The 65,519-nt window shown below is 34.4% G+C and overlaps 1 protein-coding gene across 1 annotated transcript; it reads right to left on the bottom strand.

Moving 5' to 3' along the window:
• Positions 1 to 16,580: 16,580 nt before the first annotated feature.
• Positions 16,581 to 61,309, bottom strand: Vmat (Vesicular monoamine transporter). The gene is made up of 12 exons (XM_089644306.1): positions 61,204 to 61,309; positions 47,308 to 47,481; positions 45,324 to 45,456; positions 44,091 to 44,149; positions 40,910 to 41,031; positions 39,602 to 39,746; positions 38,147 to 38,248; positions 36,725 to 36,859; positions 36,096 to 36,187; positions 34,304 to 34,487; positions 31,888 to 32,021; positions 16,581 to 31,158 (listed from the first exon to the last, which is right to left on the bottom strand). Exons 1-12 carry the CDS (start codon positions 61,307 to 61,309, stop codon positions 31,093 to 31,095), a joined length of 1,452 nt encoding a protein of 483 aa, XP_089500432.1. The 3' UTR covers positions 16,581 to 31,092.
• Positions 61,310 to 65,519: the final 4,210 nt, after the last annotated feature.

Genomic DNA, 65,519 nt, shown 5'->3' with positions numbered 1-65,519 from the left:
ACTTACAAAAAGCAAGTTACTACAATGTCATCAACAGGTTTGCTCACGGGCGTTTTAATTTACAAGTACTAAAATGTTTCGATGCAAGTCGGCACGGGTTGCAGTGGTCCAAAGTAAACAAACATTTTTTTATAAGTGTTTTGTCATTATTAAAACAAAATTAGAGGGTATGCGTTCAAAAATAACAACTTTCATTTTTTTGGGACACCCTAATGTTGGTATTCCTGCAATATGTACATGTGAAAATATTGAACTGGTCACAGAGTATGTAGGTATATTCAGGTATTATTATTGATTGTTTTTTCAAATGGGACTTACAAATAAATAAAGTCTGTGAACGTCTGAGATCTATTGTTAATAGATTATTTCAATTAAAATTCTATGTTCCAATACGTACACTTAGAATAATTTATTTATCACTAGCTGAATCTATTATAAGGTATGGAATCACAGCTTGGGGGCTTTCATGTAAAACAAATATAAACCATGTTCGATCAGTTCAAAATTCACTAGTTAAATTATTAGCTCATAAAAGTTTATACGAACAAAGGTATAATGTTCCATACCTTTATCAGAATCTTAAAATTTTCTCAGTAAGATCAATTCTGTGGTATAAAATTATATTTCAGCTTATGAATAGCCCTGTATACATAAATAGACTGGACCACACTTAAAATACTCGTTTATAAATATGGACAAAGAACACTGGACTACATGATACCTAGTTGCTTAAATATGTTACCTGCTGAAATTAAAAAAATGTACAAATGTAAAAACAAATATTATGTTGAAAAATTGGCTCGCTGAAAGAAATTTTTTGTATTAGAGTCTAATACAAACTATTGGTAGATACTATCACTGTTGTGTATATGTTTTTATATTTTAAAACAAATTGTTATTTTTTATTGTTATCACTGTTGTCATTAAGGACGAGTTGTTTCGGAGAATTTGAATAATTCATCAAATTTCAACGTTCATTTTCAAGTTCTGTGAAAGATTTTTTCAAGTTCTGTTTTTATTTCAGATTGGTCAAGCAACTAGCCTATAATGATATATTAACAGAACTTGAATTGGACTTTCACAGAGCCCAAAAATGAACGTTGAAATTTGATGAATTTTTCAAATTCTCCGAAACAACCCGTCCTAAGTAAAATAAGTTTTATCTTTTTTAATATTTTTTATGTGAAAAGTTGCCATCGACATACTACTGAAAAGTAGTTTATTGGAACTTTTCTGTTTTTTCTGTATTTTATTTTATTATTTACTGTAATACATATTTTTGTCTTGCTTTCTTTAAATAAAAAAAATGATTAACTTGACGTATTCCGCTCCACCATAATACGCAAAAATAAATATAAATAGTACTTGGCTTCAACTTGACTTTCTACGGTTCTTACTTTTTTAAATCGTCTGCAAAAAGAAATACATTTATATCGTTATCAAATATATTAACAATATCGTTTATAAACAGTAAAAACAATATTGGGCCTAAATGAGACCCCTGTGGTACACCACTTGTAGCAATAGATTGGTTGGAAAGGAATGAATTGATTTTTACTAGTAGAACTCTATCAGTTAGATAGCTTGCGAACCAGTCTAAAAGTTTTCCATCGATACCGAGCTTACATAGTTTGACTAGGAGAATTTTATGGCATACTTTGTCAAATGCCTTAATAAAGTCCGTATATATGGAATCGACTTGAGTTCTATTAGCTAATGCATTCGATATATAGTTTTCATATAATGAGAGATTTGTCAAAGTTGATCTGCCCGACAAAAATTCATGTTGATTCGGAACAATGTGGTGGTTAATATAAGGTGAAATTTTATCAAGTAATAGTTTTTCAAAAAGTTTCGGTATTACGGATAGCTTACATATTGGTCTATTGTTGGTTATATCACATTTATTGCCCTTTTTGAATATAGGTATCAGATAACAACGTTTCCAAATGTTGGGGAAGCAACCTGTATCAAGGGAATGATTTAGCAATAAGCAAATCGGCTCAGCCAGTGAATCAATACAATTTATAAGGATACTGGGATGCACATTATCAGATCCGGCCTTCTTGTTTTTGTCTAGGGATTTAATCTTAGTTTTAAAGTCGTTTATATTGATATGTATGGCAGGGATATGTATGGTCTCGTTAATGGATGAAGGTGGGATGTAATTGTCTGGGATATCTTCATCATAAACACTTTTGAAATAGTCAGCAAAATAGTTAACCTTTACTTTCATATTAGTACTACTCTTTTCTTTGAAATGCATTGAGATGGGTAAGCCTTGTTTGTTTTTTCTTAGAGAGTTAACATGATTGAAAAAGTTCTGAATGTTGGAAGGTATAGAATTTTCGATTCCATTTATGTAATTAATATACGATATTTTAGACACTTTTTACATTGAGATCTATAGTTTTGAAATATCTTGTATTCGCTTAGGGATTTCGATTCTTTAAAGTTTTTGTGGGCAATTTTTTTTACATATTACTAAGTTAATTAACTCTCCAGTGAACCATTTTGGGAACTTTGCTTCTTTGAAGTGTGAAAGTGGTACATATTTTTCAATGGCCCAATTAATAAATGTGTAAAATAATTTTATATTGTGATTAATATTATTGTTATTGTTGAGGTGAAGAAATGACCAGTCTTCATTAGCAAGATAATGTTTCATGTTAGGATAGTCAGCTTTAGAAAAATTATAAGTAAGGTTAGGCAGAATAGTTGTGTCGTCTTGTGAGTTACTTGTCGCGAGCGTTTTCTGGCAGGCTAAAGTTGTTACAAGAGTCTTTATTCGTCCAATCAATGCTAGGGGTATTATAGTCGCCAAATAAAATTGTTCTGGCATCCGGATATTTATTTTTAAAGGTTTCGACGTTATCAGTGTGGTTTCTGTAGACTGTGATGTTGGATCCAGGAGGAATGTAGACACATCCCAGGAGAATTTTACTTGATTTATTTTTCAATAATACGAATACCTGTTCCACGTCTAAATGTTTACATAGTAACCGAGTGGATGGCATTGATTTTGAAATGGATATGAGAACTCCTCCTCCTCTGGTTTTAGTACTCGTTGCTGGATTTCTATCAAGGCGGTAGGTGTTGTAAGATGAAAATCCAAGTTCCTCGATATGAATATCAGGATCAAGCCAAATTTCAGTTAGAAGAAATACATCAATGTTTTGGAGTAATGGAAGAGTAGTTTGAAATTCTAAAAGTTTGGTACGGCAGCCTCTGATGTTTTGGCCGCATCCTTTGATGGGTTTGAGTTTTTTGGATAAATCTTCACTATTGTCGGCTTGTTATTGATCAATTTTATTGTTAGCCCGACTTCACCCTCCTGTATCCAACTTTTCATTGTTTGACGTAGGTCCGACAAGTATTTCCTTTGGTTTGGTGTTTGATCGGAAAAAAATTTGATAGGGGAGTTGGTTAAACAAAAGTTTTTTTTACGGAGAATATTCATTGCCTCTGACGAACTTCTTAAGATAACTTTTATGGGTCTTGATTTATTAGGCCTCAGTGCTCCAAGACGGAAAGTGTTAATGGAGTTTAATTCAATATTGTTATCTATTTTGTTCAAAATTTGAGTTATTTGTAGATTATCATCCTTGATTTTATCAATTTGGTTTGCTTTTGAGCTTTCTGGTACGTTTATTATTATAAGGTTTTTAGCTCTGTTTTTTCTCTCTTCGAGCTCGTCGGCCGCTTCACATGTAGAAACTATTGAATTGAACTTAAAGTTTGGTTTGTTAATTAATTTTTTATTGGCTGTGAGTTCACCCTCAAGAGTAGCCATTTTAGCAGCCATCTCTGCAATGGTTCCAAGAATGGCGTTGGTTTTGGGAACCATTTTGGAAATTTGCTCCTTGTTTAGTTTGGTACTAGGGTCTATTATTAATTCTGTTAAAGCCTCTACTGCGTTTCTCGCTAGACTTATTTAATCCTGAGAATCCATGATAATATTTAATGTTTATACATATATATATTTTTTAAAGTGGATATATATAATATCTATATACTAGCCTAAAATAACAATCTTTATATTATTGGCATGAAATTAATGCATTATTTTCCTTTTCCACAAACTGAAATAGATACTCCCTATTATTCTAACTGATACAAAGAGATTTAAAAATAAAATATACGTATTAAGTGTGTCCTATTTTCTGTATATTTACCTTGATTGCTTATAGGTATATATACTTATAGGTGCAACATTTGGTGGTTCCTACGATGTAGAATAACCTACTCTCGTACACTTATTAACGTTTTAATTTGGCTCTGACTCTAGCGCCATGGTAATCCCAGAGAATGTCTTCATCAAGATGGAACCAGTGACTGGAGTTGAAGATGAATGTGTTGTACTCTCTACTTACGTAGAAATAGAGGTCCCAAATACTACACAGGAATTAGAGTATTCGAAGGGAATCGTATACTTATCCCACCATTCAAAGTTTCAATTGCTGCCGTTTTGGTCATACCAAAGCTGCATGCAGATCTCAACCTAGATATTTTAAATGTGGAGAAAACCACGCAGCTGACCAATGTCCTTCTTCCTCCTCACCTAAATATTTTAACTGCTCAGGCTCACATACAGCTATCAACACTTCTTGCCCAGAACAATATCGCCAAAAAAATATTCAAATTTCTATGGCCTCTCAGAACTTGTCTTTTCTGCGGGCTTCTAAACTGTTCCCGCCTGTCAAAAAATCATTTGCTGAGGCTTTATCTAGCAATTCCTCACCCAACCCTCTTCCCTCCTCTACAACAACTTCTTCTCGTTCAACTAAATTCACATAAAAAACGCTATCCCTAAACCGGCTCCTGGATACGATCAGCAACAACACAACTCACTGCTTAAATCCCAATGGTTCATCTCTTTTAAATGCCACAAATGGGTGTGCAAAAAATTATAATTCGTCCTCAATGAACTCTCTAAAACTTTCTAAAAAACTCTCCCAAGTCAATTCTTCATTTATCCAAACTCTTATTATGCTTCTAACTGACCTTATTTCTTCTCAAACTAATCTACCGTCCAACGCTGCTACTATTATTTCCACATTAAAATCATTTATTCAAAATGACTCTTCAGGATGTCAGAATACTTCAGTGGAATAGCCGAAGTGCTATTTCTAACAAATCTGATCTACTTAACCTATTAAATTCCAACTTTATTTCTTTGGCTCCATATGGTTTACTCCACCCACCCACTTTAATGTGGGAGGGTATTCGTATTGTATTGTCTCCGCGACGACCGCCCGGAAGGTTCGGGCGGCGGTGCTGCCCTTTTCATTAAAAAATCCATATCATTTTCCCCAACAAATAATATCAAACCCTCCGATGCTGACTTTCAAATGGTTGCAGCTAAAATAAAGGACATATCCTTTATTTCAATCTATGTCTATCTTCCCCCAACAGCCCACTTCAATAAACAAATTTGGTTGCAAATTGTAAGACACTAAGCCCTCCTTTCTTTATATTAGGCGATTTTAATGCCCATTCCCCCGTCTGGGGTTCTGCTTTCTCCGACCGAGATGGTCGAAGTGTGATGGATTTCCTTGATGAATTCAACCTTTTTCTTTTGAATTACGGATCTCCTACTAGGATCTCACGCCCCAGCGCAAACCCCAGTCCAGTGGATCTCTCGATATGCTCTACTAGTCTGACTTCTCTCACCTCGTAGGTGGTGTCCCCCGACTCTTGCTCCAGTGATCATTTCCCGATCACCATTACTTATCAAACTTCTTTCCAATCAGACAAGACAATTTTGACATATTTCGACAAAGATTAAAACGAAACACATCAAATGGGATGAATTTAACTCTCATATGCACAAGTTCCTACTAAATTTACCCGCCACCGATATATTTTTCGTCAAAGATGACTATAATAACTTCAAATCAATGCTCATAACTGCAATAAAAAAATCAAATCCTCCCCCTAAAACTAAATCTCTCAAAAAACTCCCTCCAACTCCCTGGTGGGATGAGGAATGTTCCAAAGTAGTAAGAATTCGGAAAGCTAAATCTCTTTCCTATCGTTACAATATGACCATGGAGAATGCAACCTTCTCCTCCAAACGAAAAAAAATACTCCATTTTAACAGCATACCGTTCCCCCTCTTTAGCCCCAATTTTGTTTACACAAGAAATCAAAACTTTTATCAACAATAACAGCTCTAATCAATTCGATTTTCATTTTTTATGGGTGATATTAACATAAATATACAAAACGCTGTATTAAATCCAACCGCAAACGAATATCTATATGTTCTATACTCCACAGGATACCTATCATAAATAAACAACACTACCAGACCTAATCATCCAAACGATACATGTCTTGACCATATATTTATAAAAACACATACAAATTTCCAACATAAATCCGCTACATTAAAAATCGACATAACTGACCACTATCCCAACTTTTACGGCCATCATACACCAAATTTATCCGTCTCTGTTGAACCGAAAAACAAAGCAATGATTAAAATCAACTTTAAATAACTTACTGAACGAAGAATCATGGATCGCTGTCCTATCTAATGACAACTCCAATTTAACTTTAAATACTTTCTATGAAATACTTCAAAATTATATTTAAAAAAGTCAAGAAACAATAGCACCGCCAAAAAGTAAGCACAAACACATAAAACCGTGGATTACGCGCGGACTAATAATCTCAATACAACACAGAAACAAACTTTTTAAGATCTTTAAAAATCACGAAAAATATTGCACATCCAAAAACGAAGCACAGAACCACACCAAACGGAACGAATACATTTTATTTAGAAACTACCTAAACTCAATCATAAAAAACAAAAACAACAATACTACTCTACACAACTAAATAATGCTCACAACGACTCCAAAAAAACATAGTACGTCATAAACGAAATCTCAATCAGGAACCAAAAAGTTCATAAAATTCCTCAAAAAATCATTACTGGCAATATCACAACCATCGAAGACGCTAAGAGAGCATTGCAAACAATTTCAATCACTTCTTTACAAACATCGCCTCAACCCTCATAGATGATAATCCCAGTCTTAGCATTCACTCGAATCAAATTCCTCCCGGCCTTTCAGATTCTAATGTCACTACACATGAACTATCTACATTCAAAGAAATAACAGAACTTGAAATCTCAAAACAAATCGACAACCTTAAAGAGAAGTTTGCAAATGGCCCAGATAACATTGACAATACCACAAGTTAAATCAATTAAAAAGCATATAATCATTCCAATACATCATATTTTCAACAACTGTATCAGACATAGCATTTACCCCAATGATTTCAAACTCTCTCACATCATTCCAATACATAAATCTGGATCTCAATTCAAAACAGACAACTACAGACCAATAACTTTAACTTCTCAATTATCCAAAATCTTCGAAAAGTGTTTAAAACGACAAATTATCAACTTTCTAGAATCTAATGCAATCCTCTCAGCTAATCAATATGGCTTTAGAACCAAACTGTGCACCGATGACGCTATCTTTAGCTTAACCAAAAACATATACTCTAACCTTGACTCTAACACTAAAACGCTAACCATTTTCTTGGATTTAAAGAAAGCGTTTGACACAATCAACCACAGAATTTTATTAAAAAAATCTCTAAAGTTGGTATTAAAAACAAAAGTTTCATGTTATTAAAAAGCTATATATTGAATCGCCAACAACGCACATAAATAGGAATAAGCTTAAGCACCTATGACTTGACAAAACATGGTATTCCTCAAGAAACTGTCTTAGGGCCACTACTCTTTCTAATCTACATCAATGATCTATGCGATATTGCATTACCAGGCCAAATTCTCTCTTTTGCCGATGATACTGCAATAACAGTACAAGGTAAAACGTGGGAAGAAACAACCAGTAAAGCCAACAAATGTATTGCAACAGTCAAAGATTGGCTTGATAGAAATCTCTTCAGTCTAAATTATGATAAAACTATCTTCATTCCCTTTTATAATTCCCAAAAGTCATCCCCTAAAAATAATCTTAATCTGAAGTTCCACAACCCTAATTGTAACTTTGCGACATGCTCAAATTGCGAAGACGTGAAATTCGGACAATATATCTGTACCCGAGAAGCATACGGATGCAAGTCCAAAATTTGAAGAAATGAGTTTTTGATGAAGACATGAAGTAAATTATCATGTTCATTAGTGGCAGAAAGATGCAAGCCCTATCTTGAATATTTATGGTATTTTCAAAAATATATAAGGATGCAAGAACCATTACATCGTAGAAGCATAAAGATGTACATTGGACTTGCATCTTTCTGCCTCTAACATTACTACGCTTTCCATGGAAGTAAACATTCGAATGTAGACTCAAGTCCATTTTGCGTCCTTCTGCCTCTAATTTCTATGTTTTCTGTGGAACTAAACAGAACAATCCCAGTGCTCTCATCATTATTTATTGCATTCCTGCAATAAATAATGATGAAAAAGAGTATTTCCGTGTATGAATGTATGACGAGGCTAAATAAACAGAATTCTTCTTAAGAGACTGATGGAAACATAGGTGGTGATATTATTATTGAAGACCTGACCATGTCACTTATTTATTTATTTACTTACATTTACCTTACCTCATCATTATACTACTGAATGGACTATATAGTAGGGCGGAGTGAAAAAACTTTTTTTCAAATTTCGTGTTTCCTATATTACCAATGGGTGCCTTGGTAGTACCCTATAAAGTACACAAAATATCATCAAATTCCAACTTCATCTTCAGGTGGCGCACTGACCCTAAAGTTCTACAAAAAATTGTGTTTTTTCAGATTTTGTTAGTAAATAAGCGCATCATCTAATCCAGCTTAAACGTCACAAAATGTATTTTAGTTTTAGCCATCTAACTTACTCCTCTTCCCCCCACCCTTTGACACTATTTTGCGTAACAACAGCTGCAGTTAATCAGTAATTAACAGACATTAGCACGTTCGTTGGAACAGCTGCGAAAACTTGATTGTGATTTCTTTGTAATATGCCTAAAACAAGAAAAAATTCAATGTGTTCTATGTTTGGTGGCCCAGAAAAATTAAAAGACAATGTGTTGCCAACTTATTCGGATGTAAGAAAGTATTATTTGTGGATTAGAAATGACTTGCAGTGGTTATCAAACGGAAAAGATTCTTCTGTGAAAGATATATGTGAAATAATTGCAATTGATCTAATTACGTTGTGGAATAAAGCGTCTATTCCTATTGTAACTGAACGTCAAATTGTAACTAAACTAACCCGGTATTATCACAAGTACAAATGCTTGAAATGTCGAGTACCTAAAAATAAAACTGAATTTTATGAAGATGCAACAAAAAAACTCTTTGATATTGCTGTTTGCAAGTGCATTTGTGTCGATTTTTGTAAATGTTTAGTGAAAATACCCAAGAAGGAGCTTAGAATTCCTGCAAGATCAGAGAAGTACCCGCAAAATGTATATAGGCTCAAAAGATATAGTGGCATCCAAGGCTTTGGAGCGTAGGCAATTACGACTGATGAGTCAAAATAAATTACTTCAAAAACAGACTGTTGAGAAACCTCTGAGCCCCTCACCAGAGACTTCAGATACCTCGGATGATAGTGTAAGATTATCAGACAGCAATCAAGATCCAGACTTTTATACACTTTTCCGACATACTCCACGCCATCCACATCGAAATCACAAACAAATCAGATGAGGCATCGATTAAAAAATCTTGCCACTGCCTGTGACAGGACTGGTGTCTTCGACAGATCAGCATCAACCATCGCCAGTGCAGTTCTTCAAGATATTGGTTTTATTTGTAAACAAGATTTCTCAAAAGTTCTTAATAGAAAGAAGTAAATTACGACGCGAGCGCCGAAAAGTTCGAGAAGAGTTGCAAAGAAGGCAGATTTCGAGCTTCGGGAGTTCTGACGGTAAAATAAGTGGGTTATATTTTGATGGTCGGAAAGACAAGACCATTGTGCAGGAAAAACATGATAACAAGTACCACAGGAGAACCATTACTGAAGAACATATTGTTTTGCTCTCCGAGCCAGATTCTCAGTACATTGGCCACGTCGCGCCTCCTTCTGGAACCGCTAATTCTATTAAGGATTCAATTGTAGAATTTTTAAATTTGCACTTCGGAGATTTATCAACCATTGTAGCCATTGGATGCGATGGAGCGGCTGTAAACACGGGCTTCAAGAATGGATCAATCGCATTGATTGAAAGACATTTAAATAGACACTGGTTTATATGTTTGTTGCATGCCAACAAATTACCACTGCGTCACCTTTTTAATACTTTGGATGGCAGTACTTCAGGTCCCAATACGTTCGCAGGAGTCATTGGCAAGATGTTACAGCACTGTGAAGACCTCCCTGTGGTGAAAATTGATAAAATTACGACAGTCTTACGCGATATCGAAAATTCTAAGCAATGATCAAAAATATTTTTTAGAAATTTGTCAAGCTGTAACACAAGGCAGCGTAAAAACTGATTTGGCTAATAAGCAACCAGGAAAGCTGGTACACTCTCGTTGGCTAACCTGTGCAAATAGAATATTGAGACTATAATATGTAGCAACAAAGTTTCCAACTCATAGTCTGGTTGAGATTGCTACGTTTGTGATAAAAGTGTATGCGCCAATATGGTTCACCATAAAAACAAAACCTTCATCTAAAGATTGTCCGAAACATGTCCTTAGTATGATAAAAAGATGCTCCTATTTAAAATATGAGCTGAAAACAATTGTTTTACGAATAATCGAGCGGAACTCTTTCTTCGCTCATTCTGAAAATATTTTATTAGCGATGCTACAAGACGAAAGACAGCATATAAAAGAATTATCAGTAAGAAGAATTCTTAAAGCCCGACAAAATGCAAAGGAGAAAAAAGTAAGGACATTCTTGACTCCAAAACTAAACTTCAAAGCCAACGATTATTATGATTTGATAAACTGGAAGACAGAAAAAATATTCTAGCCACCATTCAAAAAAAAATACGGTGACAGTGAATTATGGGACAAAATTATGAGCGAAGATTAATATCCGAATTGAAAATTTTCCCTGTCACACACAGGCTGTGGAGAGAGGTGTGAAGCTGGTCACTGAAGCTAGCTTGGCTGTTTGCGGAAGTACAGCACACGATGGATATATTCGAGCAAGAATAATATCGAGAAAAGAAATGCCGAAATTCGGAACAAAATTACACTTTTCCTCTGGAATTCAGAGAGCTACCCCATACGCATATGACACGACTGAAGACTGAAATGATTAAAAAAAATATTTTTTCTTAATGTTCCTTATATTTTAATGCAAATAATAAAGTTAAATATGATAATAGTTTTGTTTTAAATTTTTAAAAAATTTCTAGAATCGATCATTTTTTCAAAATTTCAGGTCCTCTGCGCCACCTGAAGATCATATGTCAAAAAAAAATAAAAAATATTTTTCAACGGCTATTTATCTACAGCAACATTAAATGATATAGGGTTTTTGAAATTCGAAAAAAAATTTTTTTCGACCTCTTTCACTCCGGGCTACTATATAGGGATGGAAAACAGGGGGCAAATGAAGTAGCTTCTTGCCTCTTAAAGTGGATATACAGCGATATGGGGGATAATGTTGAAGAAATAACCGTATGGTCTGACAACTGTGCAGGTCAAAATAGAAATATAACAATAGCCATATCCTACGTATGGCTGGTTTTAAAAAAAATTAAAAACCTCAAGATCATTCATCTTAAATTTTTATTACGTGGTCACACTCACCTGGAAGTAGACTCTGTCCATTCAGCAATTGAAAGGGCAAAAAAAAACCCAATTCCAAATATTTTACCGCACGAAAAAAAAAATTAACGGGAACAATTCATCAGATATTGCAAAACTAATAATCAGTACATTGTACACTCAATGAACTTAGAAAATTTCAAATATTTAAATTTCCTTTAAAATGGTTCACAATCACCTTTTGTATCTCGAAAGAAAAATATGAATGGTGATGATTTCCTAATATCAACGGTATTATGGCTACGAACTGACGTAAATGTGTCGGGGATGCTACTGTAAAAAAATGGTTTTAAGGAAACTGAATTTAAATATTATTATATTAGAAGAAAAAGGAGAGGTGTTTTGAGAGGTGACCGGATAAATTATCAAAATGATAATTTCGCATTTTTAAAAAGTTATATAAAGTCATGAAAAGTGATGAAATAAAATCTCTATTAGTTGGGTTAAGTAGGTTAGGTTAGGTTTAATTTATTTTTTCATCGTTTCTAATGACTTTATATCACTTTTTAAAGGTGTGTTGAATTGTCGATTTATCATGGAACCGTTTTGAGCACCCCGGAGGTATTGCCCCAGGTAAATACAATTCCAATCGCATTAAATACACCAAATTTTGGTGTCCTACAAAAGATGTTACAGTGGGTACCAGAGCCACTGCACTTATTTTACACTTATTTTTTTTAATCTTTTTTTTTTCTGTCAGATGACGAAGATACGGAAAATACCAATAATTTGTAATAATAATTTTAATTAAATAAAAAGATATATATAAAAATAAAATAGATAGAGTTATATAGTTATTATTTTACTTCCAAATGAAATTTCAACATTGATCTATTTTATTTATATTTATATTTACCTAGTAAATATAAATATATATTTTATTTATAGGGAAATATAAATATAAATAAAATAGATATTTATATTTACCTGTTATATAGTTATTATGTTACTTCCAAATTAAGTTTTCAACATTGATCCTTTTATAATATACCATGTGTCATACCAAAATATTCAATATCATTTTGAAGCCGAAGGACTCAAGTCCACAATGCTTTTTTTAAAACATTTTTTTTAGGCTTTGCATATAAAATATTTTATTTTATTTTCTCATTTTCAATACAAAATTAATTGATTTAATAGGAAAAAAAATAAAAATCAATTATCATGAATATCCGCAGAAGTTATGAGACCAAACTTACAGAAAAAAAAGTATTTTGGCTCTCCTGAACATTTAGCTTTTTGGACTTGCATCCGTATGCTTCTCGGGTACAGATATCAAGTATTTAGGTATAACTATAGACTGCCAACTCAAATGGACTTACCATATAGAAAAGACGGTCAATAAACTGAGATACCTAAGTTACATTTTCAAACGAATGAGCAACATTGTCAATATAAGAACCATGAAACTTGTTTATGACGCGTTAGTGCTTTCATATATTTCCTATGGAATAATTGCCTGGGGAGGAATTTACAATAATCACGTAAAACCCTTAGAAATCGCTCAGAAGTCCATCATTAAAATAATGTACCAAAGGACCAAGACATATCCCCCCAACCAGTTATTTCAAGAAACTGAAATCATGGAATTAAGACGGATCTATTGTATTCAATGTCTCAAATTTATATTTACACGTCCTATCAATTTCACCAAAAACACAAATCGCTCGAGCCAGAGACATACCACATGCGTGTTCACAGTCCCTCACTGCAAAACTAGGCTGGGCCAAAGGCACATCAACTATATTGCCCCAAAATTGTTCAATTCTTTACAGAATTCCATCAACATGTGTCAAAACCTGAACTTATCCAAGAAAAATGTTAAAAGTTGGATAAGAAATAATTTCGAAGCGAGTAACTTTTTTCTATAATTTAAGCTATCTGTTTCTAAATAACTAAAATACCACATGTCTTTCTGTAAATTAAAGATTAATTTCTGTAAATCAAAGAAATATACATGCATCTATGTTTTATGTGTGTGTGTGTTTCTGTAAAAAAAACAATCACATTGAAAAAAATATATTATAAACACCACTGTTTTATCCTTACACTATAATACCCACGCTCAGGCTTCGCCTTTGTGGGATTTTTTTGTTACTCTTTCATTCTATATTACTATGTATGTATCTGAATTGTATATGTATCAAAAATTTTGTTAATAAAAAAAAAAAGAACTACCTATCTTAAATACAAAAACGCTGAATCCAATGCCAAAAGGGTATTGAGGTAAAAAAAAGATCCGGGTGGTACAACTTCTGCAGTTCAGTATCTCCGAACACTCCAATTTCAGAAGTTTGGTCTATGATCCGAAGATTTCGATCCTCCTTCAGTTCACCATCTCCTCGAGCGTCTCATTCTAAATGGATAGATGAATTCTTGGACAAAATTGCCCCCCCTTCTGTACCTAACTTAGATAAAATAACGCCCATCTATAATACTCAAAAAAAATTTCAGGTATACCACAAGGATGCCCGATAGGTCCACTATAAATATATGAAGTAACACCAACACAACCTACAGTCAACAAACATGAAGATGTGGAAATCAACAAACATTAACATGAGGAAATCATGATGTTACACCAAAACAACAACCTACAGTCCACCTCAGGACAGGAACTCCTATCAAGGAGGACTTTGAACAAACTACCTTGCATTGTATTTAAATAATCATTGATATTTTTATTTTCCGACTTTATGTCCGGGATAAATCTTCCCCACAGGAAAACTAAACCCTTCCACACACTTTTCCACAAATGATCATCTAGTCAATCCAAATAATGCAAATGCATTATATAAGTATAATAAATACAAAATAATACAAGAACAACATGTTAAATCACCAGAGATCAAATGGGAAAATAATTCACCGACTCCAGATATTTTCATATCAGAGGGTTCGGCTCGGTAGAACTCCTAACTGGACGTATAAATCCTACTGATCCCTCAATATAAATATTTTAAAAATCTTTCGTAATCCTACATGTATTTAAAATGACTGATTTTTGCACTTTTATATAAAAATTCTTTGATAGATCTAATACGCCTAAATTTTGAATGAGAGAGCTAGGTATAATGCCAGTAGCCGAAATAACAAATGGTCATATTTTTATATTCTGAGAATGTCAAATCCTTTTTATCTCATTTCCTAAAACTGTGTACTTTCTTATTGTTCCATTATCAGATTTTTTAATATTACAGGAATTTGGAATAGCGACATCAATGATAAAAGTTATTTTTTTTAAATTCTGTCATCTAAAACTATACCGGGTCTATTATGACTAATCGTTCCATCGGTTAGTATAGTTTTATCAAAATATATTTTATAATTTTTTTTCATTCCTTTTTAAGGCAATGCCAAACGTAGTAATGGGAAATCATGTGGTTTTGGTTTGAAAATTGGGTCGCCTAGAAATGTTTCAGATGCTTTAATTAAATACTGCGAGTAGAATACATCCTGGCCTTTGAAATAATCGAGTATTTTTTAGATAAGTCTTTTTATAAGCCCAGAAAAAAATAATGTATAAGGCCTATGAAAACTGCTTTAAAGTTCAAAATCTCCTACTTACGAACCCATTTTCGGTTTTGATTTTTGTATAATGTGGAAAATTAAGTTATTTATAAAATGATCGAAAAAAAATTATATTTATGCCTGAACATCCACAAAATAAAATAAAAGGCACTTTTTGGCCATGTTTTTTTCTTGTATAAATCAAAACAGGCGGATGGTGTTAAGCGGGAATTGAAACCTTATCGCCATCTACGTAAGGGTTGTTATTGATAGCGGCTCAATTTAAAATATTACACGACGTAGTGCATCGCCTTAACTTACAATATAAATTTTAATATCTACTTGTTTCCTAATCTGTAACCATCGTAATAAAGGTTGTAAATTGAACTTCAACCTTAGCTGGTTTATTTTACACTCACCATATTAAATGTAAAATTAATTCTCACGTATAACTGTATGTTTCCAAAATAAATCTTAATAAAAAACAAATTTTACATAACTGTTAACCATGTACGAATCGCAAATGTTCCCACTGTTGAATTTGACAGCTACTTCTGTTCTGGGGGTTTACTATCTCGCAGCCAAGTGGGGGAGTAGGTAGTCCCCAAAATTAATATCTTCCTTATATCAGCTTAAATGCTTAACATATCATATTAGTATTTTACGTATTTCTTTCAAATACATGTAGAATAATTGGTTTTTCTATAATTTAAAAGCCCATAAGACAGAAAAATGCATGGGGTCGTCGGAAGACCCACTTGGTTACAGACGTTTTGTTTGGCATCTTGGCCTGTCAAGAGTTAAGAAAAAACGAAAACTTTTATAATATCGGGTCTTGAAATACACAATCGGCATTTTTTTTAAAATATGAATATCGCGAGTACCAACTGCTCACATCCGTCTAGAACCAGTGAGAATATCATCTACAATTGAGGTTTGTTGTGAGACTGAAGGTAGTGAGAAGGGAAATGAGATGGAGAAGAGGAAGGTGGGGGAGTACCTGGCTATTCAGATCTGGTCACCAAACACGGCTAAAGCCATTTAAAACAAAGTTTCAATTCTGAATGGTGGTCTTACACCAGGGCGATACTGAGGGTTTATATTATTTTAATTTAATATATTGTGAAATAACACAAATTTATCAAATAAAATTTACTTGCGCACGCCGTTTTTTGGGAACAGCTACCTTTGTACTGTCGAGAATCTCATCCCTCGACCACTACACACAACATAATACATATTATAATATGTACAATCGATAATAAAACACACAAATCATATACCTACATATACGTGTATTTGCACCTTTTAAAAATAACATAACATGAATTATTTCTGTTGATAATATCGTTTAATTCACTAAGCCATGAAAAAAAAATTATACTATTATAAAAATCACACAATATTTTATTAATTCTTAAAATAATACGACATTTTATATTATTTTCTAGCTATATCCCGCCACGCGTTGCTGTGGCTCGGTCTGTTTATGTAGATAGAGAAACAATGGCGCGAGTTGCTTTTACGTCCAATAGATGGCGCTGTTTTTACCTGTCACAGGCGACATCTATACAGGGTGTTAAGAGACGTACAAAAAATCTTCCACATTGCGCTCAACATGTAACCGAACAAACTCTCACCCCGATTCTAATTGTCCAATATCTAGTGATTTTAAGTTGATAAAAAACAAAAACATCAAAAGTTGAAACTTGCCAAGAATTGGCGTTCAACGTGGATCTTTCTAATGTAAAAATGGGGTAGCTTGACCATGTGGTCACAAATTGTGTGCGCATCAGTTTGTGGCTGTTATCAATATTACTACTTGGGATCTGGTTAACAGTTAGATAGAATTGGGAAGAGATTCTGACCCAACTCCTAGTCTTCTGTAACATGTCTTATTGGGCATCAATATTCAGTTTTATTAACAGACTCATATTTTATACACCGAGAGTCACTTTACATGTACACTGCGCAAGTTTTCTTAATAGGGTGATGATGTAAAATAAGTTGTTGCAAATATCACTTAAATGAGTAATTCACACTGTCAGACAGGGACAGGTAGTTGGGTGGGGGAATGCAGAAACATATGTCGCGTCAATAGACCATTTGATGACAATGTTACACTTGAATTTTTTCGTACAACTCCAATCTTATTCTCACTTGATTGTCAGATATTATGAAACGTAGACTTTCTAGTTTATTAAAGTAGATAATGATTTTCGAAGTGGTTACAAACAGTTGGCCCTAGTTGAACAGGTCAAGGCCGAGTATGTGGTACAAGTAAAACAACGCACAAATAAGCAATAACAACAATGCCGTCATTTGCAAACAAATTCTTTGCTCGATTACACTGACTTGATCATGAGAAACTTCAAAATCGTCCAGTACTACAGCCGGACTTGCAATGAAATTTGCCAGTACTCTGGCCGGCTTGCAATGAAATTTGAGATTTATGAGACCGTAAAATTATTTATTTATTAATCTCAAAAGAAAATTAGATCATTTTGAAATAACGAATGAAAAGATTTTAAATTACAAGAGTTTACATATCAATGTAAATTACTTCATTCTCAGTTTTGTTTTTGGTAGGTGACACATTACGATGTACGCATCGTGGCTTGGCCTTTTTCAGCATATCGCTTGCCATACACTACCAACTGGAATAAAATAGGCCAAACCACGAAAACATGGCCCCCTTTTAGCTTGGACTGTCGCACGAATTTCATCTCTAGGAAAGTTATTTTAACAGCGAGATTTTCTATGCATATTGCTCGCCATACAATCACAAACATACCTGTCACACCTAAAAAGTGCGAGCCCCTCTCCTGCCATAGGTAGGATAATTTAAGGAGCGCCGTAATCAGGCGGCTGTCATCTATCAAAGTTTAAGATCCCATTCAAAGAAATGATATTCCGCGGCAGCCCCCCAATCGATCTGACCCCCTTTCCTGAGTAAGATCAAAGCGTAGTGTGTCACCCCAACATATAATATGTAAATGCCACGCCCAAATTATGCGCGAATAATAATGCGTAATGTGTGTTAAGCTTTAAACAGAAATGGAAATTATTCTTACCCACTGATTTTCTTAGCAAAAATTAGTATTAATATAATAACATTACAGGAATTTATAGACAAATATTTTTTAGTTTCATGGCTTTGTGGTTTAAACTCATTAAGTACAAATAAATAATAAAAAACATGTTTAAATAATTTTTTACATAATTCATAGTGTAAGTAATAAGTAAATTCAATGAACAAGATAGGTAATTTCATCAGACAGGTAAATAACATCAAAAATACCTAATTGTTTTTTTATAGAATAACCTTAATACATGACATCGCTGTCACATGTAACAACTACTGTCAAATTATGTGACGTTGCTGCCACTGGGATTCTCACACTGATATCACACTGTCAAATGTGAAAGCGGCGATATGCCCATATTTTGTGACATCACTGTTATATGTGAGACAAAAACTGTCACATAATGTTATTTAAAATATATCAACTGTCTTCTTTGACATAATAATATTACGTGAAACATAACATGATTAAAAAATCGCTTAAAAATAAACTAATAATTACTGTATTAAAAAAATATTACTTTGATAAGAAATAATATACTTGTACGTAAGATATAACAAACACAATGTTTAATTTTTTTGTAATTCAATAAATTCACAAAAAATAGCACAGTACAATGGAATTTTCTTTCATTTCACAATACAATTAAAAACAATAATAATTAATGTAACAAATAACATTTTATTTCTGCCATTTTGAGGTTTGCTGCATAAAACCCACGCTTAATAATGTTTCTATTTAACTAGAATTTCCTGCAGTTGAAAGGCAGGATTTTTTTCTGTATTTTGATACAGTTGACAAGAAACATACATCAAGCGTGAGTCAGCCATTTACAACAAACCATAGACTGTTATAAACTTAAGTGTCTTCTCTACGTAACACATCATAGACAATCATTTCCCTACTTCGTATTACAATAAAAAGCAAACAAACAGGTTTTCAAACAACATTTTTAAAGTGCATGAACTTTGTTTTTTTCTTCAAAAGAATGACAAACATTTCAGGGTTACGAATAACCTGACAATATTTGAAATCCTCCTACAACCATCACTGCACTGGGATGATTGCTTGTGCAAAGATGTAGGACTTAGCTAGCACGAGAATGAACCCGCAACGATAATGATATGGAAAATTTACCTTGATGGCAAATATAATGTGGATTCACTGAATTACCATACATTTAACCATAATGATTTTGGATCGTGCTGTGACAGTAAGAAATGGCACGATCAAGCCAATCAATTGTGTAATTGGGTAACATGTACGACAATAGTCAAAATAAAATAAGAGGTATTCGTATTATGCTTGTTATTAGCAGAATTATTAATTTATTTTGATTTTGGGGTTACTTAGTTACCCCACATGGTAACTGAAAGGTTAAATAAAAAGATATTTTTGATAAACAAATTAAACAAAATCCAAATAAAATAATTATTTTCGTTACTTGTGACAAAACTAATCATTTACTTTTACGATTTTAGTGACCGCACTTTATATAGGTTAAACAGAATCATTGACATATATTTAATTACTTCTCGACTGTTTAAAATCAGGAACAATCAGGTTAAAATGGTGGTGGCAAAATTACGCATAATTGAGTTTATTACATTTTGATAAACGAAATTTTCTCTGATTTAGAATATTGTTTGAAAACCCGTTTCACAATAGTATTTCTTGGTTCAGATAATATACACACTTCGTCAGAATATAAATAGTTAATTAGAGCGCGACAATTAATCTATTTGCACTCCAGTAACTCAATTGAATTTGTTAATTTCGACGGACTTTAAATTCAAAGTTCAAAATGTTCTTGACAATTTAAACTTATCTAACCACTAAGTTATCGAGGCAACTTGTTAACGCGCCGTGAATAAGTTGAAGGGAGTATGAAAGAGAAAGAGACGGGGAAGAGGAATGTTGGGAAGAACCATTCAGATTTGATCACCAAATACGGCGTCAAGAAACGTTTTGATTCTTATTATTGTTCTTTCACCAGGGCAATGTCTATTCTATCAATTTGTTGTTGTTTTACACATCAAGATTTTTTTTTGCAATTATCTGAACCAGTCATATAATTTTTTCCGCACTCACATAACATGGAAACAATTCAAGCAGTCTTGCAAATCAATTGTAAGGATTATTGTAACAATACACGAAAGCGTTTTTAACTTGCATTTAGTACATGGTATTACATAAGTCATATGATAAAGTTCCCAAACCAGCTTGTTTCTATTTTACGTTCATAGATTATTTCCAATAAATACACTAAAAACTAGCATTTTACGCACTGGTTATTTGCAGCGAAAAATGTGGTTTTGTTAAAATCTGTTATGACTGTCTCTTTTTCTAGTTATTACTATGTGTATTAAAACCTCCCCGTTAGCAACAAGGAAACCAATTTTTTTATCAAAACCTTCCCGTCAGCAACAAGGAAACCAAAATTGTATATTAAAACCTCATCGTTAGCAACACGGAAACCAAAATTGTATATTAAAATCTCCTCGTTAGTAACATGGAAACCAAAATTGTACATTTAAAACCTCCCCGTTAGCAACAAGGAAACTATAATTTTACATTAAAACCTTCCCGTTAGCAACAAGGAAACTAAAATTGTATATTAAAACCTCCGCGTTAGCAACATCGAAACCAAAATTGTATATTTAAAACCTCCCCGTTAGTAACAAGGAAACTATAATTGTGTTTTAAAACATGTATTAAAACTTCCCCGTTAGCAACAAGGAAACCAAAATTGTATATTAAAACCTCCACATCGATAACAAGGAAACCAACATATGCTGAAATTACTACCCCCTTCTTACGAAAAAGCTTGAAAAAATAATTTATTTTATTATCCTGCAAAACCTATGAACATAGTGATTTTCATCAAAATATAACTAGCTAGGGGTATCTCAGTAACCCCCACATTGTAACAAAAGTTTTGTTGTTTTTATCTCGACTTGTCGAAGGTTAAATGTTTTCGGATTAAATTATCTTTACACAAAATAAGAGAAATATTATTTTTTCAAATTGTAACAATATTTGTATAACTCCATTATGCTTTGGTACTGTAATATCTTTCTTAACAGTCTCATTTGAAATTCCAGCGAAACATACACAAGTAATTCAACTTAGTTTAATATTAGTTAACGCCAATTTCTGTCGCAGATAATGAAAAATTAAACTACAAAAACTTTTAAATAATCTGATTCTGAACTAACTGAATAACTAAACAGTGAGTCATGTTGTGCTATATGTGTCACCAAATGACATGTCTTCATTAGATTCGTTCTATCTTCCTTACGGGCAGACATACAAATATTATTTAAACAGTTTTAGAAAGAGAGAACATTAAGATGTCTATTTTCGTTCAAAAGTTTACCATACAACGTTCAAAACTTGAAAATAAATGCCTAAGAAACAGTGGAATAACAATAATATATTTTAGCGCTATAAATAACCAGTACGTACAAACAATTATAATTTAAAACACTTATACATAAATTCGTTTTCTGCTGCAGTCAAATAAAATTTCTTTACACACTTAAAAAAATAAAACATTGTTTTTCGAATAAATAAAAAAAATACTCATTTTTACAACAATTTCACATCATCGAAATAAAAATAATAAAATAGATTAAAGATTATTTTTAAATAATCTTCAAAAACTAAATTTTTTGTTAAGTATGCATTTTACACAAATTTAACATGAATGCATTGAGTATTTATAATTAAAGATAATAATATTGTAACTTTTTGATCACCCCTGTTTTATACAGTATTACTATGAATAATGGTACAGGGGATTCAAAAAGTGTTAATACTTTTTGATTTGTTCGGCAATTCTTTTGGCAATTTTTTACCATTATGATTTATGAGTACAATAGTTTAAAAAAAAATGAAACAGCAAGATGATATTTATTAATACACTATCATTTTGGTCTGATATAGTGAGGTGTTATCCAGTTTCAATAACAGCGGGTATCCAACAACAAAAACCTTTTAGATTAAAAGTGATAAATTTGATTTTAGCTATAAGGCTATAACAAAAAAAAGTGGATAGTATCTTTACCGTTATTTTATGCGTGAAAACGTTTTTCGTTCGTCACTGGGCATACTTTATGTTTTTTTGTTCGGTTTATTTTTTAAAGCACCTCAAGATCAACACGACGACGCACGAAAAATTCATGTAACCCTTTCTGTTGCGGAGTTATGTTATGTGTGAATTTCGCGGCTCTTATCTGACCCCCCCTCCCCGCTGGATTACGTAAGCACACTAACAAGCAACGAACACTGGTATATTTTTAGAATATACACCACACTTGGCGCCACAACCCTTGGGCCACGATATAATATATTTAAATATTTATCGACATGAAAAGCGTTTCTTCGCGAAGTCTGCCGCGATCTTAGTAAAGAAGCATTTTTAAAAACGTTTTCACAATCAAATTTGCAAACTTCTCTCTCATTTCAAGATGTAACCCAATGTTACCATAATATTAAAGTTATTTACAAAAGATAATGGGATACACATTTAAAATAATAATGATGTGTTTATATTTATACAAGAATGACTAGGTAATTTTAAACAGAACGTAAGTTACCAATACAAGTTATCTCTAGTTATATTGTTTATCCGTTCGGAGTTATCCTGTCTTGAAAGTGATCGACTAATAAAACATGAAGATTACATTCAAGAAGGTATAACTCCGAACGGAAAGAAAGTCGTAAAAGTAGAATGTTATAATGTTTAAATGAGAAAACCTTTTCATCCTTGTGATAGCTTATCTGTAGTATAATGCATATTTAAATTAACTAAAAGATATCTAAATGAGCATAACATCACAAAACAAAATACTCTACAATGCAAGATGGAAAAATAACAGATTAGGATAAGTACAATTAATAAAAGAAGTAAGTCAAAGCAGAATGTTTTGTTTAATTAGATTTGTTTACACATTTGTTGAGATCTGTTTAAACTTAGTTATAAATGCTTTAAATATAATTAATACCCACATTCTGCACACTGTATACAATTATGAAACCATGTTGGAGTTGTCGCAATAATACGGTAGATATTACCTAGTTTGCAAAATACATTGAAATAAATCAAGTACAATAGTTCTGGGCTGTCAATTATCGAATTTATATAAACTAGTTAAGTCATTAACTATTTTACGTTCGGAAAATTTTACCCAAAATTGGCAGAAAACTTTGCAAACTTATCCGATGTACATATTGCAACTATTCACAGGTTGGAGTATCGAATAGTCGACTCGGAATATCCTGAAAATGTACGTTATCCCGTAGATAAGCTATCGATGAGATGACGATATACCCCCTCAGTTGTATAAATCGCTCATGTATATAATGCAAAAGAAGCACAAGTGCAAAATCACAGTCACACAGAAATATTCGTGAATTCACAAACTTTGTTGTTTAAAAAGGCCATATCTACTATTATTTGTCTAATTTCAATGTTATTGTAAAATATGATTCTTCGCAAATAACAAATTTAATATATTTTTAATTGTTTTCGTAACAAGCAAAAGTAACAAGACTTTTTATAATAATTAGGTACAGAAATAAACAATATAATTGTATATGTTTAATATTTCACAATCATTTGTGAAAATATGTCAACAACGTCCTTGTAATCATTACTCAAATTATTTATATGGTGAACTGGCTTCTACAAATGTGTTTCCGTGTTGGAGTTGTCGCAATAATACGGTAGATTTCGTCTCGATGTTGGTTTACGAGGTATATGGAAAGAAATAAATTATGATAGAAAATTCAGGTTTCTTTTGCATTACATGGTCGAAATATCAACTTATCATTACTATTGACTCTATAGTTCCTTGAGGGGTGGCTTAACGTTTTTTAAATTTATGTTAAATGTATTCGAGAAATCATTAGAAACCCGCTGCTGATAAAAATGTCACTCGAAAGTGCTAAAAGTATAAATAAAATTTAGTTTCAATACCAGATTATAGAAGTTAGTATCAGTAATCAATGCTTTAGTAAAATATGTGGATACCTAACTCTAATGCTAAGTAGACATTTAAGTATAATAATATGTAAGTATTTTTATGTATAATTTAATATATGTAGGTATTATAAATATATGTTCTAGTGTAAATAGTTCTCCACTTGGCGAAGTCATTAGACCAATAAGAATATATCAATTTTACCTATATTAGTGCAAATATCAAATTATTGGTAAATAGAGCTCAATACTATGTATCTACTGCCTTGTAATTTCTTGGTCGTTCATATATTTTACATCTAAAACCAAACGCAATGGCTATTCATACAACAAAAGACATTAAATTCTTGTAATATTGCTATCGTGCGGGAATATGGAAGAGGGGTGTGGCGCTGTTGATGTCGCCCGAATCTTCCTACCGAACGGAGTGGTGGTCGGTGACCCGAATTGTTAAGGGACATGATTTTATTATATGACCGCTTATAGAGAATACAAAATAGTTTCGCCACAAACATTATTCTTTCATTTCTGATATGAACAGTGTTCCACGACCAAACCGCGAAGATTTGGGTGATGATTTTATTTCTGAAAAACTAACATCTTATGACAAAATTTATGATAAATTTCGTATTTTTTTGTGGTTCGTATGAACTCACTGTAATTAATATCCTTGATATTAGTGTGTGGCACAAGATTAGTACATAAGGTAGGCCACAGATGGCATTAACTGTCGAAAATGACGAAAGGAGAAGAAACATTTTGTTAAAACCGGTGTTTTATTGACAAAATCCAGGAGAAACAACAACTTTGTAATTATCATGCTTCTCCCTCGGTCAATTGTAGTATTTAAGGTATTCTTCAAATACGTGCATTACTCGCAAAAGTAAAGCTACGATTATAATGGACAATTTTTATAATTTTTTTTTGAAGTTAAAGTTGCTTTATGATTTTTTTTTCTTTAACAATCGTGATTAACCATCCCTCAAAGTTTCGCGGTATGAGCATGGAACATACTTATTATATACTTTTTTGTGTTTGGAATAGCCACCCAAATTTTGCAAGCTATTTAAAAATATTTTTTTCAATATTTCAGAATAACAAACTTTTTTTAAGAAGATTATTGTCTTTCGTATGTATTCTTTAAGCCATTGGTTTCGTCGCATTTTACAATTAGTTTTAAGCCAATCGAATTCGTTCATTCACAATAGGCTTCAATGTTGCGAAAAGTTAAAAAAAAAAAAAAAATTATCCCCCTATTATTTTTAATCTTTCCGTAGAATACACGCGTTAACAGCATCACAATCTTTAAAAGCATCCATTTTTAAATTTAAAAGTATATTTCCAATTAAAGTAAATGTCATTTTCACATTTGGAAATTTAGTGATTGCAGCCATACAATCACAGAAATCTCTATTTTTTTTAAATGTGACAGGATAAACTGAAAAACTTATTATTTAGTTACAAAATTTTTCAAACAATTAAAGTTTTGAATATTTAACCGAATGCGTAAAATAAAATAAATACATTTTACATGGTACAGTATTAAATCCCTCATTGTGTGCGGAGTTAAGTTTTAAAACCACAGCATTCACATTACGTTATTATGGCTACTATTACAGAGTTTTTCGGATAATTTCTACAAAGTTCGACATGGTTCTTGAGTATCGTTCGATTGTCGAACACGACAGTCTCCTATTCGCACCGCGTACCTCCCCAAAACCAAACGGAACACTTTATAAAGTCTGAGCTAACTTTTTTTCTTTTATAATACTTAAATGCGAACCATACCTCCGTGCGAACAGTGAGAAATGACCGTCATTTTAAAATTCCTCTTTGCGAACAATGAGGTATAACTGACCTTTATACTTCATCTCAGCGAACGTTGAGAATTTGACTGTCCTTTTATAATACCTCTATGCGAACAAAGAGAATTTTAATGTCCTATGTCGAATAAAGATAAAGTTTCTGTTCTTTTATCATTCCTCAGTGCAAACAAAGAGAAATTAATTGAACTTTTACAATAGCTTTATGCGAATAAAGAGAAATTTACTGTCCTTTTTATAATTCATCTCGGCGAATAAAGGGAAAATTACTGTCCTTTTTATAATTCGTCTCAGCGAACAAAGGGAAATTTACTGTCCTTTTTATAATTCGTCTTAACGAAGAAAGGGAAATTTACTGTCCTTTTTATAATTCGTCTTAACGAAGAAAGGGAAATTTACTGTTCTTTTTATAATTCGTCTTTACGAAGAAAGGGAAATTTACTGTCCTTTTTATAATTCGTCTCAGCGAATAAAGGGAAATTTACTGTCCTTTTTATAATTCGTCTTAACGAAGAAAGGGAAATTTACTGTCCTTTTTATAATTCGTCTCAGCGAATAAAAGGGAAATTTACTGTCCTTTTTATAATTCGTCTCAGCGAATAAAGGGAAATTTACTGTCCTTTTTAATACATCTATGCGAACAATAGGTAATCAATTTGAAAGTGCATTGTTTTATCGTATAAATTTATACTGGTGATATTAATTCTACTTGATTGTAAATCGTTTTATAAAAATCCACAACATTTTGTTGTGGCATATAATATTGTCTCATTTAAATAAAATGTTAGTTGTATTGTCATTATGTATTTAATATTATGGAACACAGAATATATGTTTCAAAAATGTTTTAAATATTGTCATCAAAATTATTGACTCGAAACGAAAAGCTTTAAAACTATTTTTTTGGTCATCGACAATTTATTCATTTAGTTCAACAAAAAGATTATCTCACCAAGTGTGAAAGTTGTATTGGAACGATATGAAGAACATTTTAGATATGTCTTAAAAAATAGTGAAATTTTACATAATATGTACAGTTATAAAAACGATCAGTTTTTCATACAAAAATATGATATAACAATCACAGGGCAATTTTTATAATTTTTCATATAAAATTGTGACAGTTTGGCATATTTTTATTAAATATTATATTTTTTAAGCAACTTCGCTTCATTTCAGGCATTTCATAATGCTTTTATTATTCCAAAAATCAAGTTTAAAAGCATCTTTAAAAATATTAATGTTTAAAAAATTAAAATTCATACTCAAAAATATTTATATTTTCTTTCAAACTAACTTACTCACTGGAGCGTTTATGGCCATATTTTGCCCAATTTGCAACACCCGCGAACAATTTGAAGAAATACATTTTTTTTAAATATTTAAAATATGTTATAAACGAATAAATATAGGTGTATCCATTGGCTCTGTAACATTGTAAGCAGTTTATATGTCTCCGTATTAAAATTCGGAGGTATGATTATTTGAAAGAGGGAGGGAATTTACAAACTGAACGCTTAAAGTTTCCAAGAGCTCAAGGCTGGAATTGATTATATAGCGGAATGCTCCAGTGATTAGAAAGATGTGCTTAATCTGTTCATCTCACAGGTTGCATTATTTTTAAAATGATATCGTTTTTAATCTGGTTACCAAGAACATTATGTAACAATACTTTCCTTCTAATAAAATGATCTAGATAAGCATTTTATCAGGAGGTAAATATCATATTTACAAACACGTGGAGATTTTTACACAAAACATTTAAAAATACATTTTCTTACAAGCTCAATATTTACTCTGATTCTGTCAAAAAACTTTTTCTAAGCTAATACTTGGATTATCTAACATTGTAAATATTATATCTGAAATATTATAGTAGACATCCACTTTGATAGACTTGCCCAAACGTAAAATCTCGGTATCTCATGTTTTCGGGTTTGAGAATGCTTTGGATAAACTGCGACGTCAGTCGTACATTAACCAGATCATAACCAGGAAATAACCAGACCCTGTTGATCCTGTCCAAAGGTTTGCAGCGCAGTTCATTGCGGGACTCTACTTGCACAGGGTCTGAATGTTCGTTTTTAACCGAACTGCCTACAAATCGGATTGTGTAGCTGCGCAAATATGGGTGAAGTGACCGTGTAAAAGTGTCAAACTAAATAGTTTAACCTTTCCCTTACTGTGCTAAAAAAATCCACGCTGTGCTGTGTAGTCAATACACATCTCAAAATAAGCGATTTAATATCGGAAAAATATGAATATTCATAGCTAATCGCTTATGTTTATTATATTTTATATCAAAAGTTATAATAATTGTAATTTAATTGCTGAAAACATGAAAAAACCATCAGCATATGCTAAAAAAACGTGCGAGGGGTCCACATCTAACGACGGTCCGCGACTGACTGGCTGGCGGCTGGCGCACAGCCATGCGGTCGTATGTATCGATGGTAAATAAAAATACAACCGCGGACGTGTGGATTTCTCATGTTGACGCATAGCGAACTAAAGCGGGACATCAATAGCGTGTCATTTCCTCGCACACTCTTCGCGTAGCTGTGTCACACGGTTGATTGTATTGGTGTATTTGTTCGCGATTTTTAACAAAAATCTCTGATTTTAAATTGAATTTGAAAACTATGTTAAATTATATTTTTTAATTCAGCGCAAAAATGTATAACGGAGGAAGACCTAAAATCTGAACCCAGAATTTATTATATTTATAGAATAATTAAAGTTATTAAAAGCAATGTGTAGTAAATACACATAACAGATAAGGAAAGGTTAAACAATATTCGAATTCGGTACTTTTGTTTACCCGATTTGCGTTGTGAAAAAGACTAGTATTTCGTAGGCAGTTTTATTTTCGAGAACTAAATAGCGATATTACAATGCGAGTTGACTGTATACTGTCAACTTATTAACAAATCGCTGAAAAGGAAACGGTTATGTCACCTCTCCTCTCCTCGCACTTAGTTTGTTCCACTTTCCCGTATGGGCTGGCCTGTCAAATTGGATGTCAATGTGCATATTGCAATTTTTACTCCTACGTTAATATGGAAACTAATTTCAAGTACACATCATGAATATATGATTTGTTTGCATTACGTTATACAATAATTTATATTTATTTAGCTTTTATATGCCTACTTAAAATAAATTCGATATTGCTTGACACGAAATTCAAAAAATGCATCATTTAAACTACCGTCTGATAAATTATAAAAAAATATATAATTGCCAAATAAATCAATATTGCTGATTATATTGAAAATCCACTTAATAACAATATTTTAGACGGCCAAAAACTATATACAATCTTTCGCTATTTATAATCCAATCAAATACGTTCTTTGCATTGATTGGTCCGCGAAACTTTGGTTTTTTGAAACGAGTTTTTTTTACCAATGAGAGGATGATTATATTTGATTTGTCTAATGCTACGCCATATTGATCCTTTCAGCCATTTTCATAACAATCTGTGAAACTTATCTCATTAAATGTCCCATTATTAAAAATATATCAAATAAAATAAATTGGAAATTAAAAAGTGATTTAAAGTAATTAAAAACGTTGAAACAAAAACTACAGGGTTTTCCAATAAGAGGTTTTATTTTGATATTCAAAGAGCTGTAGAGAGATGATTAATGATTTTTTATGGCCAGAATTGGATGATATTGATCTGGACAACGTTTACTTTCAACAAGACGGCGCTGCGTGCAACACAAGCAACGAAACCATTGATCTTTTACGGGAAAAGTTTCCGGACCATGTTATCTCTCGAAGAGGTGATCACAATTGGCCACCGAGATCTTGTGATTTAACACCTTGCGACTTCTTCCTTTGGGGCCACGTGAAAGAGAAGGTCTACGCCAACAGCCCAGCGTCGATTCAAGACCTCAAAGATGGAAATCGTGAGGCTATCGTGGACATAAGGCAGCCACTTTGCGATTTGGTTATGGAAAATTTCATGAAAAGGATATGGTCCTGTAGGCGTGGTCGTGGTGGTCATTTGACTGATGTTATTTTTCACTATTAACGGCATACCTTCCTCTTTATAATAAAATAAACATTCGATCATTTATATTAAAAAATGGCATTTTTCTTTGAATATCAAAATAACACCACTTATTGGAAAACCCTGCATGTTAGATAGGTTAGTTTTTTTCTATCGCTTTTAATGACTATAAAATCAATTTAAGTTGTATTGAATTGTCATTTTATTTTGCTATCGTGGAACCAAATAATATATAGAGGTAAATTATATTTAACGGTTATATAAACTTTTGTAAAAATGTATGCGTTAATTGAAAATTTAAAAATTTGGTAGTGAATCTATTTGAGTTTTCATGGATTGGTGGTAATTATCTAGATTTATATGACATTGAGTGCTTAATTACACATTTTCTGAAATTGACGTATTTTGAGAGTTTGATTTTCTGCGACTTTTGAATTTGATTTTTTTTTTAAATTCTTCCCGCAAGATAAAGAGTGAGTGGGACGGACTATGTACAGATAAGTCATAAAGCGCTGTCTCTCTCTTGAGTAATTGTCAAATTCTTGAAGAACAATCTCTATTATTTGTGCTACGTTTTTCAGACCCGTTTGGTCTCCTTTGCATAATTTCACGTACCATATTTCCGTTATATTCTTAGCGTTTGTGTCTTATAAACTCACTTTCGACGCCAATCGTGAAATTAACTAACTAACTAAATTCTCACACGTCATATAAATTGTAGATATAGACTACAAATCCTATAAAAAATAAAGATACAGCCTCCCGTCTCATAACGGACAGAAATTAATTCAAACAAACTATAAATATTTAAGTGTAAACTCGTGGACATTTGTGATGGTTGTATAAACGGTCTGTTTAGTAGATCAGTATGGCGGGCGCCTTGGGCTATTCCTCCTCATCGTTCTGGTAGCTCACATAGCGTACGGAGGACTTGTCGCCTATTATCAGCGACTGCAAACAACATAACAGCACATTACAACCTGTGAGAGTTTATTGGGAATTTCAACAGATTTTTGGGATATGGGTACGTGAGATTTTTTAGGAATATTCAAATATTTGTCAAATCTATGAAAAAATGTGACCCTGAAATCTGTGATAACATTCTGTATATTTTAGGAATACTGCGAGATCTGTGAGAACATTGTGTATGTTTTTAGGATACTGTGAGATCTGTGATAACATTGTGTGTGTTTGGAAATTCTGAGAGATCTTTTAGAACATTGTGTATGTTTTTACAATACTGTGAGATCTGTGATAACATTGTGTGTGTTTGGAAATTCTGCGAGATTTTTTAGAACATTGTGTATATTTTTACAATACTGTGAGATCTGTGAGAACATTGAGTATGTTTTTAGAATACTGGGAGATCTGTGATAAAATTGTGTGGGTTTGGAAATTCTGCGAGATCTTTTAGAATATTGTGTATGTTTTTACAATACTGTAAGAACATTGTGTATGTTTTTAGAATACTGTGAGATCTGTAAGAACATTGTGTATGTTTTTAGAATACAGTGAGATCTGTGAGAACATTGTGTATGATTTGGGAATACTGCGAGATCTGTGAAAACATTGTGTATGATTTGGGAATACTGCGAGATGAATATTTTATTTTATTTTGGAATAATTGTGTATTTAAAAGGAAATAAGGCGATTTATGGATTGTTTTTTTTTAAACTGTACCTTTTTCTCTTCCTTAGTGGGAGGTGCCCTAAGGAAGAAGAGCAGCGGCGCATAAGCGAAGTTCAGCATGGCGATACCGAAGAGCATCCACTCGAAGCCAATTGTATTCACCAGAGTTCCTGACATCGCGGGCCCTGTGAACAAACATCACTTATGCAATATCCTTAATATTAGTGTAAGAGCTCACAAATAGATTGTACTAGATTAGTCAATTAGTCAATCCAAGTGTTTCGTTAAAACCGAACTTTTATTGAATCAGTGTCTTTATGATAAAACCCTGAAGACAAAACAACTGATCAATATTGACATCGTGCAAGTAGCCAACCAACTGCGTTGTGAGCAACGTTCTCTAACAATCGCATTTGCAATTGTTTGTAATTTGGGTAAACAAACTATTGTTAAAAAAACTTGTGTATAGTTATAGTTACTTGTGTATAGTTAAACAGTTAAGCGAAGCTGTTATTCAAACTATTATTGTTATTGTATTTTGGGGAAACTCAGTATCTAATCGCGAAAGAAGTTTTTATCATCCAAAAAACTTTGATCACCGGGATTCATGTAGACCAATTTTTAAAAATCTCAAACTTCTGAGAGTGACAGACATATATATAATGGAGTTATGCCTGTTAGTTCGATCATCTCCAGAAAAGTTCTCATAAAAAAACTCAACACATGAACACGCTACAAGGTTCACAGAAAACTTATTAATCCCAAAAGCAAACAAAACTATATTTCAAAAAGGACCACACTACATGGCCATTAAAGTATTATTTATTATTTATTTTATTGATACATTACTCTACAGTACTTCACATTTCAATTCAGCAACGTTGGCCTCACTGGGTTGTTCACCCGTGCTGAGGCCCCCATTTTAAAATATACGAATTTATACATTTAAACAAAAAACAACATTAAAATAAAGATAAATTTACACCAAAAATAAAGATTAGAAATCAAAATCCAATTCTCACACCAAAATAAAAACATTAGAAGGGAATGGAAATCGGCACTTACAATGATCTATGTGCTGTGTGTGCCGCTTGCCTTATACATTTTTTTGTGTTGCGTGTATATGTTTTATTCTCTTATGTTATAGAATTTTGGAAATATTGTCTTTTTTGTTCTTTAATCCATTTTTTTATTTTGTGTTTGAATTTATTTTTATTTTCCTCAATTTTTGTTTCAAGTGGAAGACTGTTGAATGCTTTAATAGCGTGGTATTTATGGTGTCTTTGTCCAAAGGTAGTGTTTACCGTCGGAGTTTTTATGTTTTTTATACGCTTTTCTGACCGGTCTATTAGTGATATTTTGTGTTTGTTGGGGATTGTTTTTTTGGTCGAAAATGTAGTTAAGTAGAGTTTTAACATATAATTGGCGTATATCAAGTATGTCACAGCTTTTAAATATTTGGTCTGTGTCGGTTAGTTTATGTTTTTTGAGTATTACCTTTAATATCGTTTTCTGTGCGATTTTTTATTTGAGCGATAGCTGCGTTTGTTGCTCCTCCCCAAGCAATTATTCCATATTCTATTATTCATTGGCATAATGCATAATATATTGTTTTCAATTGTTTTATTTTATATATGTTTCTTATATTTAGGAAAATGTGTATTGTTCTGAGGAGTCTTTTTGTGATTTGTTTGATGTGATGTGTCCATCTAAGATTATGGTCAATTACGATTCCTAGATACTTTATTTGTTCTGTTTTTTCTAGAGGGGGGCAATCGCAGATGTTGGTGTTTATGCATTCGTGTATTTTTATGGTGTTTGTATTGTTTTTTGGCTGTCCTGTGTTTGTTATATAATAACAAACACAGTAAGTATATAAGTATATAACAACCTTCCACGTAGCATCAAACAAATAACCGACATACTTAAATTTAAATCATCACTAAAAACATTTCTTTTAAACAAATATCACTACACCTTAAATGAATACCTCTGTTTTACTCAAAATTGTCGCATCTGGGACTCGGAAAACCCAAGAGTTATTGTTGAAAAGCCTCTCTATCCTCAACGTGTGACTCTTTGATGCGGTTTATGGTCCGGCAGAGTCATTGGACCTTACTTTTTTTGAAAATGAGGCTGGAGCAACAGTTACGGTGAATGGATTGCGCTATCGAGAGATGATTAATGATTTTTTATGGCTGGAATTGGATGGTATTGATCTGGACAACGTTTACTTTCAACAAGACGGCGCTAAGTGCCACACAATCAACCACCACAACACGGGCATGTGCCTAGCTTGGTGGTCCATGTCACTGAATAAAGAAAGGAAAAAAAGTTTTCCCCTTGTAGTATATACCGTCTAACGTTGCCTAATAACTATAGAAGATGGATTTAGTCAATATCGTATTGATATAAGGTTTTATCGAGTGAAATATTTATGTTTGTCAGTAGTAAATGTTAGACTTACCGACTGCAAAACCCAGGCAAAAGGCAATGTCCCCGATGGCGTAAACAGACCCGTAAACAGCGCTGTGGCGTATGTCCACCAGATAACCAAGTTCAGGCATCATGGAGGAATCCACCATGCCGATAGCGAAGCCTAATCCGGCGTTGGGCACGATCAAGTGATTGATGGAGGTTGCCATTGGGATCTAGAACAAAAATAATATTATGTGAAATTAGATCATTTTCAAGATTTGTATCATGTTGATTATTGTCGGTCAGTAGCTGAGTTGGCATCGCGCTTGGGTCCTACCTAGGCGTAGTGTGTTCAATTCCTCGGCTGGCCAAGTCCTCCTTCACGACACAAGCAACATTTTCCGCTTACTGTGATGGTAGTAAGAGATTTTCAAATAGTGTCAATAGATTATTCGTAATCTTATATTCTTTGTATTTTTCTGTATTCTCTTTTTGTAAATTTCTCTTTTATATAATCTTTTGTTTTGTATAAATTTTTTAATTCATATTCCTTTTTCACAAATTTAAATAACTTATTCCATATTATGCTGTCTCAGTTAAAGTCACAAGGAGGAAATCCATAGTTGGTTTTATTTTACTATATATAATACTTATGTACAAACTGATTAAATGTAAACTGTCGATTTCCCAAAAATGAATAAATAAATACGTAAGATGAATACTTATGTGATATAGTAGTGAAGGTATATTTTTATTACATTCTGTTTCTATAGTGATTTTATAGCCTTTTGGGGGAACATTTGCAATTTGGTTTTTGTATTTTGTAAATTTCAGGTGTACCTCAAGGATCCCCGGTAGGTCCACTATTAATTTATGAAGTAAAAGCAACACAACTTACATGCAACCAGTGGCGGCTCGTGACTTTTGGGTTACTAGAGTGCTAATATTACAAAAAATGGCTTAATTGATGTTGTTGTAGCTGAAAACGATTTTTTTTTTTTTTTCGAAAATTGATTTTTTGTATGAAGATTTTCAGGAATTCCGTGCGGCGCACGGCTATACTGAAATTTCCTGAAAATCTTCATACAAAAAATCGATTTTCGAAAAAAAAAAAAAAATCATTTTAAGCTATAACAACATCAGAAATGCCATTTTTTATAATATTAGCACTCTAGTACACCCAAAAGTCACGAGCCGCCACTGCATGCAACAAACATGAAGATGTGGAAATCAACATACACTAACATGAGGAAATAATGATGTTACACCAAAACAACAACCTACACTCTACAGTCCGCCTCAGACCAGGAATTCCTAGCAAGGAAGACTTTGAACAAACTACTATGCATTGTATTTAAATAGTCATTGATATATATATATTTTAAATAAAGTTTTTGTATTAGGTGCGTGAATTCCAGATACGGATAATAATATAATATATAAAATTTGTATAGCGCCGTTTTGTGTTACTTCACTTCAATTGCTCTTTATAATATAACTAGCTGACGTGTACCCAGCGTTGCTCGACTTTTCTCTACCCTCATTAATTATAATATCCATGTTTTATATTTATAAACCTTTCGGAAGAAATTCTCTAAATGATAGTGAAAACCCTATCAAACTCCATTGCATAGTTTAGAAGAACTAAGTGCACAAACAGACAGAAGCACAAATATACTATTTAGATATATATAACAAAGGATCCTTGGTTGGTTCACTGTTAATATATTTTTTGTAATACATTAAATCTAGGTATACCATTAGGATCCCTGGTAGGTACAGTGTAATTGGAATCACTGCAAAGAGAGCGGCGTCTTATCGAGGAAGAAGCAGATACTCACCAAGATGAGGCAGACGCCGATAATCACAAGCCCCAGACAGGCCGCCAGCCAGCGGCCCATCCTGTGGCCGAGTGGTCCGAACAGGTTGGTTCCTGGAACAAAAAAGAAGATTTTAAAATGTATACAATCATCTACATCCAAATTAATAGACTTGCCCTATAAAGACATCTGGGTATTTTCAATGCGATGGAGGAAAACTTCCGTGACCATATTTTTTGAACCAGGAGGGTTTGAGAATACTTTGAACACCGATAAGTGCACATTGAAATAACCAGATAATGTGCAGAAAATTTGATATATTGAGGCAAAGGTTTGGAACGCATTGTCAGAATTTTCAACGCACGATCTGAATGTTCGTTTTTAAACAAACCGCCAGACGTAGAGACTTTAAAAATAAAGTGTGTAAATTTGTAAAAGTCTCTAAAAAGTATAACAAAATATTTAAATGTTATACTACGAAATCTATGATTTTCCTGATACCGTTTATAATATTGTTCATTCCTTACATAATTATTATGGTAGGTGAGAGAATTCAATGGAAATCGCCCTCGAGATGAACTATTACATAACAGCGCCATAAATTGACTGCTATTATTAGTATTTTTTTTAAATTGATAATCGTGATGTACCAATAAGGTAACTGATGCTGGCAGGAAGAAAGGTGACTCCTTGTTTCCACCTCCCTGCTCCCATGGTGTCCATCATCCAGATAGGCAGGGACGGCTCGAGCATGGCTATGCCCATGTTGGCGAAGGTTATGGCACCTGGAACCAAAAGGAAACTACCTTAGGATTGTTCGGATATCGGGACTATCATGGAAACGTTGTCAGATTTACGAGGCTTTGTGTGAATATTATGAGATTTGCGAGGCTTTCGTGTGAATATTGTGAAATATAGCAGGTTTCGTGTGAAAATTGTGGTTTATTGGACTATCGTGCAAAAACTGTCAGATTTATGAGGATTTTTTTTATTAGAATTGTGAGGATTTTTGGACTATTGTGTAAGTACTTTTATGAGATTTACGGGGATTTTTTATGAATCTCATGAGGTTTCGATAAAAGGTATCAGATTTTCGAGGCTTTTACGGAAATATTGTGAAGATTACGAAGCTTTCATGTGAAGATTGTGAGGCTATTGAACTATTGAACAATTTTTATGAGATTAGTGGGATTTTTTTAGGAATATTTTAAAGTTTATTGGACGACTGCGCAATTATTGTGTGAATATCGTGAGGTAGGTACCAACATTATGGAAGTTATGAAATAGTCATTTGTATATTTTAGTTGGTTTTAGGACTATCTTGTGAACATTGTAAAATTTCGTCTAAATTTTGTAACATTTTGTAGACTAGAATAGTAAGATTTATGGGACTGTCAAATGACAGTTACGGTGTTATTCTGCGAATGTTGTGAGATTTGTGGGACTATTGTTGAATACTGTAAGATTTATGGGACTTTCACATGACGTGACTATTATGCGAATGCTTAGAGATTTGTGGGACTATTGTGTGAATACTATAAAATTTATGGGATTATTCTGTGAACGTCGTGAGATTTGTGGGACTATTGTGTGAATACAGTAAGATTTATGGGACTTTCACATGTCGTGACTGTTATGCGAATGTTGCGAGATTTGTGGGACTATTATGTGAATACTGTAAGATTTATGGAACTTTCACATGACGTGACTATTATGTGAATGTTTCGAGATTTGTGGGACTATTATGTGCATACTGTAAGATTTATGGAACTTACACATGACGTGACTATTATGTGAATGTTGCGAGATTTGTGGGACTATTGTGTGAATACTGTAAGATTTATGGAACTTTCACATGACGTGACTATTATGCGAATGTTTCGAGATTTGTGGGACTATTGTGTGAATACTGTAAGATTAATGGGAGTATTATTATATGAACGTCGTGAGATTTGTGAGTATTAGAATTTGAAATAGTGTCACCATTTGAAATTCGAATATTCAGAGACAGACTCTCAAAAGAGACTTGAGTGATAAATGTGGAGTTGATGTGAAAAGGATAATAGTGTTACCAGCTGCAATGATAATGTACGGATCCATGACAAGCGCCTTCAGGGAAGGAGGGTCTGATTCTTGCCGCACCACGGCCGGCTGTAGCATCAGAAGTTGGAGAACTGAAACAAACATTCTAATTCAAATCTTCTTTGTATCGCTTCGAAATAAATCTTTGTCTCTTTTATCCAATTGTGTACGGCGATTAAACCCGTAGACACAAGAGCATTTACTTCCAAAACAATGTCTATTTAAAGATTATTCATGAATTATTACCTTTAAGGCTTTTAAATGTGTATATTGTTACAGGTAAGGTAAGTACAACACAAGTTATCATAGAGAGATCTGTTGTACAAAGGAGTTCAAATAAAATCTATACATAGGTAATAGGTGTTATGAATGTAGTTACAGAGCAGTAGTTTTTAGTAACTTTGTTGATTGAGTTAAATTAATACATCGATAGAAGGTGCAGATGAAGAAGTATTAACCTTTACTATGATATAATCACAGACATAGGAATTAATAGACGAGAAGATAATGGCGAGGGGTAAAATCAACTGTTGAAGAACGAAAGGAGTGAAGCTGACTGTGATTCGTCAATAAATCAATTTGACAGTAAATAGGCATCTCGCATTATAATATCACCATTTACTTCTTAAAAGTAAAATCTGCTTTTGAATGAATAGACATTTTTACATGGGAGCGCAAATTACTCGCCACGTTATGAACAAATTTGCGAAGTCCAAATTCGGAAAAAAAATTCGGTTCATTTTCAGAGTCGAATATTTCGTTTAAGTATTTAGTTAAGACACTTTTATAAATGTTCATAATTTACTTCCCAGCAACCAACCAGCTTTGTGTTTCGCGTCCAGACGTTTCTCGATGTGATAGTAACAACTGATTCATATTATACGATGTGAATATGCTTAAAATAAAGTAAAATAATGCTTATATATGGAATGTAATACGACAATTGGGTTTATTCTCTTTTTCACATCTATTTTTACAAGTTTTCATAGTACAAGTCAACATTTTGCCGTGTTATTTCGTAAAATGAACCGATGATGCCTCGACCATAGTTCGCACAAGAATGATGACGTCACGTTTTCAAATTTCACTTGAGGCCATACGCGAGCACAGCCGGCTCCAATGGAACCGGTATGGGGAGTGGGGATAATACGCTTTTAATCACTTAGGGCAGGTCTACTAATATTCATATGTCTATGGATATAATATATTTTATATAATATTGTGAAAGTCCACCATTCAAAATCATAGCGTTGCTTTAAATGGTTTTAGCCGTGTTTGAAGACGAGATCAGAATAGCCAGGTACGTCCCCACCTTCCTCTTTCCCATTTCATTCCCCTCCCCATAAAAGGGAGGCCATAGTCTCACTGGCTTCAGACGGTTGGGGACAAGGGAAAGATGATTACAATAAATGAAACATTAAATGACTACATTATGTTGTACTTACGTCCATCACCAAGTGCCAAAGCTGAGAGTATCAGGAACGGTGCAGACTTCCCGACGAACTCATACATGACCCCGCCGAACGGCGGACCGATCAGCACACCGAGAGCCAGTCCGCCTAGCGCAATGCCCATGGCGTTACCGCGTTCCTGGAAAAGGTTTCAATTGATTTGTGTGGAAGAGAGAGGAGTGACAGACTAGCGCATGTGCAGATGATATCAGCATTTGCCGGGGACCAATTTACTAAATATTCCCGGTTGACATTCAATTTCAATTAGGTTATTTATTCTTGTGTTTTTGAAATTTCCCAATCTTCCTCAATCTTTTGGAAAACAATAATTTTTAAACTTAAAGAAAATGGTTTGACTAAGGAATTGAACCTTTTTTACCAGAAACTGGAGTCGACAACTCCAACGTCGCCAAATGCCGATCGGGTGTGACCGAAATTTATTTCGGTAATTTCATCCGGTTTCAGAAAAATCAGTATACAGGGTGTATCGGCACGTACCCGACAAACTTTAACCAGCTATTCCTTAGCACATTTGGACTAAAAAATGTTATGGGCACTTTGCTGTCCGGTAACATTTTTTTTAAATAAAAAAATTCTTATTCATATTTTCACCACATGTCACCAATGTTTTATCCTTTGTCAAAGTTTGAAAACCCATCTGGCAATATTTTGTCGAGTTTCATTGAGTAATGTACGTACGTACCTACATTGGCGCGCTTTTACAATCACAACGAAATGGCACGGCACCATTCGTCTCATTTTTAACTATTATTATTTAGTGTGTATGAAAGAGCGAGGATGCTTTTTGACACACTTGCTAATAACAGCTGTTGAACACGAGAAACAATGGCAATGTCAGTGATGGAGTGTGGATTTTTAATATTTTTTTGTTTTTAATTGAAAAAAATGTTACCCCACAGCAAAGTGCCCATAACATTTTTTACTCCAAATGTGCTAAGGAATAGCTGTATAAAGTTTGTCGGGCACGTGCCGATACACCTTGTATGTTGAATACATTGACTTATTTGGAAAACACAACAACAGTGCCAAGTAAACTTTTAAGTGAAATTACAAAGCGTGGTGTTGTCTCTTTCTAACGTGGCTTCAATCATGTATTTCACCATAATATAAAATTAGATAGTTTTATTCTTATTTTATCTACTGATATCAATGTGCACCGTGTATCAAAAGGTACAATAATAAAAATTCAATTCAATTCAATTCCAAACACAAACTAACAATTCTATGGAAGATTAGTATTCAAATCTTAATGTGTAGAAGTACTATGTTCTAATATCTTACCTTGTCATCAGGATAGCGCTCTGCCAGCATCCCCATTCCAGAAACAGACGAACAACTGGACCCAATTCCTTGGAGGGCTCTGGCAATGAAGAGAACGCTATAGGAACGTCCGAACGCGAAAACTGAAATACAGAAAATGTTTTCATATAATTAAATATCCCACTAGAAGACTTACAATATCATTTCTTATTAAATACTCTAAAAATACACACATTGGAAGACAGGCGTTAAATAAACAACTTAACTTTTTTATTCAAAATTCTAAATTCGACTGTTGCGAACTTCTGCAACTCGTAAACTTACGAATACCTACGATAACAACACGACAAAATACACTATTCCACTGCAACACACATAAGCGCAATTACATTGCGAACTTCCCAATACAACGGTTTCACACTATGGGAAAACAATACTTAGGTGATGTCGATATATATAAAATATTAATATTAATCACGTAAAAAATTTATTTCAACACTATTCCTAAATGGAATTTGTATTTTTGTAAGCCAGTCAAATTGCTGTATTTTTTTAATTTATGTTCTTGTTATTTTTAATATTTCTTTCTCATGTTTCAAAACTGTCATTAAAATTGTACCACCTACATGTAAAAGCCCTCTGGGCGTTAAATAAATGAATAAATAAATAATAAATAACTTATTAATTTAACTATTGTCGTTGTTGTCAATTTGAAGTATTTGAAGGGGGTTATGATTGCCCATTTAATAAATAAATAAATAATCAGTAAGTATGCAGAAAAGTGCCACACAGTCATTAAGCACATTTTATTTTAAAAACATTTTCATCAGTTGGATAACAATTTAAAACAATTATTTAAAGTTTTCTAGTAACTACCAGTGAACCCCGCAATTCTTTCTCCGACTTAGGGGGTATTTCACTATCTCTGATTATGTTCTGACCAAGCACTAATCCGCGGATTAGTCATTTTTTCGTTTTCACTATATCTGAATAACGCTAACGCTCGGGTTAAAGTTCGATTTGACTAATCAGTGCTCGAACTTCACGTTAGGCGCTATTCCTCGAATCAAAGATGGCGTCAAAACATTCCGAGTTTAACAGCTGAGAAGTGAGTCGAATTTTGTTGAATGAATTTGAATGCTTGTATGATCCATCCTGAATTATTTGATTGTGTTCAAAATAAGAAACAATGTATCAATTCGACACGAATCTATCTAAAATGACCTGATAACCAACATAACATAACCAAAAAATGCACACTTCGCGGTGGCGGACTGTGACGCATGACAGCCGTGGAAGTAGATGGAGTAACTGCAAACATTTTGCGATGTTGCCAGACTATTTCGAGTGTTATCTATCCGGAAGCTCGAAACAATGGTGAAACGGTCGCCGTTGAATAACGAAGTTATTCTGATCTTTAAAGCCAGCCAACGGATAGCTAATCAGATATTTAGCCCGACATAGTGAAATACCCCCTTATTCCACCATTCCCTACTGTATACCACAATGTTACCGTTAAAAAACTACGTTACATCTATTTTAATTCGACTGCGAATCTCATTCCGGTGCAGACATATTGCGTTAAGTATTCCTTTACTTCTCTACCATTCCAACAACTTTCTAATCACTCCTGGCACTAATAATAACAACCTTTTTTACCACAATTTTAGCTTAGGAAAACTTAAATGAGTGTAGGTTTGGTCCTATCGATCGTATTAAAACATCTTGAAAAACGAGTTTTTTGGGGTCGTTTTTCAAAATATATATTCGAAAAATTAGTGTTGTAATTAAATGAATGGAAATCAAAATACTTTTTTTTTTAAATTTTAATATTTTTTATTTTATATTTCGTTATATTCACAAAGAAGGTAAGGCAAATATATATTTTTTTAATGTTTATCATTAGTTCACAATAATTGCCGAATTGCCTATCACTGAAAATCAACTTATTTAAGCCCCCGCATACCAAATTTCTACCGATTTATAACAAGTTTCTCGTTAACGCCTTAAATTTTTAAATTCCAAAAAAAGTATATGTTATTATTGAAGATAATACGTATACATTTGTTTTGACGAAACTTTAATTATATGAAATTCCCTTTTTAGAAAAAAATCGCAAAGTAAGCTCTCAAAATTATCTAAAACACGTTTTGTGCTGTTATTTAATATGTTATAGGAATGAAAAAATTCACAGTGTATCTTTAAATGCAACTCAAGCATTTGACGAGAGATTTTTGGTCTACTTTAAACGAGTCGTGTTTTATTAAATATTTTCCCATTTTTTCCTCTAATATTCGTATTTACATGTCTCCCTTTCAAACCATCTTTCAACGCTTACTACGGGGCCTATATTTGAAACACAAATAAATAAAATAACACAAATCCGGATGTATTTGCTATATTATACATTTAGGGTTAAAACATATTTTTTTATTGTGGATGAGTATTATGGCTTCTACCGCAGCATTAATTGTCTTTAAAAATGTAAGAAAATTATCTAACTTTAATGTTGCAGTAAAATAAATGTATTAGTATAATGATATAGAAAGAGTTCAGAAAAAGTTTTTGAAATATGTCTCTTATCGCATGCGAAATGATGAAAACAATGTGTCCATGAACCTTAAAACTCTTGATCAACGCCGAGATATCAGAGACCTAGTAATGCTATATAAGATAATCCACTATTTTATTGATAGCCCATACCTTTTACAAAATATTCATTTCAGATGTCCATTAAGAGTAACTCGATCTCCGGACACATTTTATATTCCTAAGAGCAATACTAATTATCTTGAAAATGTATTTATAAGAAGAAGCTGTAGCACATTTAATAGATTATGCACAAATATCGATGTGTTCAATACGAGCCTCGCAGGATTCATAGCATTCCTAAGAGAGTAGCGTTCGATCGTTGCGGGAAACTTAATAGTGTTAGTGTGTGTATTGTTTTTGTATGGGTTGAATCTGTAGTCTTTTTATTTTTTTGGAGATTTTCCTTTTCTACTAGTTAGTATTTATATTGTATTGTGTTATTTATATTCATATGTTTTTCTACCTATATATAAAATGAATCTTCTGTGGAAACTTTACTGGTTTATGCAACTTGGTAAAAATGATTTGTATTAAAATGTATTTGTATAACTGTTTGTTTCCCAAATAAAATAAAATAAAAAATAAAATAAAAATATAAAAATAAGCTTACTCAGTGTAGAGAGGAACATTATGATGAAGCCAGTAAACATGGGGACACTGTAGCCAATTCTGAAAAATATAAAATAGTTAGACATTTATCTATATCAACATGAATATGCTTAAATTGTCTAACAGAAGGATTTTCACTGACTTATGGTATTTCTATATAAAATTCTAAATGATGCATTTGATAGCCCAGAATTGCTTGCATTGATAAGCTTAAGGATTCCACTGTGTCCAAAGTCCGAAGAATTCAGAATTTATTTCAGTGCAGAAATTCTTGTACCAACTACCATGTGTGTTCCTTATTGCCCAAAATACTTATGACAGACATATTTAATTTATCACTTAACATTGTATAATTTTTAGAGTAATTATGTACCACTAGTGACACCTATGAAGGTTAGGTTATATTGTTTATGAAAGGTTCTTGCCTTTGCTATTTGTTTGTGATTAAATTGTGTCCGCAAAAACGATCACTGTTTTGCGGCCTTTTTGAATCTGAAGTATGTCAACAGTATTTTTATATAAAAGGTTGGGTTTCCTTAAAAACTCTCTCTTGCTCAAAAACAACCAAAGGTTTCACCTTTCCTAAAGAACCACAGGAACTAACCTATATCTAGAGTATTTACTGTAAAAAGTGCCTAGTCATATCATGTGATAGTGGATATTTATTGTTAAGATGAGGTTTTTTATCAGTTAAGAATTTTTCCTTATAAAACTTATTAATGTAACATAAATTCAGTTAATTAAATACAACCATCAGATGGTAATAGTAATAAGGCTAATCAGCCGCAGTACTAGTTAGTTAGAAACATGAAAGGGTATTGTAATAAGCCCTAGCTAGTTAGAGGATTACGAAAGAATCCATAAAATCAAAAAAAAAGAAGAAAAAGTTAAATAAAGTGATTCAGTTTGCTCTCAAGAACGGAGTTTAATTAAAAGGACCCTAATTTATAACAAACACATACAAAATATTGTTACTGAGGCAGTTTAGTTATGTATACTAAATAAGTATTTTATTAACATGTAATTTTTACGCTTCATATGTAAAAAGTGTGTTATTAAAGTAAATAAATAAATCTGTGGATGTTGGAGATGAACGATGGTGAATTCCCGAGGGGGATGCCTGACATCATACGTGGTGGAGGTGAATTGCAAAGTGGGGCTGGACCTCCTGTCCGACAAAAGTATTTCTCTACTATCGAAGACAGGTAAAAGCATTTAATCAGAATGTGCTTACTTGTGTGTCAGCGGTCCTACGATGGGATTGGCCAAGAGTTGTACGAAGGCTTTGGAAGCAAACATAACACCAACTTCTACCGTCTCCTCGACCAGTTCCTTGTGCCGGATCACCTCCAGAGCCGTGACATTGACTGAAACCAGAACACAATAATATATTGTTTCATATTTTATATTATATGACAGCAGCACATGGCCATCAATCAGTCAGCATGTTAGCGTTCTACTGTGGGTCGAGGCTCCATACTTTACTAAATTGTATGCGTAGACTATTTTGGATTGAATCATAAATACAATATTGTATTTGTTTGCCTTTCTTGAAAGATTTGAGTTTTCATATTCATATACTTATTTATTTTTATTTTTATTTTGTGTTATTTGGAAAACCAACAGTTATAATATTTTATAAAGTGTAGCAGTATAAGTAATATAAAATACAACCAATTATAGGTTTCCACTGATGGATCTTAATTATTTAGTGAACATAAGAGAAAAAGTTACATTGGCCTATGGGGATGGGATGGGATGGAGGAAGGGAGGGGTATGGGATAGATTTTTTTTTTTTTTTTTTTTATAGTGTACCTCACAAGAGTCCCAACTGCTCCCGTCTGGAGCCAGTGAGACTATGGCATCCCCTATTGGGGGATGTTGTGAGGCTGAAGGTAAGTGGGGAAGGGAAAGTGGAAGGTGGGGAAGTACCTGGCTATTCAGATCTAGTCACTAAACACGGCTAAAGCCATTTGGAGCAACGTTTCAATTCTGAATGGTGGTCTTACACCAGGGCGATACTGGTAGTATCTTCCACTCTGGAACGTGCCGCAAATATACTATATATTATTTTTAATTAATTAATTGTGAAATAACACAAATTAATCAAATAAAATTTATTTGCGCACGCCGGGTTCGAACCCGCGACCTTCGGAATGGCAGTCCAATGCGTTACCACTGGACTATGCCGGCCGTCAATCTAGTCTATGTGATGAGTAACTTGCTAATGTAAATGTTATTTTATGATTTTAGATTTAAAAATGCGAGGTGTTGTGTTAAATAAGTCAAATGTGTTGTACGAATTGTTGAAAGTATGGGAAGCCCGGTGAATGAATGTATTTTGTTTTGAATTAGTATTACAATGAGGGATGTTTAATATGTGGTTTTATCTGGTTTGTCTGATGGGTACCCTTAATTGAATTCTTTCAAGTAATTCTGGGCAATCTATCACGGAGGTGGCTATTTTTTGTAATAATAGTACCTACATCTGCGGAGTTTCTACGACTTTCTAGTGACGAAATCTTGAAAAACGCGGCTGACTCCTCATGATTTAGATGAGGACGATAGCCACGAAAATCGAGGTATCGTAGAAAACGATTTTGGACTTTCTCAATCCTTTCTTTGTGTGACTTATACGTGGGATTCCAGACTTGAGATGCGTACTCCAGAGAACTGCATACATACGCAAAGTACAGCATTTTCATGGTATTTACTTTTTTTTTAAATTCTTGCAGTTTCTGAGTACTAAGCCAAATATACCTTGGAAGATTTTGAAACCATGGATTTGATATGGCGGTCAAAACCTAATTTCGGGTCTAACACTACTCCCAAATCTTTGGCCTCCATCATTTTTATCAGAGTTGTATTGTTAAGGGTATAATTAAAAGAAGTGGGGTTTTCAACACATTCTGATAAAAGGTTGGGATGTAAATGAAGCACGGGGGTTGGTTAGGTTAGGATAGAGCAACATGCAACCATCACTCACCAGGCGTTTACATACAAATGAAGTATCGGAGTTGTCCCCCGTTGGTGAGGTTAGGTTAGGTTATATCTACACTCAATCAGCACTCACCGGCTGTCTCATTCCTGGGAGGTGTTGGCGTGAGATCCTTATTGGCGTTGGCCAGCAGTGAAAAGGTGGATACAAATGAAGCACGGGAGTTGTCCCCCGTTGGTGAGGTTAGGTTAGGTTACAGCTACACTCAATCAGTACTCACCGGCCGTCTCATTGCTGGGCGGTGTTGGGGGCAAGTCCCTAGAGGCGTTGAATCCAGGCGGCAGACAGGGGCAGGGGGTGGGAGGCTCGTGTCTCTGTAATATCGGGGAAGCGGGTCCGCTGAGTGGTGCGTCGGGGTGCCGGATGTCGTACAGGAACTCGGGGATGATCGGCACTGGAACAAGGATTTTAAACTCTCAGCTATCTCCAATTTTGGTTGCATACTGAAATGTACCAGACTAGATACCATAAACGTTTAAAGGGATTTTGTATTTACTTATTAAGTTAAAAGAAATTTACATTTCACTTTCTTAACTTAAATATATAACATTAAATAAGTAGTTTTATAATATTGTTCTAATAACTAAAGATTAAAAAGTTTTTTTTAAATACATTTATACTCTCCGTTTGAAGGTTATCTGAAAGGAGATTGAATATTTGTACACCCTCGTGGCCAATGCCTCTTTTGCCACTTTCAGTCCTTACAGCATGTGTGTACAATTTGTTATGTTGCCTAGTATAATGTTCGTGTACTTGTGACGTTTGTTTAAATGTTGTGTTTGTGTGTATAAGTCCATATTGGATTTTGTAGATTAGGAGGCATATGTTGTATTCGTACAATTTTCTTATTTTCAAAAGTTTCATTTCCTGATACACTTTTTTTGTGGGAGTATCCGGGTTATAATTGAAGAGTTTTTTAATAACTTTGTTCTGTATTGTTTGTAAATCATTTAGGTATGACAATGTAATGTATGTGTTTCCCCATATTTCTATTAATAATTTTGATGGGACTGGATTAAACTAAAGTATAAGCCCCTCTTTACCTCCGTTGGTTGGAGATGGGCAATTCTAGTGCCTTATGGGCAATCTTAACTTAAAATTTTTATTATTTTTTTGATAAATTAATGTTTTAAAGACAAGATTTTATTTACAAAAGCAGTAATTGTTGAATGAAACACTAGCATATATTGAATATTTTCTCGGGTAAGAAATAAGCCCCCATAGCTCAGTGGTCAGAGCTTTCGATCGGAAATCGAATGGACACGGGTTCGAGTCCCGTTGGCGTCATGTATTTTTTATCAGGAGATTTTTTCAATGTGGATGAGTGTTTCAGGCGAACAATTATTGCTTATAAAAATAATTTAAAATTTTATTTATTTGTGTTCTTACATCTTCTATTATTTTTTATTTATTATTTACAATATTGTATTTTTTGTAAATCTCTTAGGCCACGGGTACAGAACCCTTAGTTTTTTTTAAATATTCTTTATTATTATTATAATTTTAAGTGAAAGTCTGTTATTGGATTTAATCTTTATTATTTAGTTTATTCTTATATATGTAAATAATCTGTTGATTTTCCCAAAAAAAAATCTACCATCTAAAACAAATTAGTGGGATGATTTTTGCTTTTAATTTTTCTACGTGTTGTATGTCAGATGTTTATCAATATGTAAGCCAAGGTATTTTTCGCTGTCTAGAATAAGCAAGTCCCTTTCTTCTATTTGTATTATTATTTTAGGTGAGCTTAGGATCATGTAGCCGGTTTTATTAATATTTATTGTTAATATATTTTTATTAGCCAACTGTTTAGTATATTAAGATTAAATAAATCAAATATTGCATCTCTTAAACCCACCGATGTATACATATTAAAGTTTGTTGTAAATCCTCAAGGGATGTTTTTTAAGAGCACAAATATCGTACCTCCTTAACAATTAAATTGAAGTCCATAAAAAAATATTGTATTTACATAATATACAGATACTGTAATATGAAACTTAAAGCTTGATTTTACCCCACTTACGTTTCCAGGTTTGCAAACCTAATTCAAACCTTTTTTATGCTATTTGCAGATTAGAGATCTACAGCAGGTGATTTTGTCACTATTATTTTGATGATATCGTTTTTGTCACCGTTATTTAATGTCACTGCTATTATTTCAGCATCATTTTATCTATGGCCTATTTAAATTGTAACAGGTTACCCCAGCCCCCCCCCACCTGTAAGTTAGTAGTGTACACTGTACAGTCTGGCAAGAAATTTTTGTAGATACACAAAATGAAGGCGATATATATATTTTTTTAATTGCAGCACTAAATAACTATTTTTCTCAAATGCTTCTGGCTTTCACCCTTCAAGGTGGTCTCGGCCATAAGTTCAAATGTTTTTGGCTTTCATCCTTCAAAGTGTTCTAGGCCATATTTTTAAATGTTTCTGGCTTTCATCGATTAAGGTGTTCTAGGCCACCATTTCAAATGTTTCTGGCTTTCATCTATCGAGGTGTTCTAGGCCACCATTTAAATTGTTTCTGGCTTTCATCCTTCAAAGTATTTTAGGCCATTATTTCAAATGTTTCTGGCTTTCATCCTTCAAGGTGTTCTAGGCCATCATTTGAAATGTTTCTGGCTTTCATCCATCATGGTGTTTTAGGCCATCATTTCAAATGTTTCTGGCTTTCATCTATCAAGGTGTTCTAGGCCATTATTTGAAATGTTTCTGGCTTTCATCCATCATGGTTTTCTAGGCCATCATTTCAAATGTTTCAAGCTTTCATACATGAAGGTGTTCTAGGCCATCATTTCAAATGTTTCTGGCTTTCACCCTTCAAGGTGTTCTAGGCCATCATTTCAAATGTTTCTGGCTTTCACCCTTCAAGGTGTTTTCGGCCATCATTTCAAAGGTTTCTGGCTTTCACCCTTCAAGGTGTTCTCGGCCATCATTTCAAAGGTTTCTGGCTTCCATCCTCAAGGTGTTCTAGGCCACCATTACAAATGTTTCTGGCTTTCACCCTTCAAGGTGTTCTCGGCCATCATTTCAAAGGTTTCTGGCTTCCATCCTCAAGGTGTTCTAGGCCACCATTACAAATGTTTCTGGCTTTCACCCTTCAAGGTGTTCTCGGCCATCATTTCAAAGGTTTCTGGCTTCCATCCTCAAGGTGTTCTAGGCCACCATTACAAATGTTTCTGGCTTTCACCCTTCAAGGTGTTCTCGGCCATCATTTCAAAGGTTTCTGGCTTTCACCCTTCAAGGTGTTCTCGGCCATCATTTCAAAGGTTTCTGGCTTCCATCCTCAAGGTGTTCTAGGCCACCATTACAAATGTTTCTGGCTTTCACCCTTCAAGGTGTTCTCGGCCATCATTTCAAAGGTTTCTGGCTTCCATCCTCAAGGTGTTCTAGGCCACCATTACAAATGTTTCTGGCTTTCACCCTTCAAGGTGTTCTCGGCCATCATTTCAAAGGTTTCTGGCTTCCATCCTCAAGGTGTTCTAGGCCACCATTACAAATGTTTCTGGCTTTCACCCTTCAAGGTGTTCTCGGCCATCATTTCAAAGGTTTCTGGCTTTCACCCTTCAAGGTGTTCTCGGCCATCATTTCAAAGGTTTCTGGCTTCCATCCTCAAGGTGTTCTAGGCCACCATTACAAATGTTTCTGGCTTTCACCCTTCAAGGTGTTCTCGGCCATCATTTCAAAGGTTTCTGGCTTCCATCTTCAAGGTGTTCTAGGCCACCATTACAAATGTTTCTGGCTTTCACCCTTCAAGGTGTTCTCGGCCATCATTTCAAAGGTTTCTGGCTTCCATCCTCAAGGTGTTCTAGGCCACCATTACAAATGTTTCTGGCTTTCACCCTTCAAGGTGTTCTCGGCCATCATTTCAAAGGTTTCTGGCTTCCATCCTCAAGGTGTTCTAGGCCACCATTACAAATGTTTCTGGCTTTCACCCTTCAAGGTGTTCTCGGCCATCATTTCAAAGGTTTCTGGCTTCCATCCTCAAGGTGTTCTAGGCCACCATTACAAATGTTTCTGGCTTTCACCCTTCAAGGTGTTCTCGGCCATCATTTCAAAGGTTTCTGGCTTCCATCCTCAAGGTGTTCTAGGCCACCATTACAAATGTTTCTGGCTTTCACCCTTCAAGGTGTTCTCGGCCATCATTTCAAAGGTTTCTGGCTTTCACCCTTCAAGGTGTTCTCGGCCATCATTTCAAAGGTTTCTGGCTTCCATCCTCAAGGTGTTCTAGGCCACCATTACAAATGTTTCTGGCTTTCACCCTTCAAGGTGTTCTCGGCCATCATTTCAAAGGTTTCTGGCTTCCATCCTCAAGGTGTTCTAGGCCACCATTACAAATGTTTCTGGCTTTCACCCTTCAAGGTGTTCTCGGCCATAATTTCAAAGGTTTCTGGCTTCCATCCTCAAGGTGTTCTAGGCCACCATTACAAATGTTTCTGGCTTTCACCCTTCAAGGTGTTCTCGGCCATCATTTCAAAGGTTTCTGGCTTCCATCCTCAAGGTGTTCTAGGCCACCATTACAAATGTTTCTGGCTTTCACCCTTCAAGGTGTTCTCGGCCATAATTTGAAATGTTTCTGGCTTTCACCCTTTTTGTGTTAATCTTTTTTCACTTAAATTCCGCATTTTTTGTGCCCATCTACGTGTTATTATTTTTCTTATTCGAATTATTTCATATATATTATTTCAAAATATGGAATGTATTTCATTGCACTATCCCTGCATACATTCTTATAATAAGCAGTAATTGTTGATTGAAGTACTAGTACTTATTGACTTATTCGGCGTGTTGGAAATAAACCGACGTAGCTAGGTGGTCCAGAGCACCCGACCAGATTCAATTCCCGTCGGCGGCATTTATTTTTACTCGGGAGAAATTTTCAATTAGTATACATATTTCAGACGACTAATTATTGCTTATAATAATAAATTCTAATTAATATTGTTATTTTATTAATTATTGTGTCCTCTGCGTGAAAAGTCGTATACTTTTTTTAATAAAAGTATGTATTTTTGAAGTGACCAGCCAGATATGTATGTTTTTCTGATTTCGTTTGTAAATAATACAATTAGATGATGGAGAATAGGAAATTGTAATAATTGTAAGCTACAAGCCAAAAATGTGTGTATTCTTAGTATACCTTATATTGTAGGTAATATTCATTAAAATCGCTTGACAAACGGACTCTAGAAACATTCGATTTCAAGCACAAAACTGCTTTTTATTTATTTTGTAAATAATTTTACAAGAAAGCAAAAAATTAAATCAAGTGAAACTGTCACAGATAATGTTAAACATAAAACTGTATTTTTAAAAGTTGTTTCCTTTACGCGTTCATAAATTTCTATTGAAAAAAAATTTTTTTTAGTGGTTTACATTTATATTTTTTATTGAGTAATTTATTTTTTATTTGTATGCTACTCAAGCGAAACGATAGGAAAACCTTCAATTTATCTAGAGTATCTTTTTTGGTATTCATAATGTACACCAGTTCGTTATAAAGATTAATCAAAGCTTCGCCTTAATTATTATTTAGTTTGGAACATGTTGGACTATTGTGTTTCGCTCTTGCAAATCTTTGTAGTGACTTTCGTTAAAATAAACAGTTGCAAATTTCCAATAAATATAGAATCCTAAAAAATTTTCAGGTAGTTCTTAATTCTTTCAGAATTTCTGTAGTAGGTCGGTACCTACCAAATTAAAAAATGAAGTTTCACTACTAATTTTTATAATTTTGTTGACAGACTGTAGGTACGGATTCTCTCAAACTCGCTGAGAGGCAATTACCTGGAGGTATCAAAAAGCCATTACCTCGGCGCTTAGAATTTAATTAATAATTAATGTGGGCCGTTCCACCCTGCCGCCATCTGTGATCTTTTCCTGGTAGCTTTACGGCCAATCTCACTGATATAGCGTACCTATAGATGGCGATATTGTAGATATAACATTAAATTCTATCATCAAACATACTAATTTCAGTTGTCTGTGATGTTTTTTATATATTTATTTATTTATTGCATCTCACTATACATAAAACACTTTTTTTCACATAAAAATCAACCTCACTAGGACTAAGCCTGTATCGAGGTTAACAATTTACATTTGAGTGAAGCAAACATAAGAGTATCACAAACATAAAGTATTTCTTAAAAAATTACACAAATCATTAATGTAGATTAAAAACAATATTGGTCCAAGCACACTACCTTGCGGAACCCCAAAAGAGATTGGTTTGCTATTGCTTAAATGATTATTTATCTCTACTTGTTGCGTTCTATCACTTAGATAGGATGTGAATCAGCCTAGTGCTGTACTATGTATGCCAAGAGAAGATAATTTTTTGAGGAGTAATCCATGGGACACCGTATCAAATGCCTTTGATAGATCTAAGAACGCAGCCAAAGCTTTGTTTCCATAGTCTAACGCACTTATGACTTTGGACAATACCCTCAACACTATAATATAAGTGAATACTTCACAAGTCTGGAGCCAGTGAGACCATGCCATCCCCAAGGTAGTGGGAAAGGGAACGAGATGCGAAGAGGAAGGTGGGGAAGACCAGACTATTCAGATCTGGTCATCAATCCAATTTGCCCTGCCCCGGGAACCATTTATTGAACAACCAACACCTCTCAACTCATGGTGTGCCAGATCAGGAGAGGCTGGTTTGGGGACACCCTTTGACCTCTGCAACTGGTCTCTTGACCTATCACCTTGCGCCGCAGTGGGAGGGAAGTGGACATACGTTACTCCCGGACAAACTGACCCCCACCCACTCCTCATACCTTTTTTCGTTCGCAGAACGTCATCTCCTTCTTGTCCTTAAATATATCCTTAAAGACAGCATCCCCAAAGATGATATAGGCCCCGAGGGAAATAATTTTCCTTGTGTGGGATTAAAAAGTATTTATTAATTCAAATGAATAAATTGATTTCTAGTAGAGAGCCTCACCCCGCGACCTCGGGATTGCTAGTGGAGGCAGTCGGTGCTGATGTGAAATTTTCTCGCGTAAATAACTCAAATTAGCTTTGAAATATTCAGAATCGAAACATATGATTGGGTGAATACAGACAAGTCATTCAATAAGTACCTACCTAGCAATAATCACAAAATTATTTTATTTTAATTAAAATATGTATTTCTTCTGTTTAAAGTTTCAAGTTTGCTAACGGCGTTCATTCGAAATGTTAATTTCTGATCGCGTCTCCAATTTGTTTTAAAGAAAAATTACATTAAATTTTTGATAGGAATATTTATTTAAATATTTTTTTAGGCATTACCCATCGATGTAATATACGATAATAAGATAATACTAATAACACTAAACGAAACATGAAACAGAACAAGATATAGGAAAATAATTAGGTAACGGTCTCAAATGGGAATCTACTTAATTATTCAACGTCGCCATTGTTGATCTGATATTTCAAATTTAGAATTATCTTTTAATTAATCTTGATTTTATTGATACGGGATACATTTTTCTAAAAGTCAATAAAAAATATTCAATAAAATTGACTAATATTTTAGAAATATTAGTAATATCTTCACAAATCCTTCAATAATTCTTCTGTATGAGACTATTTATGAATGTGAATGACGCAAGATTGAGTTGCTTGACGATGCTTCCTCTCTACCTACACCGGCTTGCTGGGGGTCTATGTCAGCGAGAAAAAAATTTGGGGGTCCACAAGATTCAAATGGGGGTACATACGAGCGGACCTCATTTACCTCAAGTCAACATTTAGGAGTTCCGTAAATGACACAATAGACCTAACACAAATATAATAGACTGAGAAATTACTTATTTGATATTTGTATGTTTATATATCGTAAAGTTGTTAATTGAGGTATATAAATAGAGTCTACGTTCCTTTTCTCGTCAGAATTGATATATTGAACCAAAACATTGCAATAATTGTAATAATGACTTTCAACATTTAGATGTACTTTACACAGACTTCAAAACTAAGTTTGAGTACATTTTGACTATGGAAATGGAACGTTGAAGAATCGGATAACATGTGACAAGAAGAACTGATCGGAATAAGCACTGACAAAGAACTTAAGGGGCAGTTTTGTACTGCCAGCTACAGAAAGAAATTTCCGTTGCTTATCCTGCTTCATTTTCATTTGGTGTAATACCTCACAAGGGTGCCCCTGTCTGCACAATGTAAAGACAGAGGAACTATACCACCACCCGGTTGTTGGGCAGGCAAGGGAAGGGAATCTTTTTACTAAAAAAATAAATGATTATCACATGGGATGTTAGTAGTTTTAGGAAAATTCAATATTCGGCAGGCAGGGGGACTACGGAAAAAAAAATTTGGCAAGTGGTCTACGGGGCAAAAAAGTTTGGGAACCTCTGCTATAGTTCATAGTCGCTAGAGGGTTGAGAGCAGTTGAGACTCTTATGGGTATTTCACATAAAAAAACAGGGAACGTTAGTAAATAATTGGTTAATTATTTTAGAAATTGTCTGTAAATTTGATTGCCAAAATGAATATTTCATTTATTAATAAATGAATTAATCTTATTGCTGCCCTCTATTTGAAAGCTTTGACCAGTCTGGATTAGTCTGGATTATCCCCCAGCATTATGGGGGTGCTGGCAGTGACAGATGACCCAATTCTCTTGCCCGTTCTTGAAGAGGGTCACATCAGCGCACCAAAGCGTTGCTATCGCACATGTGGAGATTACGCATATGTGCGAATCGCAAATGGGTTAAATTATATTACGGCCAAAGCTGAATCATATTCCACTCGAAATCAGTGGCGGTTCGTGGTCATTCTTAATAGGGAAATCAATTTAAATATAAAGAAAAAAATAATAAAAATTTACGGGTAAACTTAACCTTCGTTATAATCTACGCGTTCGTAGATGGCGTTAAGAGGAAGCTCCAAGACAAAAATGTGTATATTCTTGGTATACCTTATATCGTAGGTAACAGGCAAAATAAAATAAAATAACATTAAAATCGCTTGAGTCTAGAAACGTTCAATTTCAAGCAAAAAACTTGTTTTTATTTATTTTGCAAATAATTTTATAAGAAATCAAAAAAGTTAATTAAGTGAAACTGTCACAGATAATCTTGGCTATAATACGGTATTTTAAAAAAGTTGTTTCTATTATGCGTTCATACATTTCTATTGAAAAAAAATATTTTTTAGTAGTTTGCATTGATATTTTTATTGAGTAACTTATATTTTATTTGTATTCTAATCAAGCGAAGCGATAGGAAAACCTTAAATTTATCTAAAACATATTTTTTGGTATTCGTGCACCAATTCGTTATAGAGATTAATCAATAACAATAGCTTGCATACAGTGTATTTTCTTAAAATAATTTAATTAACGCCATCTACGAGATTATATTTTACATCTAATTTAACGTTATTTAAACCTATATTATATAGATGTCACTTGTGATGTTTGTTTAAACAGTTCAGGACGTATAAGCAACACTCGCTGTTGTTTCTCTATCTAAGTTAATAATAAATTAGATATTTTTAAGCTTGGATGTTTAAATGGCAAAATTAAAATTAATAAAATATTTAACTTGGGTCTCGTCAGGAGTCGATATAACATAATATTTTCTTCTTGAAAGATATACGCAACATTGTTGATAAGAATACCATTAAAATTGTGTGCATACCAAGCTGGGGCGGTGCAGCCAAAACTATACTAGATCCGTTAGCCAAGGCACAAAAAGCTGTAATAAGAGTGATGGATAAAACACCTTATATGTATCCATCGACACCCTTATTTAAGGAAACTAAATTACTAGACGTAAGACAGATGTATTTACATGCACTCATAATGTACTTTACGAACAATCCCAAGCTTCATAGTTTTGTAGATCACAGTTACACAACAAGACTAAGATCAGAACAAAGGATGATAGTACCAAAACGTTTCCATGTATTCCTGGCTCCTAAGGTGTATAATGGGTTCAAACAGCAATGCAGTAAGATTAAAACAGACCCTCTTCATAATCAAATGACCAAATGGCTGATAGAAAGTGGCAGAATGAAATCAGAAAGCTTCCTGAATTAAATTATTGTGTGACTAAAGAAAGACCATTAAGTGAATTCATTCCGACTTTATCCATATTATCATCTTTATGTTTTATAATCACATTTGTTTACTCCCATATGCTTTGTTTGTTTATAAAATTGCCAATTTCATAGTTCTGTTTAAAAAAAACGCTACTAATTTTAGAAAAATCTTTGGTTAAATAACGAAAAGCGCCCACTTATATTGTACACAGGTTCCTATTTTTATAATTTTATGATAACCTACTGTTACCAGCTCTGTATTGTTTTTGTTTAGTATGTTATGTTATGTTTATGTTATATTTGGTTTATTTATGTTATGTTTATGAAGATATTGTTAATAAGAAAAATGTTAATTGTATATGGCCAAGATCACCCCTAATGGGTGAAAGCCAAAATAAAGAATAATAAATAAAATAAATATATATACAGGGTTTTCCAATAAGAGGTGTTATTTTGGTCTTAGACCAAAATATTTTTTTATGGCCGGAATTGGATGGTATTGATCTGGACAAGGTTTACTTTCAACAAGACGGCGCTACGTGCCACACAAGGAACGAAACCATTGACCTTTTACGATTGAATATCAAAATAACACCTCTTAATCGAAAACCCTGTATTTATTTTATTTAACCGATTTTTGTTTTACCATTTGTATAACGATATATGGACAACATGGTGTAATTGTTTCATTATTTTATATGTTTTTATATTGTTTTCTGATTTCATTTTATATTTTCTTATTTATTGCCACCATAATACGGGCACTTGCCTAGTTTGGGGTATTAATAAAAAATAAATAAATAAAATACGTTTGTGAGTGATTGAAGCAAGCAGCGTATTCGTAGTTAGAGTTGTATGACGAACTAACCACTCTGTCTAAGGCTGCGGGGAAATGGCTTGGCGCTTCGTTAGTTGACAACTTTAACTTCTAGGACAGTTTCCCAAACTTACTCCAGTGGAGCAAAGGGGGTTATAATTCGATCTGTATACCAGTGGTCTCAAACCTTTTGAAGTAAAATTCATTTCAGAAAATACATTAAAAAATAATTACAGCAGTTCAATTTGGGAGGCGGGTTTGGGTACTGCTGGTCACTCCAAGTGATTCGTTACGTTTAGTGATTTAGCAGGGGTGCCCGGGTTCATCGGGTGAAGTGTGTTCCGGATGCGCCTGCCCATCAGCCGTGTGGGGTGCCAGATCAGGAGACTGGTTTGGAGAGACCCTTTGACCTCTCCCTCTGGTCTCACACTCCGTCACTCGTGGACACACTCAAGAACGTCTTTCAACAACTTACTCTCGCTCTTTTCCTTAAAAAGTGCCTCCGGACAGCATCTCCAAAGAGGACATGGGCCCTGAGGAATTATATACTAGAATTGTATGATTTGTGCAGCTGAAATACGAATATTTGACCCTTCAAGCTAATTTTTTCACTTACTCATATGTTCTCACAAAAATCTTTGTGTTTCCCTCACTGTTGTTGTAAAAAAAACACCCAAACGATGTTTGAAAGAGAAAATACAACGCTTTATATTCAAACATCTAAATTAACTACATTATAGTTTAAATGAAACCAAAAGATCCGACCCAAAGTTGAAAAAGACTTTCGTGCATTTTTAATTAATTATTTTCATTTGTAATTTTTGAAGTGACGTTTTTAGTCATGGTTAGTTAGTTTTTTTAACAGAACTTGAAAGTTAACTTGGAAATTTGATGAATTGTTCAAATTCTGTTAAAGAATTCGAGAGCTAACTATAAAAATTGGTGTTTTGAGTTAAGGCGAAGCTTAATGCTAAATCACTATTTTGATTAATCTTTATAACGAATTGGTGAACATTATGAATACCAAAAAATATGATTTAGATAAATTGAAGGTTTTTCTATCGCTTCGCTTGTGTAGAATACCAATAAATAATACAAATTACTCAATAAAAAATATAAATAAATAAAAACTAATAAAAAAAATATATTTTCAATAGAAATGTATGAACGCGTAAAGGAAAGAACTTTTTAAAAATACAGTATTATAGCTAAGATTATTTGTGACAGTTTCACTTGATTAACTTTTATGCTTTCTAATAAAATTATTTACAAAATAAATAAAAAAAAAACAGTTTTGTGCTTGAAATCTAACGTTTCTAGACTCCGTTTGTCAAACGATGAATGCCTATTACCTACAATATAAGGTATACCAAGAATATACACATTTTTGGCTTGTAGCTTCCTCTTAAGCTTGGTTTAAGTAATGCCATAATTAAGTATTTTAAAAGATACATTTAGGCAAATTAGCGTTTTAATCTTTATTTTTTAATGAAAAACTTATGTTTATAAGACAAGCTTTTTATGCATAGCACAAAGGATAACAAATTATTATAATCATTAATTACTCGACTGAAATATCCATCAAATTGAAAATATCTCCCGAGTAAAAATAAATGCCAATAACGGGAATTGAACCCGTGCCTTCTGATGTCCGGTCAGGTGACCAATTTTCAACCTGCCAAATAATTCTTGATCTGAAGTACTTGATTAATACTATAATAATTTCTTATTTTAATCTTTATTTGCGTTTATGTCAAAACGACGATTTTGAAGCTAGGCCCCTGTGATCCTGTTTATCCTTGGAATTACACAGATCACCGCTTCAGGAGTTCTCTTCCCGGAGGCAATATGAACAATTTGTCGCCCAACTTGTAATCGAATATGGCTCGGGAGATTAATTTGCAAGCGGTTTAGATTGAGAAGGACAATTCAATGAAATGGGAAAATATTTTGCGTAAATTAATTTAAGACCTGAAATAACAATCTACCAAGAGTAAACAATAATGACGAACTAAACGTAATATAAGGGGTGTTTAAATTTCAGATTATATTGAGATCCGGATCAATTTTACATCAAAGTGTGTTAAATTGTTATTTTAATTTATTTATTCATTTTTTGGGAAATCGACAGTTCAAATTTAATCAGTTTGTACATAAGTGTTATTTAGTAAAATAAAACCAATTATGGATTTCCTCATTGTGACTTTAACTGAGACAGCATAATTTAAATTTGTGAGAAAGGAATATGAATTAAAACATTTATACAAAACAAAAGATTATATTATAAAACGAAAAATGTACAAAACAATACATTTATAGCCATGGAGAGAGGTTGTATATATAAATCAAATAAAATAAACAATAGAGATATAAACATTATTAACAAACCATCAGAGAAATATTCTTTTATGTACCTCTTGTATTTGGTAAGTTCGCAACTGAAAATATCAACCTTAGATAATACGCTATTGTAATGATTGCATAGTCTGTTCAGGCAGGAATTCTGCTTAGAGTTCGTTTTGCTTTGATCAACCCTGAACAGGACACAAGAGCGTGTTGAACGCGCAGGTACATTGAATGGAATCTTGTTTAGCAACTCTGGGCATTGAATATTATTGTTAACTAATTTATACAGGAATAGTGTATCCTTATGATGCCTCCGTACACTCAGTATATTTTGTTATATTTGTTAGTTTTTCATATGGGGAAGATTTAACCTGGACATAAAGTCGGAAATTTAAAAAAGTCTTATTTGCTTTGAATTTCGATGATATTTTGAAAGTTCGTTGCTCCAACTCTCCTTAGAGCTAGCCGCCACTGGTGTTCACCACTTTATGCTAAGCAGCATATTTTTATCAGCTTTCTGATGGCTTTAATGGCTGGCCACAAAAAAGACCATTTCATCTGCATACGCAGTGTTATTTACACATATGTTTCCCAGTTGACAAACTAAATTTACCGAGGTGAGTAAATTGCTTAAATCGTTCATGTAGACGTTAAAAAGAATCGGTGATAAGCTTCGCCCTTGTCTGACGTCGCTTTCTATATTCACTGATGTTGAAATTTTATTTTTCCAAATAACTTGGTTCTCTTCTTGATGATACCACATAGATTCCAGAACGATCATGAAAGAGGAGTAGATAAAACTGAAGAAGAAAACCAGGTGAAAAATAAGATTTTAAAACTGAATAAGACACAGAATTAGCAGAATAATTTGAGGGGTTCTTAGCTTACCGACAGTGGTGAGCAACATATTGTCCAGCAGCAGGGCGATGGCCACGATCGCCAGCACCAGGTTGCGACTCTCTCGCCATGCCTGCAGCCGCCCTCCAACTGCCATGCCTGCAACACAAAACACCAACACACATGAGCAACATATTGTCCAGCAGCAGGGCGATGGCCACGATCGCCAGCACCAGGTTGCGACTCTCTCGCCATGCCTGCAGCCGCCCTCCAACTGCCATGCCTGCAACACAAAACACCAACACACATGAGCAACATATTGTCCAGCAGCAGGGCGATGGCCACGATCGCCAGCACCAGGTTGCGACTCTCTCGCCATGCCTGCAGCCGCCCTCCAACTGCCATGCCTGCAACACAAAACACCAACACACATGAGCAACATATTGTCTAGCAGCAGAGCGATGGCCACGATCGCCAGCACCAGGTTGCGACTCTCTCGCCATGCCTGCAGCCGCCCTCCAACTGCCATGCCTGCAACACAAAACACCAACACACATGAGCAACATATTGTCCAGCAGCAGGGCGATGGCCACGATCGCCAGCACCAGGTTGCGACTCTCTCGCCATGCCTGCAGCCGCCCTCCAACTGCCATGCCTGCAACACAAAACACCAACACACATGAGCAACATATTGTCTAGCAGCAGAGCGATGGCCACGATCGCCAGCACCAGGTTGCGACTCTCTCGCCATGCCTGCAGCCGCCCTCCAACTGCCATGCCTGCAACACAAAACACCAACACACATGAGCAACATATTGTCCAGCAGCAGGGCGATGGCCACGATCGCCAGCACCAGGTTGCGACTCTCTCGCCATGCCTGCAGCCGCCCTCCAACTGCCATGCCTGCAACACAAAACACCAACACACATGAGCAACATATTGTCTAGCAGCAGAGCGATGGCCACGATCGCCAGCACCAGGTTGCGACTCTCTCGCCATGCCTGCAGCCGCCCTCCAACTGCCATGCCTGCAACACAAAACACCAACACACATGAGCAACATATTGTCTAGCAGCAGAGCGATGGCCACGATCGCCAGCACCAGGTTGCGACTCTCTCGCCATGCCTGCAGCCGCCCTCCAACTGCCATGCCTGCAACACAAAACACCAACACACATGAGCAACATATTGTCTAGCAGCAGAGCGATGGCCACGATCGCCAGCACCAGGTTGCGACTCTCTCGCCATGCCTGCAGCCGCCCTCCAACTGCCATGCCTGCAACACAAAACACCAACACACATGAGCAACATATTGTCTAGCAGCAGAGCGATGGCCACGATCGCCAGCACCAGGTTGCGACTCTCTCGCCATGCCTGCAGCCGCCCTCCAACTGCCATGCCTGCAACACAAAACACCAACACACATGAGCAACATATTGTCCAGCAGCAGGGCGATGGCCACGATCGCCAGCACCAGGTTGCGACTCTCTCGCCATGCCTGCAGCCGCCCTCCAACTGCCATGCCTGCAACACAAAACACCAACACACATGAGCAACATATTGTCTAGCAGCAGAGCGATGGCCACGATCGCCAGCACCAGGTTGCGACTCTCTCGCCATGCCTGCAGCCGCCCTCCAACTGCCATGCCTGCAACACAAAACACCAACACACATGAGCAACATATTGTCTAGCAGCAGAGCGATGGCCACGATCGCCAGCACCAGGTTGCGACTCTCTCGCCATGCCTGCAGCCGCCCTCCAACTGCCATGCCTGCAACACAAAACACCAACACACATGAGCAACATATTGTCTAGCAGCAGAGCGATGGCCACGATCGCCAGCACCAGGTTGCGACTCTCTCGCCATGCCTGCAGCCGCCCTCCAACTGCCATGCCTGCAACACAAAACACCAACACACATGAGCAACATATTGTCTAGCAGCAGAGCGATGGCCACGATCGCCAGCACCAGGTTGCGACTCTCTCGCCATGCCTGCAGCCGCCCTCCAACTGCCATGCCTGCAACACAAAACACCAACACACATGAGCAACATATTGTCTAGCAGCAGAGCGATGGCCACGATCGCCAGCACCAGGTTGCGACTCTCTCGCCATGCCTGCAGCCGCCCTCCAACTGCCATGCCTGCAACACAAAACACCAACACACATGAGCAACATATTGTCTAGCAGCAGAGCGATGGCCACGATCGCCAGCACCAGGTTGCGACTCTCTCGCCATGCCTGCAGCCGCCCTCCAACTGCCATGCCTGCAACACAAAACACCAACACACATGAGCAACATATTGTCTAGCAGCAGAGCGATGGCCACGATCGCCAGCACCAGGTTGCGACTCTCTCGCCATGCCTGCAGCTGCCCTCCAACTGCCATGCCTGCAACACAAGTTTAACTGCCTGTTAAACAGTTCCGCTACACCTGCGTACCTATTACTAACTTCATGTAATCTAGGTACAAACGAGTGTTTGAAATGCTTAGTCCTGGAATTGTTACAATTAAACAGGGTTATAGAACAAGCAGCTCTTATAGGTACATGAAATTCAATGATGTGAATTAAATCAAGGCTACCGTATTATTATATATCTACCGTATTATTGCGACAACTCCAACACGGAATCACAATTGTTTACTCCCGTTCGCTGTATGCGATTATAAGGACGTTGTTGACATACTTAACGCATCAATCACTAAATTGATACAGGTCTTAGTGTAATTTATATCAGCAAGCAAAACAAAAAATCTTATTAAACAAACTTCTAATCTGATCAAAGGATTTGTTTTTGTGATGTTGCTTATTTATATGTTATTTGTGTTAGTAAGTAAAATCCCAAAGGGGTGTGAAATTCAAAATAAATAAAAACCCATACACTCTAAATTCTAACATTCTTACTCATAATCAATAATACGGGGGTATAAGAACGGGTTAGCGGAAAACGTTACCCATAATCACGCGCATGTGTATTGCGTATACCGGCCGTAATACAGCAGTTTTAATAGCTGACAGATTTTTAAACCGCCCGACCCACAGGTATAGGAACATTTTACGATCGTGTTTTGGGGACTTTGTTAACAATCTGGTTGATTTGAAAATAAATATCGATCTTTTGCGTACTGAAAATGAAAAAAGCAGTAATACCCATTTGCAGCGCAATCGGAGAAATATTTTAAAAATAAATTTTGATTTACCAAAGCAAATATGCGACGCGTAATCGAAATGGTCGGATTTAAAAATAGACCGGGTCGATGATCTTACAATTTTTTTTGTGTGAATACCGCACAAGAGTCCCAACAGCTCCCAACCGTCTGGAGCCAGTGAGACTATGGCATCTCCAACTAAAGTATGTTGTGAGGCTGAAGGGTAGTAGGGAGGGGAAGGAGATCAGGAAGAGGAAAGTGGGAGGAAAACCTGAATATTCAGATCTGGTCACCAAACACGGCTGAAGCCATTTTAAGAAAAGTTTCAATTCTAAACGGTGTTCTTACACCAGCGCGAAACTGAGAAAATCTTCCACCACGAAAATATACTATAAATTATTTTGAATGAATAAGTTGTGAAATAGCACATATTTATCAAATAAAATTACTTGTATACCCCGGGATGTGAACCCGCGATACTCGGCTTGCTAGTCGAGAGAATAAAACGTGAAGTTAGCAACAAAACGCGAAATACAAAAATTACCGTGTTTTTGAGGACACGAACAAAATTTTTTAAATTAAAAAAAAAAAAAATTCTATGAATCTTATAATGAGTAACAATTTTAACTTGAGCTGTATACGGACCTCTTAACTGGATAGCTATATCAACGCTGTAGCGACGTATTAGTGAAGCTTTATAAGTAAGATTGTAAAAGTTACCTGCTTGATTGTGTAATTCCGTTTTAATGACATTATATTAAGATCCACAAAGTTAAGGAGAGGTTAAGTTATCATCATACGGTTTTAATAATATAATATTTTACCTGACGTTAACTCCCATGGCCTTATTTATGGTAGATAAAAAAATAAATGGTTTTTCCTATATCTGCGTAATAAATTTTCATTAAATTGTTAAATGATGACAAAATGGCGTTGAGGATTAAGAGCGGAGAGGTTAACTGACGACAAATTTCAAGTAAAACTATTACACCATCTAAGATTCAATCGAATTACTAATCTGTTTATATTAATATTTATCTTATCTTATCATATATATATATATTTTTTTTAAACTTCCGATTTAGTTGTCCGGGTTAAATCTTCCCCAAAGGAAAAACTTAACCCTTCCACTCACTTTTCCACAAATGAACATCTAGTCAATCAACATTATGTAAGTGCATTATATAAGCAAAATAAATACAAAACAATACAAGAA

This window comes from Hesperophylax consimilis, chromosome 20 (assembly GCF_061612785.1).
Source record: "Hesperophylax consimilis isolate HC1 chromosome 20, BYU_Hcon_1.0, whole genome shotgun sequence".
NCBI classification, from domain to species: Eukaryota; Metazoa; Arthropoda; class Insecta; order Trichoptera; family Limnephilidae; genus Hesperophylax; species Hesperophylax consimilis.
The sequence above is the reverse complement of the archived record's forward strand: the minus strand, read 5'-3'. Positions and strand labels throughout refer to the sequence as shown.

What these genes read in the sequence shown, in the direction of transcription:
- Vmat (XM_089644306.1), bottom strand. Translation starts at nt 61,309, where the DNA reads ATGGCAGTTGGAGGGCGGCTGCAGGCATGGCGAGAGAGTCGCAACCTG. An exon ending in TTGCCTGGGTTTTGCAGTCG is followed by an intron (nt 32,022 to 34,303) that starts GTAAGTCTAACA and finishes GTTTGTTCACAG; the next exon opens with GGCCCGCGATGTCAGGAACT. An exon ending in CCACTAAGGAAGAGAAAAAG is followed by an intron (nt 31,159 to 31,887) that starts GTACAGTTTAAA and finishes TGTTGTTTGCAG; the next exon opens with TCGCTGATAATAGGCGACAA.